Source organism: Cuculus canorus, chromosome 1 (genome assembly GCF_017976375.1).
Source record: "Cuculus canorus isolate bCucCan1 chromosome 1, bCucCan1.pri, whole genome shotgun sequence".
NCBI lineage: Eukaryota > Metazoa > Chordata > Aves > Cuculiformes > Cuculidae > Cuculus > Cuculus canorus.
Window position 1 is genome coordinate 11336853 of NC_071401.1, and position 71559 is coordinate 11408411.

At 43.8% G+C, this 71559-nt stretch overlaps 2 protein-coding genes across 3 annotated transcripts in view; one reads left to right on the forward strand and one right to left on the reverse strand.

Annotated features, from left to right (window-relative positions):
- The first annotated feature begins 7812 nt into the window (after positions 1-7812).
- On the forward strand, positions 7813-49872 carry SESN3 (sestrin 3). 2 transcript variants are annotated; one of them, XM_054080794.1, is made up of 10 exons: positions 7813-8010; positions 34309-34374; positions 37678-37875; positions 38610-38792; positions 39171-39407; positions 40947-41115; positions 43307-43422; positions 45787-45977; positions 46413-46557; positions 47432-49872. In XM_054080794.1, the coding sequence occupies exons 1-10, from the start codon at positions 7918-7920 to the stop codon at positions 47516-47518; spliced, it is 1485 nt and encodes a 494-aa protein (XP_053936769.1). In that variant the 5' UTR covers positions 7813-7917; the 3' UTR covers positions 47519-49872. The 2 variants fall into 2 exon arrangements, with proteins under 2 accessions (XP_053936769.1, XP_053936776.1); XM_054080801.1 differs by having other exon boundaries at positions 40968-41115.
- Positions 49873-58110: 8238 nt separating this feature from the next.
- ENDOD1 (endonuclease domain containing 1) overlaps positions 58111-71559 on the reverse strand; it is a 14947-nt gene continuing 1498 nt past the window's right edge. Inside the window, exon 2 of the mRNA XM_009566487.2 lies at positions 58111-66709. Coding sequence (XP_009564782.2) covers positions 65579-66709 — 1131 coding nt within the window. The 3' untranslated portion in view covers positions 58111-65578. The remainder of the gene's footprint in view (positions 66710-71559) is intronic.

The following is a 71559-nucleotide window of genomic DNA, read 5'->3' on the forward strand; positions in this document are numbered from 1 at the left end:
ATTTCACTGATCAGCTCCATCCTTAATGTGGCATCATGCCGTAACATGTGTTTCATTTGCAAAATAGGAACAGACAAGTTCTGCTGCTTGAGAAATTTCAGGGGGTTTGAGCCAGCCAAAGACATTTGTTCACTTCGCACTGGCCTGGCACTAAGCTGAGCTAAAGCAGTGGAAGGAAACAGGCAGCAGATGCCTGGGTTCCAGTCCACCTCCCAACCAGCAGGCACCTGAGCTGGCTGGCTCCTGTTTGCCCTCTTTTGGCCCCTTGGCTTTTGAACTCTTGGCTTCATGGGGGCCTGGCTGCAAAAGGAGGGCTCGAGGTGCTTTTACTCAGACTGACTTACAGCATCATGGTTAGGCTGTACTCTCTGGTGACGTGTGCTGTAGCTGGGAGCAAAGGCAGGAGCTCCCACTTCCTAGCCAATGGCCAGCAGTACTTCTCTGTCTTCCTGAAGAAATCTTGCCACCTGGTCCCAGACCCAAGGCACTGGTGGGCACCTACATCTCATGGAGATGTCAGACTTGCAGCTTTGATGTAGGCACTCATGTTTAGGGGGGGATGAAACTGTGGGTGCATCTTCCCCAGCCTTTCTGCTGGTGCTTCCTGTTGTGGCTGCACAGATAGTACTGAGACCCAGACTTGTCCCTGCTCCACAAGTACAACCCCAGGCATGCACATCCACCCCATGAGCTCCATCTCCAGTCCTCGAGGGGAGAGGCATTTCTGTCACCAAAGATAGTCCTGGTGCTGTCATTAAATCTGTTCAGTAGGACTACCTTCAATATTAATACGAATTACAGGATTACCTGTAACTTTCCTTTTGTAGGAAGAAAGAGCAGGCTACCTTTGTCCTGCCTTTCAGATTTTTTTTTTAATTGATGCATTTCCCCAGTGTATCACTCCCAAAATGTGTCCAGGCCAAAATATTTCAGTTATCTTGAAGCATAACCTGTTTTGTCCAGATGATCCCTATTTACAGGCTTCCAGCATTGCCAGTGTGGTCTCAGAAGGCTGAGCTGAAGTAAACAACATGTTGAAATATATTTAGTGAATTATCATGCAAACCACAGAAGAATTTAAGAGAGAGGAGGAGAGGTTTCTTGTTTGGGTAGTGATTTAATGCTTTTTAGAGTTATTTAACTGTCAAAGAAATTAGATATTAAAGAGCCCTATTAGGCCAGTGAGCTAACCTCTCCTGGGCCAAGCCATAATTGTTTCTTACAATAAATACAACTCTGAGTGTATATCTAGTCAGGGTGTAAATGCTGCAAACGAAAAGGCATGTACCCCCACCCTCGAGGAAGGATTTTACAAACTATCACATCTTGCTGTCTCATATAATTATCTGAACACTCATTTTGCAAATTAGGATTTGTAATCCTAATGATGGGAAGTCATTTTCTAGTGTCAAAGTGTGCGTAATATCACTCAGGGCACAAACTTTATCTGCTGCCCTTTCTTCCCCTAACAACATAATATAAATTCTGTGCAAGTGATAATAAAACAGTGCAACAAAAATCATTATAATTAAGGCAGCACTAGCACTTGTCTGACATAATAGGATGGAATTTTGGCCTTGAGATTCCACATCTATTTTCCTTTGTATCCATGTCTGATATGACTGACTCGTGGTCATGAAATGTAAGATAGGTGATGTGTCAATCAACTCATCTAATCAAGTGCACAGCACTTTATTATGACAGTCGGAGGGGGAGAGCGGGTAAGGCTCCATCTGGCTGCTCAGGCATGCCCTCTGTTCCCAAACACAACTTGAGGATCTTTTAATTTCATGTGGGATTTCTAGTCTTGCAGAAATGCAGTCAGAGCTATTGCATGGCAGCTGCCTCCTCCCTTCCTCTCCCTCCAAGATGCTGGAGGTCTATGAATCACAAACATATTCACTGCATAACAAGTTCAATTCCACAGCACTGATCTTGTCAATCCAACATTTTCAGGAAGCATCAAAGTGTTGTATTAATGTATGAACACCAAAAACCCTGCACACTTGTACAGTAGGTGCACATCTTGCGCAAGCATCATGTGGACTAGCTGAGCACTCCTGTAGCAGCCGCACAGAACACTGTAGCTAGGCTGGCTTTTCCAGGACATACAGGGTGGTCCATAAAGTACAGTCTATCTACAGAGCAACTTCTCATTGCTCTTGCAATAAGAAGATGCTTATTGCTCTGTGCTCTCTCACAGACTGGTTGCACAGCTTATGGCTGTTGGATGCGATGCTTTTGAGAAGGCAGTAGAGATACACTGCGTCCAGCTCTCAACCTTCTCTTCAGGAAACTCCAGGCAGAAATATCGAAGCCCCAGCAGGAATTCAAAGCTGGTATTAGACTCATAAACTATGGTATAAGTTCTTGTTCTGGGGCTGAAAGCAGCTTGATGTTTGGAGTGCTCTGTCTCTTAGCTGATTCGTTTGAACCATGTTAGCCTGGAGGCTGCATAGGGCATTAGGAAAACTTTGACCTTCTAGCAAGGGCTGATCCGTCTCCTCCGCTCCCACAGTGAGGGCAGCAGTCCATGCCTGGCTGCAATGCATCTGCCAAAAATCCATCTGATAATTTCAGAAGGCAGAGAAAACCCTATTTCCTTTGGAAGTTTGTTCCTGGCTTCTTGTTTCATCATAGTGTTTGTTTTTTAAACTTTTCAAAAGTTATGATCATTAACGATAAAAATCTGTTTAAACCAGTAACCGCTTGTGTAAGTCTGCCTCAACAGATCAGTAACCTCTCCAAAAGGATGGTCTCAAGCCAGTGTGCTCCGTATCATCAAGAAAAAGATCTCCACCTTTCCCATACAGAGCAATAACTTCCAGCCTCTCCAGGCGACCTCAGCAGAGAGAACTGCCTGGGTTTACAGAACTGACGGCTGCCTTAACATTCCCAGGCAGGTCAAGGTGCCAGGCTGCTTGTAACTCAATTACCTCTTAATTTCAGGATTCTGCCTTTCTTTACGACTCAGTAACTAGGCAAAAACTGAAGGAAACCCACAGCACTAGGTACAGCTGGATCATAAAAACGGTCAGATAATTGTGAAGGGCACCCTGAATATTTTTTGCAATGCTTCTTTTGAGAAATAAGTTTACAAGGAGAACTTTCAAGAATGTGGATAAGTTCACCAAGAAGTCGGCTTGCACAAAGAGATGTTTTTATTCTGGAAAACATGTTTAACTTGAAATCGAACAAGCCAAGAACTTAAAACCAGGCACACACACAGAAGTCTTTGCAGGCAGCAGGACTGCTCAGGTGGCAGAAGCCAAACACAGACATGGTGTTTTACAGGATCACTGCCACAGGGGTCCCAACAGTTCATTTCCAAACACTGCATCTAAGCAGAGCTCAGATGCTTTGCAAATACTGATACTGTTTGCAGTCTACACACTAACTATCTACCACTGACAATGGATAAGCACTGCCTCTGACCCTGTTAGGTACACCTCTGGTATCTATTAGGCACTAAAACTCTTTAAAAAAAGAAAAAGCAGAGGAAACAAAATGCACTTCAGAAAACATATGCAAGGGAATTTTTGTTGGGTGCAGGAAAGGATTTTAAGTAATTTCAATTTGCTGTATTGTTTCCAAAAACAATGAAACATTTGCAAAGTTTATGGTTCTCTTGACATTTCTCAGACACTAAAGTACTGAAAGGCAAGACTGGGAGTCACAAAGGTACTTAAGTGCTTATGGTTTTAGTGAGGCTTATTCAACCAAATACTTGGGGCATCTGGGCATACACGTCCTGCCCCCATTCACAAGGAGTTTGTGGCAGAATGGAGACTAGCTATCAAATTTCTCAAATTTTAAACTGCTGTACAAGGCAGCCTAACTTTCACAGTTGGCTAATGGAAATTTTTCCTGGGTTTAATGGATTTTGCCAAAGGTCTGAAATTGTCACTCAAGATGGAAATAATATCATTTCTGAAGATGTTCAGTAATGTGTACTTGCCACTATGGAAAAAAAACTAATGGATGCTATTACTGAAATCTAAATATTTGCCAAATATTAAGAGTAACTCAATCAAAATAATTCTCTTACCTGTGTTTTGAACTTGCCTGCTACCATCCTTACCAATGGGTTTGAGTTTTGAGCCAGGCACTGACAGCAAATGACTCAAGGTGCTCTTACTTGAGCTGAAGAGTCAACTCTCCATTGCTTGTGGCTATAATAACTCTGAACCTCTTCTGCTTGCTTTAAAACTTCTCATTTCAGATGACACTATCATAGAGTTCAGCAATAAATAAAAAGCCGTTTACATCATTTGTGTTGCTCACTTACATTTCATTATATTCAGATTAGATGATGGAACTAAGCTGTTGGGCTTTCCTTTGTCACTTCAGCTGTAATAGCACCATGCTGTTGTAGGTGGGATGCAGACACGGCACAGCAAGTACCTGCACTCTCGTGAACTCTTTTCTCATGTTGGGATGCTATTTCTACTATATTGCTTCAGGAAAAAAAAACAAAAAAAAACAAAAAACAAACAAAACCCCAAACCAAAAAAAAAAAATCAAACAACAAAACCCAACTCTTCCAGTTACTTCTCTCCAAGCATTTCGTATGGCTGCCTGTGAATGAATCATTTGGATGCATTCCATATGGACAGTGAGAAGTGGGTCTGTACACACCTCGTGAGGTTCAAAAAGGCCAAGTGCAAGGTCCTACACTTGGGTGGGGGCAACCTCCGATTTCAATACAGGATGGGGGATGATGTGATTGAGAGCAGCCCTGCGGAGAAGGATGTGGGGTGCTGGTTGCTGAGAAGCTCGATATGAGCCAGCAATGTGCACTTGCAGCCTAGAAGGCCAACAGTATCCTGGGCTGCATCAAAAGAAGCGTGGCCAGCAGGGTGAGGGAAGCGATTCTGCTCTTTTGTTCCTCTCTTGTGAGACCTCACCTGGAGTATTGTGTCCAGTTCTGGAATCCACAACATAAGAAGGATATGGAGCTGTTGAAATGGGTCTAGAGGAAGGCTACAAAGATGATTAGAGGGCTGGAGCACCTCCCATATAAGGACAGGCTGAGAGAGTTGGGATTGTTCAGCCTGGAGAAAAGAAGGCTCTGCGGAGATCTTATGGTAACCTTCCAGTACCTGAAGGGGCTACAAGAAAGCTGTGAAGGGACTGTTTACAAAGGCTTGTGGTGACAGGACTAGGGGCAGTGGGCATAAACTGGACAGGGGCAGATTTAGATTAGACATAAGGAGGAAATTCTTCGTGATGAAAGTGGTGAGGCACTGGCACAGGTTGCCCGTGCCCCATCCTCGGACATGTCCAAGGCCAGGTTGGAATGGGCCTAGGGCAACCCGGTCTGGTGGGAGGTGTCCCTGCCCATGGCAGGGGGGTTGCAACTAGATGATCTTTGATGTCCCTTCCAACTCAAACTATTCTATGATTCTATGACTTAATCAGCGATGGCAAACTCCACAGTGCGCCTGTCTGTTGAAGGCAGCTCTGCCTCAGGAATAGATCCCTTTGGAAACAGATGGAAGGGGAATGATGGAGAAGGATTCTGCCATGGATGTGGCTTTACTTATAGTGGTAAATTCTGATCTGAGAAACTTTTCAGTGGTTCTCAAAGGCAGTCAGATCTAGGTTCAATTAGTCTCCTTTAAGAGATGCAAATCACTAATTGCACTGTGTGCTTTTTAGCCAGCCAGTTGACTAAATTACACAACGCTTCATTTGGCAAAAATAGAAAGTATTCCCATGGATAAAAGCATGTAAAGCACATCACAGCCCTCCAGCAGCTTATTTACAACTGTTTTGACAGCAGAAACTGTGAAAACACCCCAAATCTCCTTAGAAATCTCAGTTATAATATTATGCTTTCACGACAAACCCAAGTCAATGTATACTGTCATCTTTCACAACGGGAATTACATGACGTTCATGACGTAACAAACAAGCTTTTATTGATATTGGAGGGACTAGATTCATAGAATCAGAGTAATTTGGGTTGTAAGGGACCTTAAAGATCATCTAGTTCCAACTCCCCTGCCCTGGGCAGGGTCATCCCACCAGACCAGGCTGCCCAAGGCCCCTTCCAACCTGGCCTGGAACACCTCCAGGGATGGGGCAGCCACAAATTCCCTGGGCAACCTGTGCCAGTGCCTCACCACACTCATAGAATCATAGAATCACCAGGTTGGAAAAGACCTCTTAGATCATAGGGTTCAACCATTCCTATCTGCCACTAAACCAAGTCCCTGAGCACCTCCTCTACCCATCTTTTAAATACCTCCAGGGACGGTGACTCAACCACCTCCCTGGGCAGCCTCTGCCAGTGCCCAATAACCCTTTCTGGGAAAAAAAAATTCCTGACGTTCAGTCTGAACCTCCCCTGGCACAGCTTGAGGCCATTCCCTCTTGTCCTATCACCTGTCACTTGGGAGAAGAGGCCAGCACCCTCCTCTCTACAATCTCCTTTCAGGTAGTTGTAGAGAGCAATAAGGTCTCCCCTCAGCCTCCTCTTCTCCAGGCTAAACAACCCCAGTTCCCTCAGCTGCTCCTTGTAAGACTTGTTCTCCAGTCCCTTCACCAGCTTCGTTGTTCTTCTCTGGACACACTCCAGAGCCTCAACATCCTTCTTGTGGTGAAAGGCCCAGAACTGAACACAGGATTCAAGGTACAGCTTCACTGGTGCCGAGTACATGGGCAGAAAAACCTTCCTGGACCTGCTAGTGAAGAAATTCTTCCGTATGTCTAGTCTACATCTGCCCCTCTCCAGTTTACACCCGTTCCCCCTCTTCCTATCACCACGAGCCTTTGTAAACAGTCCCTTCACAGCTTTCTTGTAGCCCCTTCAGGTACTGGAAGGCCACTCTAGGATCTCCTCTGAGCCTTCTCTTCTCCAGGCTGAACAACCCCAACTCTCTCAGCCTGTCCTTATATGGGAGGTGCTCCAGCCCTCTGATCATCTTTGTAGCCCTCCTCTGGACCCGTTCCAGCAGCTCCATATCCTTCTTATGTTGAAGATTCCAGAACTGGACACAGTACTCCAGATGAAGTCTCACAAGAGAGGCATAGAGGGGCAGAATCCCCTCCCTCGCCCTGCTGGCCACGCTTTTTTAGATGCAGCCCAGGATACAGTTGGCCTCCTGGGCTGTGAGCAGCCACTGCCAGCTCATATCAAGCTTCTCATCCACCACTGCTCCCATTAAAGCCCGTATATGCATATTTTAAATCGAAAGCTGAAGAGCACATAAACAAGGAAAACTGCAGCGATGCTATGATGTAAAAGAAGAGGCTCACACCCCAGCCCTCCTAGGCTGCAGATTATAGATCTCTCTCCGTCCTAATTACACGCTCCATCCCTGCGCATTAGCATGGAGCCTAGAAAACCTGAGTCATCACTTCTAACCACCCTAAGGACCCAAAGCACAGGCGCTCGCATGCGCGTCTCCAACCTCCCCTATAGCGAACTCGCAGCCCCGTCCCGACACGTGCAACCCGCCCGCCCCCTGCCCGCCCCGGGCACCGCGGGGGCGTGGCCTGCTTTGCATCCGGCGCGACGAGTCCCCCCGATTGGCCAGAAGAAGGCACGCGCCGAGGCGCTGGCCACTCCCCCTTTCCCCAACGCTGCCCAGCGACGCGGGCTGGGACCACGCCCCCTTGTCTCCGCCCCCCTGCTCCTAGGCTGCCTGGAGACGGGAGCGGTCCGAAGCTCTTCTCATTGGCCTGCGGGCGGGAGCGCCCTGCGATTGGCTGGTCTGGGCATAGGTGGGCGTGGCGGAGAGCGCTGATTGGCGGAGCGCGCAGGGGTGTGCGCTGGGGGGGGACTGGGGAGGCAGCGTCCCGGAGCTGGGGGTTGGCGGCGCGGCGGGATGGGGGCGGCCGGCGGCGCGGGGCGCTGAGCGGCTCGGAGCGGAGCTCAGCCCTGCCGCCTACCCCCCGACACGGGACAGCATGAACCGCCTTGGCTCCGGCCCCGTGGGCAGCGCCGCCGCCGCCACCGGGCAGTACCGGGTGTGCGGGAACTGCCGGAAGGTGCCGAGACAGGTACCGAATGGGGGGCGGTGATGCTGGGATGCTGGAGCTGGGATGCAGGGATGCTGAGCTCGGGGGTTCGGTGGGACTTGCCGGGAGGTGACGGGGGGGCAGGCAGCCCCAGGGGGTGCAGAGGGTCCCGCACCCCTCGGGGTGCTGTCACTGTCCCCCCTGTCCCAGGCTGCACCCCTAAGGTGGGATTTACCATGGAATCATAGAATCGGGTTGGAAAAGATCTCTTGGATCATCGAGTCCAACCATTCCTATCTGCCGCCAGACCTGAACACCTCGTCTACCCGTCTTTTAAATAAATTTGGGGGTGCTGGGCTCGACTTCCAGCAGCCCTTGGAAAGTTTATCCCCGCATCTCAAAATCCATCCCCGAGCTGCTGCTCTGCGCGGGGCACCCGCAGGCTGAGCTTTCACCCAACGTACAAAAAAACACCCCCAAAAGCCGCTGTTTCCCCCCTATTCCCACGTCCCTGTGTGCTGCAGGAGAGGGGCAGCACCCGGACCCCTCTCCCCAGCCCAGGAGCTTTGTGTTCGCCCAGCGCCAATGAATTAAAATCGCTGAGCTCTGCAGAGACGCCCAGAGGAGTCCCAGAGCCCGAGGTGAACCAAAGCCATCCTGCTTTTCCCTTTATTTTAATTCCATCTCTCCCTGTACCTTTTGCACCAGATTGCTTCTCGCAAATACTAAGAAAGCCCATAAGTCAATGAGCTCAAATATTTGCGCTCTTTGTCCAAAAAACTGTTTTTCTTCCTCTGTGGGTCAGGCCAAGTGCCAATCAAAGTTGTTTTTCAAGCCTCTCTTCCCTGCAGTAGGACTGCTTTTTTTTTTTCTTTCTCTTTTTTTTCTTTCAAGGGTTTGGTTTTTTGAAAGGAGGTGTGGATTTAGGGGAGGAGGGGAGGAGGAACGTTAAAAATCACTCAGAGAGAGAAGCCCATCTTAAAAAATCATGTTTTTCGAATATTTTAATGGAAACAAAATCTTATTAAATGTGCATGCTTGGTATGTGCAGTTATTTTTTCCATAAACTCTTGGATCATGTTACAGTTGATACTTGGTGCTCAGCTCTTAGCTCAGCTTGCGGGAGATGTAATGGATCAGAGAAGCATCAGCAGAGTCTGATTTTTAACTGTTTCGTTGCAGGATCCACTCTCTTATTGACTTTAATTCACTAGCATTGCTGCTTTAAGAAAAGCAAGTACTTAAAAGAGAGAAGTTCTGTGGGGTTAAAGCCTGAAACAGCTTCAGACTTGACATATGTCTAAAGACATACAAATTAACCGGTGCCAAATATGTCTGTGGAGAAAGCAGGGAGGGAGCTTGCTTTGTTCTGCCAAATAATCAAAATGTTTTGTTGACAAATAAATTGGTGCTTGACAGTACTTGTAGATCTAAAATTAAATTAAAATGGTTGATTTTTTTTTTTCTTTAAGACATAGTCTTAATTTGCCGGGTAGGACTTTTTTTCTGTACCTCTTTAATACTGGGGGGGAAGCCACAGGACTAGATGTTACTTTTCTGGTAACAGGAAACTTGCCATATTAGATTTATTTTTTTATTTTATTATTTTTATTTTATTTTTATTATCTTTTTAAAGTAATTCGGGGAGGATGGTGGTAGAACGTAAGTACTTGGTTAGGTCTGTTGAGGAAGGCAGCTCACCACTGCCCTGCTTTGTGGTCATTTTGACTACTTTTGTTGCAAAATTGGGGAAAATAAAAAGAAATTGAGCAGCAGCCTGTGAAACCTTCTTCAAATATAGGTGTATTGTGCTTGCAGAGGTTGTACGAGGACATTGTTACATGTGTTTTATGCTGGACAATAAACATAGAAGTACAAATCTTCTGACTACATCTGTAATTATTTAAAAGTTGCTGTCATAAAAATCCCTGTAAATTTTAACCTTTTGCCCTTCATAGCAAGGATGCAAGTAGAAAACAGGAAAAAAAAAAGGGTTGGTGGAAGTGAGATGCAAATTTGACCCGAGTCTCAGTGTAATAATCTTCAGATAAGTGCTGCCTCATCTGTTCTTTTGATGGTAGTGTTCCATTTTTTTAATGCTCATGTGATAATGTACTGGAAAAATGATTGGCCTTAAAACATGTTGAATCTCTTCTGCCCTCCTCAGTCTTAAGTATTCATTTGAAGCCACTTTAATGCAATTTAGGTAATGCTTGCTTTCAGAATTATAAGGGGCAAAGCAAGCTTTCTCCTTGGTGGTGTGTAATGAAATTTGAAGTAGTCTTGACAGTTTTGGGCTTTTCACAGTGAAGGTAAGTTTCTTTGTCAACAGAGAAACAGGAGAAGCTAGATGCGGTACTTTAGTTTTCAGCTAATTTCAAGTTAATCAAAATTATATTTGATTATGGGAAGTTTCATTATAGTAGAGCTAGAAACTTGCTAAGCATTCGTGGGTTAAATTTGCCTATGAGGAAGGTTTTTCATGTAAAAAAGTTACAATTTCCGCTTGGGTTTATTGTTATGGGGCAGTTTAAATAACCAGATCTACTTGCAGAACAATTGCTGCTAATCAGAAGGGCTTAGACAGTCATAGATACTACAGCTACGTCATTATTTGATTGAGAAAAAAAAAAAGGCAACAAGACAACCTGCTATAGGTGATGCTGATTTGGATTTGGTCCGTAAGCTTGTTGAACAGATGACAGAGACTGATGCTTTGACTCAGCTTAAAATAAATGGAAGAATGAGCAAAACGAGATCAGTAGCTCCGCTTTGGGGGTTGGGTGGGCAGGCTTTGTAATGAAACCGTGCCAATATCAGTGTGGAAAAGTGTTTAAAATGGTCTATGAGTGCTGCAGCCAGGTTGTTCCTAGAGGTGGCCAAGAGTTGCTGCCATTGCAGTGACCGGGACAGCCTCCAGCTCTCACATCTGAAATTCCAGCATGTGGGGGGAGTCCCTGGGTTGGGGAGCTCTGAGATGTTGTTCTGGCCAGGGTGGGTTGGAGTCTGATGGAAACCCAAGGTTCTCCTGTCTAAACAAAATCAATAGCCCAAGCAAGCAAGAAGAGAGTACATAGAAAGGAGTAAGTATTTCTTTGAGCAAATAACTGCTTCAGAAAGGCTTTAGGAATAACCAGCAAGTCTTCAGGGAATGGAAAAATCCTGATACATCAGGATCTGTAGGAATAGGGAGAGTTTGCCAAGCTTAGTTGCAAATTGCAAAGAATGTGAAATAGAAGGTTCTTTTAACATGTACATACAAGTCAATAGAATATAAAAGAAAATGAGCATAAACATGGTTCCAGGATTAAGTATTTGTTTTGTTTTAGATTTCAGTGAGGGCAATACAAGAGAGAAATACACTGGCAAAATGGGTAGTAGGGGCATGTGGTTTATAAGCATCTGTCGCTCTTGGCAAGGTGGATGTGAACCCAACTTAGCTGACCCTCCTGGCTTGAGCCAGTCTCTGTGCTGGAGTCCTGGATAAAGGTATACGAAACCCAGGATTGGTTCCCATTTTTCACTGACCTATCCAATGAGGGTGATCCTAAGAGAAGGAATGGCCATCAACATGATGGACGTAATTTCTAGTGCTCCTTACTTCCCCATCCTAGTTTCCTTCTTGAGCAGGAGTCTCAATAGGGTACAAGTTGCTAAAGCAAATGTTGACAGAAAAGCATACAGATATTTGAAAAAAATCTGTACGACATGATACCGCCAGAAGTAGGTCACACTAGACTAATGTAGTAGTCTTCTGTTGATGAGACATCTGTTAATGTCCTCTTCCAAAAGCTACGGATGGACTAAAATTTGACTTCATTAATTAAACATCTCAAGTAATGTCAAAGGTTGAGCTCCTTGCTGCACTTGCAGCAAATCCCAGAAATTTGGGATTTAGTAACAGAACGTGGTCTAAATACCCAAAGATTTAAGTGGGTTTGAAAAGTATTTGGACAAATTAATAACAGGAAAAAATAGATCGGACCTGTAAATAGGAAGTAGCGATGCATTCTGATAAAGTTTCTGTATGCTTTCCTGGCTGTTACAGGTCTGCTGTTGCCCGCAGGTAGTGACAGGTTGCTGGGCAATAGAGACCTTTGATCTGACATGTTTCGTCTATTCTGTTCCTGTTAATTACAGGGGTGTGATTGGGAAGTCGGGGGAGTGAGGATGGTGGGCTGTGCTGAAAGGAGAAGTCACTGTATTGAGAGGAGACTACCTGTGGGTTTTCAAGGGATCAGTTTTGACATTAATCTGGTTTAACACTGTCCCGAATCACAACATGAGTGTGACTCTTTCTTAGAGACACACACATGGCACAAGTGGTAAATGTTGGTCCAGGGAAATATATTTCATAGAAAACAGGGAGACCTTGAGCGCTAGTGTGTTGAGAGTTGAGGTGAAATCCAGTAGTATGAAATGGAAGACTTATAGACTTGGCTATTTGTTACTCATAACTTTTGTTAAAATTATCACCTTCCCTGCTTGAGAGAGTTTGATTTGTTCAGCCTAGAGAAGAGGAGGCTCCCGGGAGACCTTATGGCAGCCTTTCAGTACTTAAAGCTGGGGAGGGACCCTTAATCAAGGAGTGCAGTGATAGGACAAGGGGTAATGGTTTTAAGCTGAAAGAGGGGAGATTTAAACTAGATATTAAGAAGACATTTTTTTACTGTTAGGATGGTGAGGCGCTGGAACAGGCCCCATCCCTGGAGGTGTTCAAGACCAGGTTGGATGAGGTTTGAGCAACCCAGTCTAGTGGAAGTTGTCCCTGCCCGTGGCGGAGGGGGTGGAACTAGGTGATATTTAAAGTCCCTTCCAACCCATACCATTCTGTGGTTCTATGATTTTATAAGAGCAGCTCCTTGGAAGGAGCAGGTAGAAGACATCAGTGTGCAGGAGGACCGGCAGCTTAATGTCAACTTGAGAACACCGTCATTGGGGAGTACAGGGGCCAGGAAGGATGGAGCCTAATTAAATAGGGATGGAGGTGAGTTGTTTGGGTGCTCGGAGAAACAGAATATTGATTTTGCAAAAGGAAACTAAGGGAGTTTGCTTTTTTAAACCATCGGAAACAAAGGCTGAGAGGGGATATGATCCTTGTCTATAAATCAATCTGATGGTAAGAGCCAGTGAGGAGAAATGAGCTCAAGAGCAGATGGGTGTAAAATGGGCCTACATGGATTTAGGCTGGAAATTTAAGGCGTCCAGCAGTATGAGATTGTGGAATAATTTGTTCTAGATCTCTAGATCAAAGGAGCAAAACAGAGATGGCAAATACTTAAGAATGCTTTCCACGAGGCACAAGAGTGCTCAGTCCCCATCTGTAGGAAATAAGGCAGGAATGGGAAGAGACCAGTGTGGCTGAGTCGAGCCCTGCTGGTTAAACTCAAGAACAAGAGAGAACTGCACGGGCAGTGCAAGCAGGAACAGGGAACCTGGGATGTGTGTAGGGACGCTGCCCAGTTGTGTAGGGATGAGGTCAGGAAAACCAAGGCGCAGCTGGAGCTGAACTTGGCAAGGGAAATGGAGACCAACAAGAAGGCCTTCCACAGGTACGTCAATCAGAAGAGGAAGGTTAAAGAGAACATACCCCCACTAATAGCACTAATAGCTGGAAATGGTGACCTCATATCAACAGACAAGGAGAAGGCTGAGGTACTTAACAACTTTTTAGCCTCAGTCTTCACTGATAACCGCTCTCCTCACCCCTCCTGGGTCACGGGACAGCGAGATGGTGACTGGGGGTAAACCCCCTCCCACAGTAGAGGAGGATCAGGTTCATGACCGCCTTAAGAACCTGAACATTTGTGAGTCTATGGGACCTGATGAGATGAGTCCCAGAGTCCTGAGGGAATTGGCAGATACGGTTGCCAAGCCACTCTCCATGATATTTGAAAGGTCCTAGCAATCAGGAGAAGTCCCTGGTGACTGGAAGAAAGGTAACATTGTGCCCATTTTAGAAAGGGTAGAAAAGACTCCACTGGGAACTAGCCACCTGCTAGCCTCACCTCTGTGCTTGGGAAGATCATGGAACAGATCCTCCCAGAAGCTATGCTACAGCACATGGAGGACAGGGAGGTGATTAGTGGTGGCCAGCATGGCTTCACCAGGGGCAAATCCTGTATGACCAATGTAGTGGCTCTGTATGATGGGGTAGCTGTAGCAATGGACACAGGTAAACCAATGGATGTGATCTACCTGGACTTCTGTAAAGCCTTAGACACGGTCCCTCACAACATCCTTCTCTCTAAACTGGAGAAATATGGATATGATGGGTAGGCAGTCAGTGGATAAGAAACTGATTGGATGGTCATATTCAAGGAGTAATGGTCAATGGCTCAAAGTCCAGATGGAGATCCGTGACGAGTGGTGTCCCTCAGAGGTCCATACTGGGACCGGTGCTGTTTGATATTTTTATCAATGATATTGACAGCAAGATTGAGTGCCCCCTCAGCAAGTTTGAAGATGACACCAATCTGAGTGGTGTAGTTGACACACTGGAAGGACGGGATGTCATCCAGAGGGACCTGGAAATGTTGGAGAAGTGGGCCTCTGAGAACATCATGAGGTTCAACAAGGCCTGGTGCAAGGTCCTACACCCGGGTCGGGGCAATCGCCATTTTTGGTACTAAACTAAGTACATTTAAACTAAGTAACATTTTTGGTACTAGACTAAGAAAGACATAAGGAAGAATTTCTTCACTGGGATGGTGATGAAGCACTGGCACAGGTTGCCGAGGGAACTTGTGGCTGCCTCGTCCCTGGAGGTGTTCAAGGCCAGGTTGGATGGGGCCTGATCTAGTGGGATGTCCCTGCCCGTGGCAGGGGGGTTGGAACTAGATGACCTTTAATGTCCCTTCCAACCCAAACTGTTCTATGATTCTGTGATCTGTTGCTTTCAAAAAAGCACCTACTTTTAAGATAGAAAAATGTGATAACGTCATTAAATGATGCTGTACTTACAATAGCACTAGCCTAGACTCGGGGAGCTGAGATCATATCCAAAAAGAGAAAAAGAAGAGGCACTTTCATTCACTTTATTGTGCTGTGTGGGTGAGTAGCCCAAAAGTGAACCGAAAATAGTCTGATGTCAGGTCTCATAAGCTAAAATATGTGTCGCCGTAAGTCACGAAGGTGTGTGGAGATACTGCTGCCTGTTCTGTGGAAATAAGAGGCCTTTCAAGGATGTTTCTACTGTTATGAAGAAAGTCAACCTGGTTCAATCTATTCTGCACACAACGAAATGAAGCCTATGCTTGGAAAACACATTGTTTTTTCCACAATGCAACATCTTTGTCATCAACTTGCATAGGCTTTGGAAAACTGATAACAAAGTTGACTGTCACAGAGAATCTGATTTTGTGAAATCAAATGTCTTCCGTAGTTTGACCGCTCTTAATAATATTCTCATCATGCTGTAGTTGGCTTAATTTATAATTGCCTAGATGGCTTTAAATCTCTGATGAGCCTCTTTTTAAAGGAGTTCTCAAAGTGATTTGCAAACTCTAGCAGGAAAACCTGGCTCTGTTTTTATTGGCTCTAATTTTAGCAACTTTCTGTTGTGTAAAGCACGGTGTCTGCCTTCGGTATTTGTGTCTTCAGTCCCCTGGAGCACTGCCATGGTGAAACCAGCTCGGGTCACTCCTTCACTATCCCGCATGAGATAGACAGGTAGAGGGAGAGTATGGGTCTCCGAGGGTCCGAAATGTTAAAGCTGTAAACCAAGAGCAACAAAATCAACCTTTTAGGGTAGTTAAGGTTGTCAGCAGCAGGCCCTTCACCTTTGTAATGTGTTCTTACTTTCCTTGGAAGATTTGCATTAAAAAAATCCGGCTTAGAGAATAAGATTCTCTCCTGTGAAATATATGTAATGAAAATCCAGAGATACCATGATTTCTCCCCTTCCCAGTCCTCAGGAGTCTTGCATTAATTTGTATCTCTTCATAGTCTGACCCTTTTCAATTATTGTTCTCCCATCCCTCTGTGTAATTATTGGCTTCGCTGCCTGGAATCGGAGCACACTATTTGCTCTTCACATGTGTGTGCTGGTCTTGAATGTTCTTGGGTTCTTCCACTTTTGCCTTAAAAGCTAGCGTAAAAACTTTTCCTTGTACCTTTCTAGTCTTCTGTGCTGAAAATGAGAAGGCAGAACTATTAAATTTTCATTAGACTTGTAATGAGAGTGGCATGAATGAAATGAACCTCTGGTGAAGGACGCTGTTTTGCAATGAAAAGCTGTAAGAGGTGGCCTGGTAGGAACCGCACTCATTTGGAATAGTCACTTTTATTTAAAAAAAAAAATAAAAGCAAAACCACACTCTTCCCTGAATTACAGGGAGGGAGTGGAGGCAGGAAGGGATAGAAAGTGGGGAGGAGGATTTTCTTCAAAAGAACTTTGAGGTTTACTGTTGGGAGTGGGTTAGCCAAGCGTGGAGGCTGTCCTCTGTTAAGACTTAATGCTGCTGGTAGGAGTGGTGTGTTGCATTAGCCAAATCACAGGCTGTGGTTTGGAGATGTGGACTCTGTGAGCATTTGCTTTAAATTTATGCATATTATTTAATTAGTGCTTCAAATTTCACTTATTTTTAAATGGTGGTGTTTTGAAATCTGAAAAAAAAATAATATGGTTCGTTAAGCATCTTTGTTTTTTCCTCTTTCCTGCATTGATGAGTGAGCTGTTAATACTCATTTGGTTCTTTATTTGAACCTTTTTTTCTGGCTAGAGAGATTTGAGGGAGAGTAGATAGTGGTATAATTCTTCCCTGGCTTGGCATAGCTACGGGAGCTAGTCTGGAGATTTTATTATCAGATTTCCATTTCCAGGCCTGGAGAATAAGAAGGGATCGCAAGCGTAGTTTGCTTGGCCGTGCTGAATATTGGCTTTTGTCTAAGTGGGTCAGGATAGACTGAGGGGAAAAAGGGCGTTTTGAGTAGAAAAGAAATTCAAATTGTCAGAAGGGAGACCTCAGTTAATAGAACTGCACATCATCAGCTTTGAAAAAAACCTGTACAGAAATAATTTATGCTATTTAATTTCTCTGTTCTTTGCAGGTGTTCCTGTTTGTATGCAGAGGTCCTTCCCACTGTTGTCTCTGCAACCCAGCCTGGTAGTCTGTGCACTTTAAGTAGAAGCTGTAGGGAGTGTAATATGGATGACTCAAATATCTTGTGAAATTCCATTACAGGGAGGCAGGGATATTCTCCACAAACAGTATTTTTCTGACTGTTTATACTGACTGTTTATCTGTCAGTCAGTCTACTGAATGCAGTAGGGATAGTTTAAGACATTTTATGGGGTTCTCAGTATGCCACCCTGGGCAAACTAGTGTTGCTGATAATAGGGGAGGCAGTGAACAAGCATTATTAATGGTAAATGTTTCTCTTAACCACCAGTTTGAAATTTTTATTATAGGATGCTTCTTGCATATCAGACATAGGATAACTATCAGCTGGGTCAAAATACCAATGTAGGTGATAGTTAATATTATGTGTTTAGGATGGTGAGAAGCTATTTTGCTCTTGGTATAGACCGTATCAACCATTGATTTATTAAAATATCTCCATTATCGTGTCTTATTTAAACTGAAAGTTTTCAAGCACAAGCTGTTTTTCTTCTAGGGCACAGAGCCTGTGACAGTTGGGGACTTAAATTAGGGAGGGGCTGAACAGGGTGTAAGTGGTGGTACCCAGGGTAAGACACAGAAGTCAGTGCTCTTAATCTAGAACAACATCTTAAATCTTTCCTGAATGTCCCTGGTTATCTGAATTACATTAAGATAAATAAACAGATGCAGCCTCCTGATTAAACACCTGGTTTTTTTCCCTTGTTAATGACTCTTTACAATTCCTTTCAAAGTAAGGATCTTGTTTTTTTTTAGACTAACAGTGGATTTTTAATGGATTCTGATCTCAGCACTCATCCTAATGAACTTGGTAACAGTGCAGTTCCCTTTCCTCAGGGGGTCAGGTGGGAGAAAATAATAATGGAGAGAAACATGAAGTATCCCTGGCTTCAAGTGTTGTGAATAGGCTGGAGCTGAAGCAATAAGCCTACATCACACAAGAAGAAAGTTCCTGATGGACTTGCTCCATATTGTGTGGTCAGTGTGTGGACCGCCCTTTGGGTTGTGGTTTAAGTCTTCCGACGTAGACAAATGTTAGGTTAACATGTATGAAAGGTAGGAAGAATCACATTCTTGAGAATTATGTGGAACCATAGATCTCCATTATCTCTTCAAGCACAGAAGACATTTGGAAGTAAAGTAAAAGGTGACCTTAAAATCAGGTTTTCATGTGTTCACAATGAGCAGTAAACTCATAATCAGTTTATCTTAGTTGCTGAGCTTCACAATGAAAATGCATAATTTTCTATCTGTTTTAAAGTGTATTAAATTTGAACATGGATTTGACATGAGACTAGACAGAACTGTAAATTCTTTGAGAGTCAATTGATAGTTTAAAGGATCGATTAAATTCTTCATTAGAAGGGAGAGATGGTTGCAAGGATGATTCCTCACTTAATGTCACACAAAAATGAACATTAAATGTGACTTGGAGGTTACTCGGGAATTAAGAATTTGTGCTTCTGAGCAATTGCTGATAGCAGAGAAATATTGACTTTTTTGGTGTAAACCATTCTTAGAGCAGTATAGAACTTACTTAAAAATCATACTTTATCTGTCTCTGGGCTGTTTATTACTGCATTGAATTTGCTCTGGCTGATACCAACAAAAGAAGTGAAAGCCAGCATATGTTCTCTCCTCTGTATGAATTGCACAGTTAAGAAGTATTTAATAAGACAGTATCTTAACAGTGTTGGACCTAGTTTAATAGCATGTGCTTGTAAATAAGTTTAATATCTCCTGCTTCAGCATGTGGTGAAGGGAATAGAGTTACCCTATTGGCTAAATGTATCTGGAGGGGTTTTGGCCATATGGTTCTAAATCTGTTCTAATGTAATTATCCCTATTAACTAAAAAAAAATAAAAAATATTCCCTCTGAGTTGATTGACGTTCTTCTCAGTAAAGCACCCTCACTGCTGATTAGAAGTGTGGAAATAGTAATTTGTTCTAGCATTTAGGAATTTGATTAGACGTCTAATGAAATGGAGTGCCTACACGCTGTCTAAATATTCTACCTGACACCAGTTGGATCTCATCCAGCGTGGAAGAACACTTGAAATGTTCCTTTTCTACAATATGTTTTGTGTCTTGAAATCAACTGTGCTGCCTGCATGCAAATGCCCACTGGCTGTTCAGCGGGCAGAATGAACCTTGACCCTTCCTGGAAATCAGCATCAGGATTTGATTATTCCACTGAGCCTTACTGCAGTAACTAGCTTGGAGTTAGAAAATTAAAGCAGCCGTTTATGTGGAAACAGCAATCCTACTAACTCTGTAAGCTGCACTTCAGAGTGACTGCACACATACATTATACATAGTATGAAGTGTATGTGAGGTAGAAGCATGCTGTTGAAGTTCGCAAGTTGTCATGATTCTTCTGTAGAATAGGTTGCTAACAGCACACCAGAAGTGAAAATTTAAAGGTAAAGCATCACATTTCTCTCCCCATTATGAGCTGGCTTCTTCTGTTCCCTCCAAAGACTGTCTGGGGCACCCGCTGGGTGCCATGGCAGATGCTCTAGCACCCCTGTTTTAAGTCATCTTTAACTCAGTTGCAGCAGGTTTTGCTCAAGAGCACCACTGCCAGAAAACTCTGAATCAGGACTCTTCATTAGCATCCTGCAGTGGAAACTTCCAGTCCCTCGTTGTAGGAAACACATTAAAGCAGCACTTAGAGTGCACGATGTTCATTAGTCAACAGTTCATTTTGAGTGGTTAGCTTCTCCCTCTGAACTACAAAAGATAAGTTTTAATTCATCTGAGCTAGAATCAGATATAGCCTTTTGTCTTCTTCCTTGTATTTCTTTAATTCTGTTTCTCCACCATATTTAATATTTTTACATTTGCGGTCTGCATTTAAACAGATGCAGTGGAACTGTTGAACCAGAAGAACTCCACTAGTTTATGCTGTATTAATGCTTCAGGAGACTTCAGAATTTTTTTTCATCTTCTGTTCCTTCCACAAAACCAAAACAAACTGTTCAATTACATGAGTAGTTTCATTTTTGTGTTACTGGGGAAAGATTGGATGAGGCAGTCGCATCAGGGATCACACAGGTAGAACCTGCTTTGCAATGTGACTTTTATTCCTGCAGTTTAAAACCTGTTGTCTAGCTTCAACACTGATGCTTCTCAAAGTAGTTGGAAGAAAAGGTGTGTTGGTTGAAAAGGTCAGCTGTAGCGTAATTAAAGGCCGAAGCAGCCTGCAGCTAGCATGGTAATTCTTCTGGGGAGACAGTGCTTGGTGCTTGTCACACCTGAGTGGAAGATGAGTGGAAAAAGAGCAGCCTGCACTAAGGGCAGATGTGCTGGAGCTGCCTGTCATGCACAGCTTAGAAAAGCAAAACGGGAATAGAGGTGAAAGGCAGGTCTCCCTCTGTGCCCATGCTCTTTAGGTCACATATGCTGGAGGTGTTAGATAAAGCTGTAGTTACTTGACCTATTTATCCAACAGAAACTTGCAGTACAAGCAAAAGCAGTTTGACTATCCAGTGCAGTTGCTGTTTTGTATGGGACACTCCTTTGGGTTCTGATGTACCTCGTGAATACTTACAGGCAGCATCCAACATGAGTGATTTGTCTTATTGGAAAAGCTAGGTCTGCAGCATAGGTTCTTGTTTCCCAGAGAAGTTGGAATACCCATTGCATTGTCCAACTTCTGTCTGTACAAAGCTAAGCTGAGCGCAAGTAAAGGCTGTGAACGTGTCTTGTAGCATTACTGTGATACAAAGCTCTCAATTTGGGTGTGGTGACTTCATTCAAAAAAAGGGCAAGTAGACTGGAACGCAGTGGAGGGTCTCATTAGGCAATGCATGTTAGTCACCCTTACATAGCTACAGAAGTCTTTATTCAGGCAGGGTATAAAATAAGTGGGTTTACTGTTTTAGTACTAGTTGATGGTGATTTTTTGCAGAGTCATTAAGTCACTAAAATGTAGCCAAAAGTCCTCTTAGTAGAAGTGTCAGCAGTAACCTGAGGAGACAGTAGCGCCTGTCAGCTCTGAGGTTGGAGGTAAATCTGAAGTTCTGCCAATCTATTGGCCTTAGTGACTGTAGAAAGTAGGAATAGCTGATCTGTCTCTGGACACATCTCTGTATTTACATAAAGAAAATATAAATGTAAAATAGAGTTATGAGTCTTCGTGTTTGAAAATCAGCCTCTCTCTTAAGCACTGGCAGGAAAATGCACTAGGGCTTTGCTGCCTCCAGCTCAGCCAGTGTGTTTGGAGGTTGTATCTCAGTAATGACGTACTTTGGTAAGACATAGTTTGAGATGCAAATGTTCTTTAAAAAAAAATAGGAGAAGAAAGAGGAAGACACTGCCTGGCTGCAAGTATTGTTAGGGTCATTTGAGCCAGTCGGTGGCTTTCTAATGTGCTCCTGAGATAACGCCTTTCTCTGTCAGCCTCTTGCCCAAACCTGTCCCAGACTAATCAAACGTAAAACAGTTAGTGTGTCACCTCCTTGCTCATTGTAAAACAGTCTCCAGTCTTTGCAAACAAGACTCCTCAGAGAAATAATTTGCCGTAATTGGTGACTATTTCAGGATTCCTACCAGGTGAAGACTCGCCTGTAGTTTTCCATCTGTGGCCCTAGCACCTGTAAGATTCCTCTGGACTTCTTTCAAGGAGACTGTGTAAGAAAACTTATTTCAGAAAACTCAGAGGCATGGTGTAGATGTCACCTCCTTCTGAAAAATCCTTACAAGTCAACTAATCAAAAAAGGCTTAAACTTCTGTCTTAGACAGCAAGGCTTTTGCTTTTAGAAATTGTACCTTTAGGCTAGAGGTAAAGCATGTTAGTCAGGGAGATTTTATTTTTCATCTGGCACGTTCTTTCTGCTTGAGTCATCAACCAAACAAAGATGGCAAAAAAAGATGCTCCTCTTAAAGCAGGAGGATGTTGCTGCTTTTGGATGTCCAGAGGGACTATCCCTTTACAGGCAGGACCAAGAGAACAGCATCAGCATTCCTCACAGTACCTGAACTGTAACAAAGGTGCTCGGTGGTCATCAATTGTATATGAGCATTTGTCTGAGAAACTTGTGCCAAGGGAGCTGCTCATTTTTAAAAAAGCTTTTCAGTGGATTAACTTTTAACAGTTTAAGGAATGTTGGCTACAAGTTCTGTTTGCTATAAACTAGAAACCTTATGTTAACTCTTGTTTTAATATTTTTGTATTGGCTTGAATTTTAATGAGAACATCTTAGCTAAAGTTCTTTATGGTGAGGTAGCATAGCCAACATCTGCTTATATTCTTCCAGGTAGATACCATCAATGTAAACAAACATCAACTGCCCATCAAGTGAGTCAGGAGGATATGTATTTATATTGTCTTCATAGTTTAACTCTTCAAGGTTTTTTCCCTTCACCCTTTTCAGATCTAAATTGATGTAACTTCTGATGAGGTGCATTCAGAAAAAAAGGAAAAATTAACATTTAGTTCCTAAAACCAGTGTTAGTTAATAACTGAAGTGTAGTGTACTCAAGATTATGAAGTAAATTGTATTTCCCTGTGCTGACCCAGGCACTAAGCAGCTCCATAAAATGGGCTGCATTTTTGAGACTAGATTAGCGCAGTACCTTTTTCTACAGTGGTCCAGTTTACCTAAAACATCTCTTTGTTTGGGTGATGCCAATTCCTATCTACATTAGAATATGTATTTCATTTTTAATAACATTTATAGAATAAGCAGTATTCTTGAACCAATCTGCTACAGATATATAAAAGCATTAGGGCAGGTATAGTGGGTCAAACTGAAACTCAGTGTCCCGTCTCTGACAGTGGCCAAAGGGAGGTGTCTAAGGAGGAATACACAAAATGGAGCAAGTTCATTGTGACAGTCCCTTGGCACTGTCTCCCAATCTCCGAGTATTTGCAGCTTGAAAACTTCCTGAGCTACAGGTTGTTTCTCTTTATTTAATAACCATTCTTGCATTTCTCTTCCGTGAGCTCAAACAATTCGCTTTTATACACATCAACTTGAGGTGTCCGCAGCATCATATGGCAAAGATTTCCACGGCTTATTCGCACATTGTGGAAAAGGTTGAGTACCTCTGCTTGAGCTTGTCACCTGCTGGTTGGTTCCTAATCCTTTTATTGGAAGTGGTAAAAGCGCACTGCGTGGACTGTGACAGCCAGGAGGCAATCAATTAAAATGTCTTTGACATGCTTCTGACAGCAAGCTCAGCAGTTCAGAGTTGCTTTCCAAGACTCAAGCTACTGTGTTTCACAATCCATTGTGGAAAAGATGGCAGAAAGCTCCAGTGCTGAGCTGAACACATTTCCCTCTTTTAACTGGATGAAAGGATTTGTTTTTCTGAATTTTTGCAGGTTACTTCCATGGTTCTTAAGATAGTTCTTGCACACAGATTTAGAATAACTTCTATGATCGTTTTGTACATAAAATGTGTGGGAAAAGCAGTTTGAAACCCCGTATTTCTGCCATCTGCACGATTTTCCTGTGTCTAGGAATAGAATTTGGTTTTATGTAGTACCTAGTAAGTGAAAGATGCTCAGGAGCATGTTTCTGTAGCAGCATATTCTGAGACACCATTTGCTCAGTAGTGTTTTTTATTAAGCTGAAAGTGCTACAAGGACACAGACTTATGAAGAGGGAGCGTTGGCAGGGATACATGGTGAGTGAGTTTCTGAGGCATGGGGCTTCTGCAATTTTACCTTTCGCTTGAGATGCAGTGAAGAAGCACCTGTGATACGCCTCAAGTAATGAAATGGTCCTGTGCAGTGGGTGCACTGCTCTTCTGCTAAACTTTTCACTTTACCACCTTGGTTCAATGGCTCGCACCGGTTGGCTGAACAGGGGAAAAAGCAGAGTGCGTCACCTTCTGCATTTTAAGAGAACAGCTACAAGAGGTGAGAGCCATAACCAAGCACTGGCATTCGGTGGTGAAATATTTGGTGAAATGTAGTGAAAGGGTCTGGAAAGCAGGACTGTGTGGTCCGAGATCTCATAGCTACAGGTCAGACAGCTTTTCACACTGGAAGGATCCTCCGCCTTTGCCTTCTTGAGTTAAATTCTCTGGTTCCACATTTTGTTAGTAAAGATTTTTTTGGTGTTTGGTACTTAGTAAACACGTCGTGTTTGACAGTAGTTGTGAACATTGACTTAACACCTCAGCCAGCAGATGCCTTGTGTGGCCAGGACATCAGTGCAGCCTTATTGCTTCTGATAGCCTATCATGCAAGTAGTCAAAGCTGGGAAGGAAACTATTTTAGCAAGCTGGTGCAGAGGTCAGAGCCCAGCTTCCTCCATGCAGCTGCAGGGAAAGCAAGATGCTAATCAGAGGAGGATATTGTTATTTTTTCCATTAAAGTGCAAAGGTAGGGCTCTATGCTTGCTGTGATCAGACCTCTTTATGATACTGTTTGATCTGAACTGTCTAACTTACTCATTTCCACTGAAAACTCAACAGTGGCTGAATTAACATTTGTCACATTTCTCAAGCAGGTTGTACAGCTGAGTTCCACCTGCCTGCCTTAGGAACTGTTAACCAAGGACTTCTTCAAAACTAGCTTTAAATATTTCTAGAAGAGCTGGAGTTGCGCTAGTGATTGCAGTGTAGGCATAACCTTAAGAGTCTCACCCGTGGTAAAAATCTAAGTCATAGTGTTTTAAGGCATACTGTGCCTGAATTGTGTCTCTCTGTGCACTTTATCATAGTGAACACAATGGCAGTGACAAAGAGGAGAGGTGAGAGAAAGCAGTCTTGATGCCAGTCCCTGGTTAAACAATTCTCCCAGGCTGCTTTTATAACCTGCCTTTAAGTGCAGCTTCCATCCTATAAATCCTTGGTGAGCATGACCTCTGTTGGAATACTGTAACACGCAAGGATGTTCCAGCGTGAATTTCAGTGTGGTCTGGTAAAGGTTTTCATTAAAATACATTGTTGGGGTATTTCGCTGTGTACTGCTCTTATATTAATCTAATATTCTGAACATTTATCGTACTTCTTATGAAAAAAAACCCACAAGCCTCTTTCTCCACAGCAGAAGGATGCCATTATGCCTTTACAGTATGGATGACTGCCATTCAATTTCGCTTGCTCACAAGACATGTATTTTCAGACAATACTCCTATTAAAAATTCGGTAGAGCATTCTTCAGAGTCAGTTCTGCCAGAGATACGATGGATTTACATAACCCTAGGGGTCTTTATCTTTTTTTTTAATATCCACCAGTTATGCCTCTCTGGTTGGCAGTAAGCCAAATAAATCAAATGTGTGTGTTTATGAATTGAGGTATTTAACCATTCAATTGCTGTATTGTAAAGAGGCTATGCTATCAGTAGTTAATTTAGGCCTATCAAAGCAGCTGCTGTTTTATCTGTACTTTCTATCAAACGTTTGTTCTACCTGTTGGCAGTGGTTTGCTTCGTGAATTGAATGGGGAAGTTGATACAGTCTCTCCGTACGAGAACAGAGACCACGTGCATGACCGTGGCTGCTGCCCTTACCCATGCTGAACATACAGCCTTCAAAGCACATGGAACCTGTGCTGGCAGAGCAAAACCGGGCTTGGTTGGATGGGCTATGCTCAGACAGGACCAGGCAGTCCTCTGCATGGGAGACCGTGGATTAAAAAGTATGCCATGCTACTTCAGAGACTCTTCATTAGCAAGCAGCATTGCTGTCCTGGCTGATGGTGAGGCAGATTAACTGGATGCAGTTTGGGCAATTTAGTGGCTAAAGGCTAAGTTCCCTGTGGGAGATAATATTGATCTGTCTCAGTATGTCAGACTTGGTCTAAATCTGAAGGCAGAAGTGGGCCAAGGTACAGATAAAGCAAGTCCCAGCCTAAACCACTGAAGTTTTCCACTGTAGCTTTTGCCCTTGATATCTAATGCTGTTGAAACATAGAAAATGCTCCTCAGCTGTGCCTGTAGTTTTAAGTCATCTTGACGGTCACAAGACCCAGTGTCCTGAGGGCATTTCATGGGGAGCATACAAGCTCCAGTGTTACTATTGGGTGTGCAGGGAGGGAAGGAGGTGAGGTTCTTCATGGGCTGATAAGGGAGAAGCTTTGTTTCTCACTGTTTTTTCTTCTTTGTTTTTGAAGACCATTTGTTGTCTGCTGGTGGTACATGTCTTGCTTAGGTTCAAGTGTGACTTGATTAGCCATGGATTCCTCTTAGTATATGGAGGAAAACCAGGCCTTTGCATGGCACAGTTGATCAGATCAGGTTAGACATCACCTTTCTTTTTCTGCAGTGGTCCAGCTGGCTAACTGTGATTTGTGTGTCTGTGTTTGATCAGTTGAGATTCATTCTTGGTAGCTAATAAGGATTGGGACATGGATAAGAACTCAGATTTTGAGATTTGGCTTAAACTAGATGGAAGTGAATCTCTACCAACAAGGAAGTGGCTGTTTGTCCCTCATCCTTTTCATGTGTTGATCATCAATGTTTAGATTTGACTGTCGGCACCCTTAGTTGAGTAAATCTTCTTTCTGCTCAGGAAACTCAGCCTTACTTTTCGCAGTTAGACGTACTCTGTACTTCAGTTACATGAACATAAAGTTACAAGTGTCTCTTTTACTTGATATATTCATGTCTATTCTGACAAAAATGCAAAACACAATTCAGGCTTCTTAAATAAAAAAGTGTTTTGCAGCATACCCGTCACTGCGGTGTTTTACTTGCAGTCTTTGCCTGTCTGCTCCCTGTTGCAGTTAAATGTTGGGTTTGTTTAATAGAAATCAGCTCCAGGATAGAGAGAGTGATATGACAGAAGTAGGACTAAAAGAGGACATAGATGTAGGTTTTCTGTGTCAAAAAGGAGAGGTTTTTCTGCCAGAAACTAGGTGTTCACTTCTGAGTTTTTCTCCCATAGGCTGATTGCACTGGTTATCTTCCAAAGATCAGGGAACTGCTGTTGGACTTCTTGCTGCTTGGCCATCCATCTTGTGTTGGGTAGAAATTGCTGCCCTTTGGTTTCTAATTAGTGTTGATTGTGTGCTTAGTAGCTGGTGGAGGGATGGGAACTTGGGATAGGCTTCCTTTTATTGTGTGAAATCCAAAAGGGCTGTAACCTTTTACCAAAGCAAAAGTTCCTCATCAATTGTACTGCACTGGCTCTCCTCCCAGCTGCACCACTTCATCAGCTGTTAGGCACAAAGATGACAAATTCTTAATGTTAAAAGTGACTGGTTTAAGTATTTTGAAACGTCTGTTCCACAAAAAAAGGATTTCCTACTGTTTGACTTCCTCTACTAATTTTCATCTTTGTCGCTTAGTTTGCATTTCTGAAGTTGTACAGTCTGCTAAGAGGAAGAAACCATTGCAAAATCACTTGAAATACCCTTAGATATGACTGTAGGCTAGGACTTCTACTTTGTGAACCCTTAGCATTTTGACATTGTTTGTTCTGAACTTCTCTTTTATTGCTTCTGGAGATATGTCCTGAGTTTAATTACAGTAGTGGATCAGTGGTAAAGAGGAGTTCTGCACTGTCAGCAAATAAAGTGTTGTGCATCATTCATATTAGTCCTCTTCACATTTTCTCTTTTGTCTTTTGTCTTTTCTATCTCTACAGAAGTTTTGTTGAAAAACAGGACACCAAAGTTTATCCTTCAAATGTGTATCCGGATTTTTGAAGTTGCAACACAAACATAATTTGAGATGAATTGCAGATATATTCTGAACCTATAAAGCTTCCAATTTTATTACATTAAGATGCCATAAACAGATTTTTTTTCCTTCAAAAAATGGTACATCAGTAAATGGTGATCAGTAAATTTCAAAATTTCACTGCTTTGATGAATATACATTTTTGTTCTTGTCAGTCTGAACCTTCCAGGAGTATTGACATGTGAAGGCAAGTAAACTCTATCTATTTTGTTTTCTTTTAGTCAGCAAGACCAAGTGTAGCTTTAAATATTATATTAATCCTCTATAAATTTACAAAAAGTATGAAACTTTCCACCTAAAGTTAATTGGATCCATTCTAACTTCTGCCATGTTTCTAAACTGCTCTTCCTCTGACAAAGTTAGGTGGATAAATTAAGATGTAACTTGGTATACATAGAAATAAAGAAAATGCCTCTTGCATCCTAAAGAAAGGTTTGAATAATAGTAGAAGCTATGACACAATGACTCTTCATGTAACTTTTTCTTTTTTTCATGCTTCTGTCTTCAGCAAGGACAGAATTAGCAGACATTCCAGTGTGACTGTAATTTGTATTAGGCATCACTGGCTCTATCAGAGCAAGTGAAGGTAGATTCTGCTCCAGGATCCAAGAACTGAAAGTAGAAATGTGTTCAGTGAGTAATAGTGGGGTAAGAGAAACCAGTTCGTAGGCAGAGTTTAAACCAGTAGCAGCAAATAATACCACATGAGCTAAACTGCACGGGATTTGTGTCTGTCAGACTGAAAACCAAAAGTGGGCTCTAGAGCATCATATTCATGACTGAGTGGTGTATTTTGATTTTGAAGAACTGTAAGATAAATCTGAGACTGGGGCAAAACTGATCCCTTGGGGGAGATTCAGCCCCAGACAGGGAACCCTAAGTTTTCCACTCCCACCCAAGTGTCATGATGGTGGAATTGGCTGAGATTATTGGCACAGATGATAATGTGTAGCAAAAAGACAGAGACCACTGAATTTAAATAAGAAAGATCCTTAGAAATGCTAGATGGAAGCAAAATTGCTCATAGATTACAATGGAAGAAAAGGTGTAATAAGTAAGAAATACATACTCATCCCCTTCCCCCCCCCAAAAAAAATTCCTGCTTGTTTAGGAAAAACTGTTTCTTCTTCAGGAGAAGCTAATTTTGGGATACCCTCAGGATTTATATTTGGTCTAGTGCTGTTCATTATCCTGATGTCTTTATAGCGGCAGCAGTTTTTCTTGGAGTGGAGGCTCTGAATCCCATCATGAGTGTTTCCCAGTCGCTTGCACTGCTCTGGGAGGTTAAATTGCCACAGGTTGCAAAATTCCCGCTTGAGGTGCAAAATGTTTCTTCCCAGTTATTTTTTTTTTCCCCAGTCACAGGATGACCACCTTGATGTCAAGTTCAGAATGGAGTAGCTTTTATATGCCATGTATGTGAGATGAGAAGCCCCCATACACCTTCAACTGTGCAACCACTTGCTTCTCGATTGTGCTTTCTGCATTTGTGGGTATTTGAAAGTACTTCCTAAACCAGTTGTTCCATCAGCCCCACCAAGTAGCAGGCTCCATTCTCAAATAAAGAAGCCTTCTTTTACAGCTTGCTAAAAATAGCCATTTCTTTTATGCCTGAGGACATGCTGACTTGTGATAGTGAAGAGAAAGAAAGGTTATTTCTTTAGCTTCAGGAGAAAAGCCGCTGGGCTGCCCCAGTGACTGCCAGGCTTATGGTTGCTCCCATGTGGTCTTCACGGCCACATTGCCAACTGACTAGCCACAGCCCGGCAGCTATTTCAGATGCAGGTGACACGTCCCAGTGCCTGCAGCTTCTTGGCTCTGGAGGGTAGGTGTGTGGTTACTGCTGCAACTAAAAATAAACCCAGGAGATGGCAAGTCGCAGCTTTTGGCTCTAGGGGGTTTTGACAGAGCTCACTCAAGGATGAAGGTGTGTCTTGCGAATTATAGATGTGCAAACGGAAAATGGTTTCACTTTATCACTATTAAAATTCAGGATATTTAGCTCACAGTACTGTTCCAGTTGCCACTTATAGACAGAAAGCAAGTCACAGATAAAGCTTGCTCAGGCCTGTTTTTCATTAATTCGAGCAGCAGCTCTCCTGTGGTCTGCAGGAGTCCTGTTCCGCTGTCTGACACCATGGCATGCTGCTGCAAAACCTGCTTTTAGGCTCTGTAGTGGCCCCACTCCCTGTAGCCTGCCCAGGCTCATTTTTTGCTGCTTATCTTTGGCCCTCTCCATCATTATTCTCCTTCCAAAGAAGCACCCCAAAAATGGCTCTAGTTTTAAGGTAAGTGGAATTGGTTGCAACATTTTGAGATAATTTAATCATACTCTGGCAATGCGTTCCTGGAGTTAACATGAAGCAGAATATAGCTGGTGTACGTGCATATGGCATTTTGGTTGCTGAGCAGCTTGTTTCTTGCTTCAGCTGAGAATCCAGTTTCAAATAAGATATTTGGGACCTCTTCTAAGTTAGTGATTGCTAGCATAGCCTGCAGAGACTAGCTGGACAGGAAAGCAAACCCACTTTCTTGGGAAACAAGAAGCTTTGTAAGCATTTTAAATGTAAAAGACCACGTATTAATGGCAGCCAGCATGGCTTCACCAGGGACGAGGCCTGTGTGACCAATGGTGGTCTTTCAATTAGTGGCTTTCTATGATGGAGTAACCACAGCAGTGGACACGGGTAAACCAACGGATATGGTCTGCCTGGACTTCTGTGAAGCCTTTGACACAGTCCTCCACAACATCCCTCTCTTTAAGTTGGAGAGAGATGGATTTGATGGGTAGGCAGTTCGGTGCATAAGAAACTGATTGGATGGTCATATTCAAGTAGTAGTGGTCAATGGCTCAAAGTCCAGATGGAGATCCGTGACAAGTGGTGTCCCTCAGGGGTCCATACTGGGACCGGTGCTGTTTAATATCTTCATCAATGATATTGACAGCGAGATTGAGTGCCCCCTCAGCAAGTTTGCAGATGACACCAAGCTGAGTGGCGTAGTTGCCACACTGGAAGGATGGGACGTCATCCAGAGGGACCTGGAAAGGTTGGAGAAGCAGGCCTCTGAGAACCCCATAAAGTTCAACAAGGCCTGGTGCAAGGTCATACACCTGGGTCGGGGCAATCCCTGATTTCAATACAGGATTGGGGAGGATGTGATAGAGAGCAGCCCTGCAGAGAAAGACTTGGGGGTGCTGGTTGATGAGAAGCTTGACATTAGCTGACAATTTGTGCTCACAGCCCAGAAACCAACCGTATCCTGGGCTGCTTCAAAAGAAGTGTGGCCAGCAGGGAAGTGATTCTGCCTCTCTATTCCTCTCCTGTGAGACCTCATCTGGAGTATTGTGTCCAGTTCTAGAATCTACAACATAAGAAGCATAGAGAACTGTTGGAACAGGTCCAAAGGAGGGCTACAAAGATGATCAGAGTGCTGGAGCACCTTTCCTATGAGGACAGACTGAGAGAGTTGGGCTTGCTCAACCTGGAGAAGAGGAGGCTCAGAGGAGATCTTATAGTGACCTTCCAGTACCTGAAGGGACTACAAGAAAGCTGTGGAGGGACTGTTTACAAAGGCTTGTGGTGACAGGACAAGGTGCAATGGCTGTAAACTGGAGAGGGCAGATTTAGAGTAGACATAAGGAGGAATTTCTTAACGATGAGAGTGGTGAGGCACTGGCACCAGTTGCCCATGGAAGTTGTGGCTGCTCCATCCCTAGAGGTGTTCAAGGACAGGTTGGATTGGGCCTTGGGCAGCCTGATCTAGTGTGACGTGTCTGTGCCCATGGCAGAAGGTTTGGGACAAGATGATCTTTAAGGTCCCTTCCAACCCAAGCTATTCTATGATTCTATGATTCTGTGTATCTGCAATGTTGCTTTCTATTTCCCATACACAGTTTTTCATCTTTGGTTTCTTGGCTAGACCTTAAGTCACTGCCCTAGATGGAGTGTGCCCAGAAGCAGTGGTTCTTCTCTACAGCTTGGTAAAGCCAACATTATCTTCCTTAATGCTTATAAGCTTCCCTTGTTTTCATTAATAGCATCCTGAGAACTTGTTCAACCAAATGATGTTTGCTCCATTTCTTCTGATTATTTTATTATTATTATTTTATTTTAACCAGTTTTAATAAAATAAAAGCTTTGATGTAAAGGCAAAATGGTCTTTTGTGCTGATAGGAGGGAAGAGTATGCACTTCTAACACAGAGAAAACCCAGCTCCCTGAAAATGTGCTGTCACTAGACTCATCAAGTTAAATGATCATGTTTGGGGGTTTTTTTCCTGTTTTGGTTGTTTGTCTGGGTTTTTTTCCAAGTTTTGTTTTATAGAACTACCACCACCCAAAAGGAACTGGATATTGTCCTTCTTGTGGTTTATTTAACATACCTCATTTTTCACAGCGGACTATCTCCTCAGCTTTCTGATGTCATTCATAGGAGTTAATTGGAGATATTTCCCAAAGTTCATCCACCCAAGTACCATTTCCTCCTTTCCTTCTCAGCAGTAATTTATCTGCAGGGTCAAAGGAGTAATAGCAGTCACTTTGAATGGGGACACAGGGGAGTGGAGCCCAGATCCCCCTAGAAGAAGCATATGCAGTTTTTTGCTCTGCTCTTGCCTCAAGGACCAGCTTTGCAGAGGCTGAAGAAGCAGGGTGCAGGTCGGAGAGCAAGATGAAGAAAGCAATGATTCACCTCTTGTTTAGACTTGTGCTCCAGTTTGCAGCTATCCATATTGCCTCGCTTGCACAAGCTGCTTCCTCCAGATTATTCAGTATGAAGTGAAGGTTTTAAATAATATCTAGATAACCTTCATAACACAAGGCAAATGCAACCTTAAGAGTAATCTTGGAAAGCGCATCTTTATGTAATGTTGGCAGAAATTACTGGCTGCTGTGAAGACTGTGTATTTAAAGCTAGAAGATGTCTTCTTGTGCCTTGAGTAGCTTTGCAAAGAAGGGGCTGCATGTGTAGATACCTAGTGTTTTTGCACCCTTTCTTCTAACTGAGTACATTTGATTCATGGGAAGTATTTTCCAAGATTTTGGGGCTGTGGCAGCAGGCAGTCTTTGCAGTAACTTGTCTTCTGGCTGCTGGGCTTCACACAGTAGATCCAACTTATTTCTGCATCTTTTAGCAGCTAGTTATTCCAAAGTCACAAATATAATTGTCTTGCAAGAGTTTGCTTTGGAACATCTTTCCTGAATAATTGCTGCTGATTTTTGCATGTTTTTCATAATCTAATTTAGAAAGGACAGGATGTTTTTAAGGAGCAGGACAGTCGTTACACAACTCTAGTGGCTTCATTTTCCTGTGTGGAAATGGGTGGCACGCTTCTTCTGGGACTGGCGCTACTGTTTATGTACATGGTGGTTAAGCTTAAGCCCCCTGGTAGAGGTATTTAAAGGTCATTTGTTAGGGAAAACCTTGGACTTTTATGTTAGGGGCACAAAATATTTAGTATACAAATCTGATACTGTTGTTGATGGGTAACTTACTAAGAGTCACCAACGCTGCAGTGCAATTAGGGACTTGAGAAAGTGTGCAGCCATAGTTTCCAGGTAGGTGGACTATAGCCATGAAGAGGAAAAGGAGAAAAGAAGCAACTGCTTTAAATTACTGCAAGGGAAATTCAGGTTATATATTAGGAAAACTCCTAGCAATTGGAGAAGTTAGTCACTGAAATAAATGCCTCAAGGAGATGGAGAAACCTCCTGGAGGGTCTTTAAGAAGAGGTTGGACCAACCTTGTTCAGGAATGATGTGGACGGTGCTAGTCCTGCCTCTGGTGAAGCAGAGAACACAGCCTCGCCAGGTCACCTTCACTCCTCTGGCTGGCACTGGCCACGCCAGGGAGCCTTCACAGTTTATCTTAGTTCAATTTCTTATCCCTAATGAATCAGAAAAGTCCTCTGGTTCTTGTTATGCCATCATGTTATGTACTAAATATATAATCCTCAAAGGGTGTTTCATGACTTCTAGCTGGGCTTGTGCACCAAGCCTTGTACCACATGTGGGTTCTCCTCCAGGCTTGGCAGCTGCGCAAGATGGATGTTTCATAGGGTTTCAAGAACAAGTCTTTAACTGGGTCTTGCTGGTTTATGTGGACTGTGCTTCTCATGCCAGTATTTGGCACACAAAGTGCTTACACTGTTCTCAACACTGAGGATCTCATTAGATTTTGATACCAAAGAAAACAACATCTTGCTTATAATTTCCCATGCTTGGCTATTTTTCCCCTCTGCTTTCTGAACTTCATTCAACCCAGTAAATGGCTAATTTTAGCTTCATGCCAAATGTTTTGTTGCTGTTATCTATGTATCTTCAAGCTATCAGGATTAAATTTGGGGGATTTTTTTTTCTGTCTTATCTCTTGCTAAAACTGATGCCGTTCATTCATACAAAGTACAGGGGATGCAGAGCTGATCTAACCAATGTGGTGTCATGGCTTTACCTCCTCAGTGAAGGCTGGCCCTGCGAAGAGAACCAAATCCAGACCTTGAAGATCTCACCTTGCAAGATAAAGCAGGTTAATGTGTTATTCCTGATGCTGACTGAATTATGTGGCTGTTTTGCAGGAAAAAAGAGTCCAAGTCTCCCCACCATTGACAAGAGGACCAAGTGCCTTTATACCAGAGAACGAAGTAAGTTTGCAGTTAGCTGGGCTGGATGGGTGGTAGATTTTACATGGAAATACTGAAGCATGATTTTATGATCCTGCTTGCCCAGTGGTGCCCAGATAAGCCGCTTTGCAAGCAAAAGCAATGATTTATGCAGAGCAGGCTGCAGTGGATAAGAACCACCCTGCCCTTTCACACAAGTGATGCCGTTTGACATCTTTTCTGTCATCTTTTTGGGGAGACAGCTGGGAGTGCCTGCTCTGCTCCTCTTTTGGGGAATGATCACTTATAACTCTTAATGCCAGGCCTAAGGGGAAGCCTGTGCAGTGTTGCTGCAGTATGATTATATAACTCTCAGGGCAATGTCTGACCTTCAGTTTGAGAGCACCTGAAAATATGACTAACTCCTTAGACTGTAACTGTGGTTCTGAGAGAATTTATGGTTGAAAGGTGCGGTTTGACTTGAAACTCAAGATTTTTGTCCATGATTTAATGTTCAACTTAAGCCTTGATTTGCAGCTAGCTGCAGTAAGTAGAAACTTTGCTATGGTGGTGTTCTCCTGTGATCTCAATCATCAGCTGCCGGATCTAGTGGGAAGTGTCTCTGCCCATGGCAGGGGGGTTGGAACTGGATGATCTTTAAGGTTCCTTCCAACTCAAACCATTCTATGATTCTATGATCACAGAGTATTATTTATTGATCAATTAATTATTTGGAATGACCAACTAAAAATCAGGACCTTTTGTTTTGTTTTGGTTTGTTTTAAGTTGTTGTTAAGGCAGAAAACTCGCATGCTAGAAGGGCCAAAAAGATATTTTGAAAGATGAGGTAGCTGCTGTTCTCTAAGTGTGTCTCAGCTTATACACCAGCAAGGTTTGAATCTAAAACCCGACAGAGAAAATATAAAGGCTGGCAACAAGAAAACATAACGAAGCAAAAAAGGAAGAGAGTTCAGAAAGAGTCTCTTAGACTTGGGAAGATGAGAGCAGTGTGAGTTCCAGCCAGCTAAACTTGTGAAGAGGACTTCCCTTTTGTATGAAACACGAGATGAAATGAAATGCCAAACTTTGTAATTACTTTATTTTCCTCCTAATGTTAATCATTTTATAAAAAGTAAAAAAAAAGTAGTTAAAATTATAACCTATTTTGAGAGAATTGTTAATGGATTTATTTCACAGCTGATGCATCTGGTAAGGACATTAGCCAAGGGTGCCAGAGGAATCACTGAGTAGCTCAAAAAAAAATAGTAACTCCAGCAGTTACCCCTGCAGAAGAAGGGAACTTCCGCGTGCATGGATAAAACAGCAATTCAGTATCGCAAACAAATGTTAAATGTGGTTTGTTAAGCAACTAACTACTTTTTTCCCCCATTCCTTGGCATGAAATAGTACAGTGGAAAGGAAGGATGTAGTTGGAGATTAGTAACATATTGAATGTCTCACAAAGCTTGATAATAACACTGCTCGTGTCAAAGCCTGCTTTATTGTCATAAAGGAAGGAATATGGACAGAGCAATAACAAATTAATTTTAAAGGTTCCTGTTAAAGTGTCATAAGGCTTTACAAGCAGAATAAAAAAACACGTTTGCAAATCCATGGATGGTAATAAATCAGGAGGAAGTACATATACAATATGAAAAGGATAATAATATAGGTGGAGATAAATCTCAGAAGCAATAATGCTGCATATTGCCTTGCCTAGTATAACAACAGTGCAATCCTACAGGATTATATTTCAGTTTTGTCAGCAGAATTTCTTCTCCATAACTTGTGCTGTTACAAAGAAAGCTCCTGACAAGCTGGAAAAGATTAGAGACCTTACAAGAGGCACAAAAAGTATGATTTCCCCAAGAAACTACTAGATGAGTTAAAGATGTCTTAAATTTGGGCAGCCTGATTTAGTGGGATGTCCCTGCCTGTGGCAGAAGGGTTGGAACTAGATGATCTTTAGCGTCCCTTCCAACCCCAACTATTCTATAATTCTATGATTCTATGAAGTTCATGGAAGATATACTTGCTAAAGAATGAGGGGGAATCCTTGGAGTGGAGTGAGGGATGTACCATAAGAAGTGAAATAAAATGATCTCTACTTTGTGAATAAACTTCCAATGGTAAAAACATTCTTAAAGAAAGCTGAGGAGGCATCATTTTGGGTAAAAAAACCAAAGAAAACCTGTAATAGTGAAGAGCTACACATGTAGAAATTATGAAGCCTAACTGCATAGCTGCTTTGTCCCTTTCTTCCTGGTCCCACTAATTAAAACAGGGAAGTAGAGTGGCGAGAAGTGCAAATGTGTTATGTTGATTATGTTTCTTTGTATGTAACTTCCGTATAAGACTTCATGAAAAGTATATGAGACATCATCCATTCATCAGCCTATGAGAAAGAAGGAAAACATATTTTAAGTAGAGTATTTTAGCAGAAGCATTATATCTGGGCACTTTCTGTCTTCATGTGCAGCTAAAAACCAGCCAAAATGTTTTCTCACGTCATGGTGTTTGCAGTAGTAAGCTGACTGGTTTAATACTGTGCAGTTTCAGAATAAATACTGAGTATTCTGGTCTTGTGCTTGTAACTTCAGTGGTGAACATGTTGAGAATGGCTCTTCTGAGTGATAAACACTGAGTAATGGCACTAATACTGTGTCAGGGCTTGCAGTGTAAGAGCTACTAACTCTTTTGCTGTTTCATTTCATCTTGTGCCCAAGGTTTGGATTGGATGGAATAATTAAAGAACAGCTTTTGTTTAAAGAAAGCATTAAATTCCTATTCTAAATAATGCTTGACTGTTATGGACAAATTAGCATTTGATCTCCTCTTCAATTACACCAGCATAGAAGGGGTAGATTGCCAAGCTACTTCTATAATTTGGTTACATAACCCAGTTCCTCTCCATTAATTTTGAAACTGGTTTTAGGGCTGAATGCTCAGGTGGTGTGTGTCTGTACAGGCTGACTTCCATAAAGACTTCACTTTCCATTTAGCTCTTGCTTACATCCATCTCTTTCTACAGATTTGACTTTAAGCATCTGTGAGTTTAGCCATTTTGCATCAGTCTACACAAAAATGTTTTTCTGTTTTTCATAGAAACATACTGAAATAACAGAGGTGCGGTATGAAGTGCTTTTCAATTCTCAGTATACAAGTAGCACATGTGTGTGTGTACTCGCACTCGTGCAAGCATGTATATTTGTGAACAGACAACCAGATCTCCTGTCTTGCTTTTAAGTTAGTACACAAGCAAAGCTTTCATACTACAATGTGTTTCTCTCCAAGGCGAAAGCTGGAGAAAATCTCTTTGTTAAGTTTGTCCATCTTATTTTTAAGGTTATGCAAGCAAATGGTTTGGATGAACGTACTAATCTTCTTGTGGAAGAATATTCTACATCCGGTCGCCTGGACAACATCACGCAGGTCATGAGTATCCATTCTCAGTACCTGGAGTCTTTCCTCCGCAGCCAGTTCTATATGTTGCGCATGGATGGGCCTCTTCCTTTGCCCTATAGGCACTACATTGCTATAATGGTATGTAACAAGAAACAATATGTTTTCTCCTGCATCCTTGACCTTTGCGTTTTATTTTTTTTAAAGGAATATTTTAGAAAGGTGAGACTAGATTGATACTTTGGCAGACAGTGATTTTTTTCAGTTGATTTTCATCAGAATAAAGCATGTCTAGCCAGAAGGTTTTCAATGAGAAGAGACAACTGGCCGTTCTCACAGCAATACACCTCTCATGTGCCCACAAGAGTGATGTTTTACAGAGAGGAGTTAAAACTATAGCTGTGTTTCTGGGTATTTAACCATCAGTGTGCAGCAGCAGGATGGGATGTGATTGACTGTAGTCACAACAAATTCCGAGTGAACACCAGGAAAACAATTCTTACAATGATGATGTTAAGACATTGCAACAGGGGCCAAGAGAGGCTGTGTGATCTCCAAGGATGGAGATCTGGTCTGCACAAGGCTCCGAGCAACCAGATAGAAGTCATCCCTACTGTGAGCAGGGAATCAAACCAGATCTACTCTAGAGATCTCTTCCCACCTAAATTAGATTATGTGATCCAGAGTAAAGTAATGAAACTTACTTTTATTGGATTAACCTCCGTACTATATAGCTATGCTTTGCAATATGAAACATGGCCCTTTGAAACAAAACTGTCTTTTTGTTTTGTGTTAGCAACCTGTCTTCCACCTGCAGCAAAATCAGATTACATGCTAATGTGCTGCCCTTTTCCCTCTGTGTTTAAATATTCCAGGCTGCTGCCAGACATCAGTGTTCCTACCTAATAAATATGCACGTTGATGAGTTTTTGAAGACTGGTGGGATTGCAGAGTGGTTGAATGGTTTAGAATACATTCCCCAAAGACTGAAAAATCTGAATGAAATAAACAAACTCCTTGCACACCGGCCCTGGCTCATCACGAAAGAGCACATTCAGGTACCTGTTAAGCCATGCCCTGTACTAGCAGTAAATGTCCAGTAATAAGAACTGCTAAGAACTATGCAAGTGTCTGGTTAGGCTTCGTTACCTTGAATTAAAATATCAGGGAAGTGCTAGAGCATTGGAGAAGCCAATAAATTCTGTGTGACAAAGCCAGAAAGATTTACTCCTTAGGAATAGCATTGGCTGAAATAACAACAAAAGGAAAGAGGTAATATGTTAGGTGTCTGGTTTATCTCGCGAGTTTGTGTGCAAGAGCAGTATGGTATTACTGGAAAAAAAGAATTGATCCCTTTTTAAAATACATAGTGTTTTCTAGAAAAGCTGGAGGCCAACAGAGATTTTATGTTTACACTTTTTTTATTCTCATTTCAGAAACTTGTCAAGACTGGGGAAAATAATTGGTCTCTTCCTGAACTGGTGCATGCTGTTGTCCTGTTGGCACATTATCATGCCTTGGCAAGTTTTGTATTTGGTAGTGGCATTAATCCAGAGAGAGATCCGGATACATCTAACGGAGTCAGACTTATAGCAGTCAACAACTTCTGTGTCTGTGATCTTGCCAATGACAACAACATAGAAAATGCATCCCTCACAAGTAGCAACTTTGGGGTTAGTGTTGCAAGAAGATTCTTTTGCTTGCCTGTTTTGCATTAGAAAACTTTGCTTCCATTCTTTCCTGTTTAAATTTCAGGGTAGTTTGAAAGTTTTTGTCTACTTTATAGGAAAGCTTGCGTCTGGTAACTCTTAGATTAGCTCCAGCAGGTTGCAGTGTGATCTGTTGAAAGCCACGTTGTAACCGCGGGTGGTAGTCAGAGAAACATGATTTTGGTAGTTAATCTCACAACCTATTGCACAAGACTAAAACTTTGCTTTCGTCTGAAACCTTGAAGTCTCAGTTTCTTCAGGTAGTGCGTAGCTGACTGGAGCATTGTCATCCATGTTCCTAACATGTGGAATAAAAAAGAAATGGGGAAAAAAAAACAGAAGCCGTAATAGTTCAGGGCCCACAATCAACAAACAGGTCATACTGAAACATTTCCATGCAGATAGGAGGAAATGTCTGAAATAAAATGACTTAATTCTTCACACTGGTGTTCCAGTCTTGAATCAACCAACAGAGAACTTTGATTACTAGTTAATTAACTTAAATGTGGAATTCTTTTTCTGACAGTGGCTCTATAATGCTTGAAGACGCGTCCTTGAATTAATGCTGATTGATGAATTGGCCTCATCACCTTTGATGGAAGATTGGGATTATGAGGAGAATGACTAGATATATTTTTAAAAATCAGCAGTGCACTGTGAACATGGGATCAGTCAGTTCAATTGCGGTGTCTTACATTTCTGGGCTGAAGGAAGACATGCCAGTTCAAATCACTGGGGTGTCTTATTCCCCGTTCATAGAGGGCAGAGGGCTGCTGCTGACTCTGTGCTGCTTGTTAAGCAGCAGATAGGACACTAGAAAACAATTACAGCTATGGGCAGAAGAACAGATTCAAAAGGAAAAGTTGGAAAAGAAAAAACAAACGATTTATCTTATGAAAAATTTGAATTTTAAGTGCAGATCATGGAACCTCAAAACTTTGATGTATTTCTAGTAGAAAATCCTGTTTCTCTCATAGAAAAGAATCTCAAGAAAAAAGGTCAACATAAATGGTTATTTCGATCGCGTGTAACAAAAGGAAATGAAAAGAAAAAGGAAACACTGTTTTGCTGTCTCAGGCCATGTTTCTGTATTGTGGTGTTTCACTGTATGTGTTCAGAAGCACATTGTGCATTACTGATAGAGTGAGATAAATCACTTCAATATTAAGATTTGTTTTCTGATACATGTAGGGCACACAGATAGCTTTCCCTTAGCCATCTACACAGTAGAGTATGTATATTATAAGTGGCCATGGTTTCCACATTCAACCGCCATCTCTTCTGCTGCTAATCCCACTGCAATAGATTACTGCAATAGGATAAAGTAACACTTACCAGCTCCCTTCTTCTCACTGTCTGGAAGCTGTTTGTCTATGCTGTATGTGTCAAACCGCATTCTGGCTTGAGTTTTTGTGTTTGCTGCTGCTATCTGGTTTTGAGAACGTTTATTGTTGAGCTTGAAATCTGAAGATGACACACATTGTCTATCTTCTAATTTTGCAGAATGTCATGGTGTTTTTGCAGATTGCAGATTCTTTAAGTGAGCTGGAGGCCTTAATGGAAAGGATGAAGAGGCTGCAAGAAGATAAAGAGGATGAAGAAGCCTCTCAGGAAGAAATGGCAACTCGCTTTGAAAAGGAGAAGAAGGAGAGTCTGCTAGTAATTAGTGGAGGTATTTGTGCTTTTTGAGTTCTGTTTTGTTTGTGCTCTGTAGGAACCAAACACTTGAGGCCAGTTCAGTGATGACAGCTTTGGTTTTGTCCATTTCTTTATTCTGACACTTGGTCTAGTAGGCATGTAGTAAGGTTGGTCCTGTCACTTGCTTCATCTGCTTAAGATTTCTTGACTGGCAAATTACACCATCCTTTTAGTTACTAGAAATTCCACTTTTATATATTTTAAAAAAAAAAAAAGCATATAGATTTCTTTAAAAAGTTCTCTGTGTGTTTCTCTTTCTTTACATGCTTTATGTCTTCAAATTAATTCATTCATGTAAATACTCAGTAATGTTTCCCGGGTTTAGGGTCTACAGTGCTTAGAACTTCAGTGACATTCATAAGTGTGATATGCATTTACTTGAGGAAATAGATTGGAATGAGACTCAGCTTTTTACTGCTTGAATTACTTCTCACCTGAAAAGGACGTCACTAACTTCCCTTTTTTGAGTGATCATACTGCTGTTCTGTTCCACTGCCTGTGTAGTGACAGAGATTTCATAGCATTTATTTTATTTTTACATAATGTTCAAAATTCTGAGCTTTTCCAGTATTTTTCATGTGCTTTGAGGGCCTTATTTTCTAACAAACCATACAATGAAATCGCTTTCCCATAGACAGCAAGAGTTTTTTACCAAAGAAAATATTTAAAGAAATAATCATGTTAAAATAATCAGCCTGCAATCATATTCTCGTAGGAGAGGCAGCTCAAAGATTGGACCTTGTGGCTTTTTAAGTGGCCCATAAAATACTTCACATTTTGCCGACACTGTTCTTTGTGAATTTAGATCTTTCTTTGAAGGTATGCACTGAGCCCAAAAGGAAGGAAGAACATATTGTGGATTGGCAGAGAGATTGTTTTGTGGCTCTATAGGAACATGCAGGATCTCTGGAAGAAGATACATCAGCAACATCAGGCCTGGGTTTTAAAAAATAAACCTTGTCCATTCTCCTTGTGTTTTTCTTTGGTCAAAGAGTATCAACAGGGCAGATAAAATGGCACCCATTGCGGTTTCATGATCACATTGGGACTCCCATGAATCTGTGCAACTTCGGGCATATAAGGAAGAGGTGTTATTTGGGACAGAATGTTTTTTCGATGGGGTTGCTGATAGTTCTGTCGATTTCCCTCCCTCTTTGCCTTTTGCTGGTTTGAGTTGAGTCTATGTACATTGGGCCTGTACCCTTGCATGAAATTTGGTCTTTGCCAAGGGAGAGGAGCCTTTATGTGCAGTTTTTTTATTCTTCGCTGAGGATTTGCTGTAGCATATGCTGTGAGAGCTTCTTCCTACGCAGTTATGTTTTGATTGTTTAATGAGGCAAAGAGTAGATAAAGCACTTCTGCAATTCTTAGATTAACTGACTTTTCAAGGTGCTAGCAGTGGACATATGGCAGCTGTTCTGTCAGTGCATGTGGGGGTGAGCCAGGATTTTAACATCAGGGCCAAATGCAATCAGCTATGCAGTAGTCAACTTCTGCAGAGGTAGTTACACAATCAAGCCACCTGTTTACTCGGGAGGGAAAGATTAATCCCTGATAGAGAACCTGTGCTTGCTTAGTGACATGTTTTGGAGCTCTTGGAAGATGCCTAGTTACTAGAGCTTCTGGCAGAATTTCAGCCTGATGTACTGTAGACCTCTTTGTTTTCATATAATTTTCAGCTGATATTTACAAATGGAGTATTGCATTGCTTTCTGGTTGCTCATACTCTGGGTTACAGAGCAGAGCTGGTGTAATTCCTGACACCAAACGTGCTCAGCATGCCAATCCTCTTGCCAAGAATACATTTTTCTGTTTCTTTTTCCAGCGCAATAACTTTATGAATGGGATTCATCTTAAAAAGTTAAGTTATACAGCCTCCCTCAGAAGTCAACAGAGTTAAAAACACAGCTCTAAACAGAAGTTTAGCTCATCTCTTCCTATTTTGTAGAAATTCATTAGATGTCCGATGTAAGTTGACATTTAGTTGGCTTAATGAAAGGGATGGATCCCAAACAAACAGATTGGGATATATTTCTTTCCATCATACTGCTCTCTTCCTTTGCACAACTTGTAAAATTGTTCTCCAGTCCAGTAGTAGAGTGGTAGCTGGAAGTCGGCGCTGACTCGCTTACCTAAAGCAAAGCATTTTGCTGTTTAATTTACAGCATTTGATGATGAAATAGTTTCTACGGATGTCTCCCGCTATATTGAAGATCCTGGATTTGGGTACAAAGACTTTGCAAGGCGAGGAGAAGACCATCTGCCAACATTCAGAGCTCAGGTACCATCTCGTTTAAAGTGCATTCACTCAAAGAATGTTTGTGTATCTTACTACAGTGCAAATGGCGTAAAGCAGCTTTAGTGGGGTATATTTGTTGCATGCTGGTCCTTTAAATAACTCACAAGCTTCCATAAATCTACCTGAGATGACTCCTTCACTCTTTGGAAATAGTAGACAAGGAAATACTTAGCTTTCAGTCTTAGTCCAATTATTACCAGAATTCATGTTTGAAAACTGTAAAGCATATCACTTAATAGAGAATAGAAGTGACAGGTAGAAAAGAAGGAATTATTTTCTATCCCTCCAGATGTTGTAGAAAAAATCCACTGTCATTTTATCAAGTATTCTCTGTCCAGTGGTTCTCAACCCAGAGATGTATGTGTCTCTGAGAGCGATTTTATGAGAACCATTCTGATGTGTGCACCAAATCACTGGACATTCAAAATGTCAGAAAAGAAGAAGACCTTAAATACGATTGCTGAAGTTTTTGGCTATATTTAAATATATTTTTAGTGCTGTTGAAAGAACACTGTGTACATTTTACCTATGCATTCTCTTGCACATTGGCATCTTTTTCTATGACCAGACTCATCAGCTTCTTCATAGTATTTATAACAGGAGGGACATTCTATGTGGTTGTGTTCCAGCTCATAGAGTAGAATAATCAGCAGTCAAGTAATAAATTGTAAGCAATAGAACAAATCCTAAACCAAATCAGAGAACTTTAATTAAAAAAAAAAATAGTGAGTGCAGGAAAACTCTATGGTTAGAAGACGAGTCTAAGACTGTAAAATAAAGAGTCCTTACTCTCAGGAAATGTGTTTTGCTATATAGTGGTTTCTGCCTATCTGGATAATTTACTCTGCAGTCTTTATATGAGCCTGAAGTGGGTAGATATTGCCAAAAAGAATAAGCCAGTCAGTGCCTTTAAATCAAACATTCTGCTTAACTACTTTAGGAATAGCAGGCAGCCATGGAAAAAAGCTCTACAGAAGTTAAAATTGGAATTAAAACGGCTCTGCTCTTGAAAAAATAGGACAGCTTCTGGCCTACATTCAAAGGAGTCACCTTGATAATTTAACTTCATTAGTATGTCCAACTTCTAAGACTCCTAAGATGTATGTAGTCTCCCAGATGCTCTGCTGTAAATGCTATTTAAATTGCAGTAGTATCCCAAAACCCTGCAATAAATCTGATTCTTATTCTGATAAAACAAGACTGCCGTATCTCTGTGGGTGTAAATTTAGTAATAGGAAAAGGTATTCCATGCATAGTAGAATGTCTAAACTGGTTTTATCCCTTTCTCATCATATGGATCAGCTGCTGTTGGTAAACAGCACTTTCCCCCTCCTGGGGCTTCTGGTTTTCAGAGGCTTTTGTGGTGCCCCAGGTGTGCTGGACACTTGGTGCAGGGCTGGTAGGTACAGCACATGTCTCACAAGCCTTACAGGCTTTTGGACTGGCAGCTGGAGGCCAAATGTGATGTTGTGGTGTGTTTTGGATGTCACTGAATGCCTCTGTTAGGCATCTGAATACTGTCCAACATTCTCTTCTCCCTCATCCTAATGAAGGGGCCAGTCCAGCAGACGTGCTCTAAAGTGCCTGGGTGAAGACCCTTGCACGGCAATACCTTTTGAAGACAGCCAGACGCAGGAAGGATGTGGAGATGATGCCCTTGATCGTAAAGGTGGCATCAGTTCTTGAATGACCGGATACTTGCCAAGGATGCAGGCAAACTAACGTCTGTATAACCACAGTGTGGAGAGTAGGTGCACGCTGCTCTGAAAAAGGATTGTTCTCTGCTGCCGATGCCGTGCCACCACACTGCAAAGATTTCCTGTGTCTGATATGAGTAGGCAAGCTTTTATCCTTGCAGTCCAGGTGCTTGTCTAAGACCGGATCAGCTTGGATTTTATTAGTTGATTTGAGGATGGTTCAGCGCTTTACCCAATGAGCATACATCCAGGGTAGAAGTAAATACTCCATCTCTGCTCAGAGCTAAACCTCAAAACCTCCAAGGGGAACATTTTTTTAAAACTTGCAGGCCCGTGCCACATAGAATGACACTGGTCAGAGTGGCACAGCAGACTGGGAGATTGCCTCAACGCCTCAGGAGAAGCTTGGGTTTTTTTCTCCTGCAGGTTAATGAAATCCAGCTGGAGGTGGAGTGTTGTGATATGATATTCATTGCCAGGAAGCCTGGGAGAAGGAGCAGGTGATATGATTGAAGGCTTGAAAATGCAAATGCTGATTTTTTGGAGACAATAAAGTTATTACTAGCAGACAACAGAAACTATTGAGCTATAGAGATAATTAGATAGGGACTTCATTAGTACATTTATCTATTTCCTTCTCTTCCTGCAGGACTATACTTGGGAAAATCATGGCTTTTCCCTTGTGAACAGGCTTTATTCTGATATTGGGCATCTCCTCGATGAAAAGTTTCGGATGGTATATAACCTCACATATAACACTATGGCAACACATGAAGATGTTGATACAACTATGCTAAGAAGAGCTTTATTTAACTATGTCCACTGTATGTATGGAATCAGGTATGTATGGAAATCCCCTGGCCTAGGAGTGCACTTTAAACTGTGTAAAGAGAATGAAAAATGAACCATGTGAAAAACATGATTTTAGGCTCTGGATGTTAAAGTGGGGGTGTTGATGAGTGTAACTCAGTCTGGAAGTTAGAGTTGTTTTGCTGGCATATCAGTATAACTTTTGCTTCCAGAGGAGAGAATGATTATGAATCAGGATGGAAAATATTACAGAAATGTCTTCCCTGAAGCCAGCCTGTCCCCTTCTTTATCCTTCTTTCAGAAAAGACAACATCCTAGTACTGAGCCTTTTAGATCCGCTGTTAGCAGGTGGTTTTCTAGCATGTGTGATAAATGCGCCAGTTCCCAAACTTAAGAACGTAATGGTGCAAAAGACCACGCTTTTAAAAACATAGGACCAACAGAGTGATTGCCTGTGTTACTTAGGTATGATGACTATGATTATGGAGAAGTTAATCAGTTACTTGAACGCAGCCTGAAGGTTTACATAAAGACAGTGACCTGCTACCCAGAGAGAACTACCAAGCGCATGTACGATAGTTACTGGCGTCAGTTCAAGCACTCGGAGAAGGTACGTATTTCAGAGCCAAACTGAGCCCCTTGTTGTTTAAAAATGAAAATATATTGACAGGTAAAAATGGCAGTATCCATCAAACAAACTGTTTTTAACCAGAGAGAAACAAAAGCCATTCATTCATTGAGTGTTAGATATCAATTCTACAAAAATACTTCTTAGTGTACTGGGAATATTGATTATTATTATTATTATTATTATTATTATTATTATTATTATTATTTTGAGTGATTTCGCCATAAAATTGAGCTGACAACTGTAATAGAAAAGTGTGTAAACTTGGGAATGCAGAAGTGGTCAACTATGCCAATACTTGGGATTTGGGGATCAAAAAAGACCTTAACATATATATATATATATATATATATATATATGTGTGTGTGTGTGTATTTAAAATCTGTAGTGTTCTTCATCAATGAAAATGTCAATATGTCTTCAGATACATTGTTAAGTGATACAAGTTAAGTGCTTTCCAACAAGGGTTCAGTGCTTGTGTGCCTGCTGGTTGATCTGGCATGTAAACTGGTCCTTATTCTGTGCTCCTAAGTATGGGTCCAAGGTGATAGTAAATCAAAAATACAATTCGTAAAGAATTAGTACCAGTAGGATACAAAAATGGTTTTATTGGAACTTGATGGAAGATTGCTTAAAGCAGCAGTTGAGGCTAGTTCCTTGCAGTCTTAGGATGTGGTCAAGTATTGGCGTACTACGCAGCTGTCTCATGAGGAACTGAAGTCCTGCAGCAGGGTACAGGGAGAAAGGACATAGTTTTTCGCAGCGGTACGTTATTAAAGGTTAGAAATTTTAGCCTAAATGAATAAACGGTGTTGCATTCAGAGGTGAACTAAATGGCTGATTTTATTTTTAACAGGTTCATGTCAATCTACTTCTAATGGAAGCTCGTATGCAAGCCGAACTTCTGTATGCCCTTCGTGCCATAACTCGTCACTTAACCTGAAGCATTCGCTGGGCAGGAGTAAAGGAGTTTTTACTGAGTATGTAAAGACCTTTTGAAATAGATACACACCAGAAGCTGTTTGTGATGTAGCATCAGGTTATTCGATTCTCTAGTGTCAAAGTTTAGCCGTGCTTCTTGACGGCTGTAATGTGCAATGACGTGTTTTATTTTCTTGATGCTTAACATTACTAATGATAACAAAAGTAACACTGAGGAGCACTACTCTGCATTGTTTCCAGCTGGATTTCTGTGCAGCAGCCAGGATCCTGAAACTGTTTTTATTATATCCAATCCTAGCGCTTTGTTCTTCAAGCACAGGAGTGAAGTGCTTAGAGACTTCTTTTTCCAAGCAATCATTTTTCAGATAAGTGGAGTCCAGCAGAAGATCAGTTTTACCTGTCCTGAGAATGTACCACCATGTCGTGACTCGTGACAGAGACCCGCGGGCTGCATTGCATTGAATTGCCCACTGGATTCTTCTGTGTCTCCTGGAGACTGCTTGCTGGTCACTGTCTTACTACAGCAATTGAAGGTGATGCGAGATGTGGATGTACACATTGAGCACACTTTAATGTGAAATTAGTCGTGATAAATCCTACAGCATGCTACTGAAGTGCGAATTTCATCTGCTTTGTCGTGCCCCTTCCTATGAGAAGGGGCCTCACAATCTGCCATTTCGGCCACGCTCACTGTCTTTTCAGTCATACATAATCTTGTTTTACTGACAGTCACCCTCAGTTGTCCTTCCAATATCCATGTTCATCACATGTTGCAATTTGTTTAGTTGGCACCTATAAAGTTGATACACAGGCTGACCAAAACTAAGGTTGTGGGTTTTTTTGCACTCTCTTCTTTCTCAATGTTTTAACTAAGGAAAGTAAAGGAAGGCTAGTATATCTGTTCTTTCATATTGGATGTATAGAAATTTATTTCCCATAACTTTTTCATAGCATGAAATTGTAATACTCAAAGTTTAAAAAGTTTCTATGCATTAGTGTGAGTGAACAAAAGAAAAGTGCAATATTTAAAAAGAAAGCAAGCTTTTTTCCCTGTCATGCCACTGCTAAAGTGTCCTTCTTATATAGCCATAAAGAAATTTTAAAACCAAATTTCTTTATTGTCTAAGGCCTAGCAGTTTTCTTTTAGCTTTTACGGCTTAAGACAACCTGATACTGAGATGCCAAAGCATCCCCAAAACGAAGCATTCTTAGACAACCGATAATATTGGGGAAGGGAAGAAATAAGCTGCCAAAAATGTCACAGTTTTGTGCTGTTTTCTGTTGCTTTTGACTAATTTTTAAGAGCACAAAATGTTGATATTTATAGCTTTATTTTGTATTGCATTTAATGAACCAGTGAAGTGCCTAAAGAGATGCTTAAACTTACCCAGTAGGATGCAAGTTGTCACTGCTTCAACTTTTGTCTGTTGGTTTGGACTTTTTGCATTTCTTTGAGGAGGGTGACCTTTATTTATGTCGCATACATTCAAAACTAACTGGATAGGTTTATTTTTCATGTTCTATCGGATTGTAGAAGTTAATACAGGATTTTTTTCCACTGGTGATGACAGAATAGTTTAAAAATATACTATCAATCAATCAATAAATCAATCATATTTTAAGACTTTTCTTTGACAAAGTCATGGACCAGTACGCTAGTGAAGTTAGTTTTCTCTTTTCTTCCCTTTTCCTGATACTTTGCTGTGACTTCGCATGTTGGTTTTTTCGCTTTATCTGTCTGTTCCAGATTGGAAAGCTAAATGATTGTACACTTTTCTGCACTTTCAGACTGCAGATTCTGCATGTGAAAACCTTGCAAGGAAGAAATTGTAATTATTTTTTTTTCTAATGTAACATTGGCTACTTAGAAAATTACCCAACAGACAGCATCGCACTCTCTTATGGAGAGAGCATTGGGTAAAACATCAGATTTATTTATCTTGTATAGCTGACTGCAAAGATTTCTCAGAAGTGTTGAGACACTTGTATGTGTGAACTTAGATTAGCTTTTGAAGCTGTTCTGATCCTTTTTCCTCCCTCTTGTGACTGCAGTGGCCATACCTAATGGCTTTTATGCACAGAACAATTCTGCTGAGAGAGGTTTTCATGCAATACTTCTGCTTTTTTTTCACGTGATGGGAACTGTACAGTACAACTTTAAATTCCTTTGCTTTCATTTCAAGTAGTTCTCAAGAAGCACAGCGGAGCTCTGGAAAGGAAGCAAAACTAGATTTGAGTAACTAATATGACGGCTTAGTTTACCTTCAGAAATGCAAAGATTTTTAGAGTAGGTTGAGTTTTACATTTGGAAACATGAGTGCCTTTACTGCTTTCCTTACGAAATATACATGCCAGCTCAAAATATGGAAACCATAAATGGATTACTTCATAAAAATTTGTTGTAAACCAGTGATTTCTCTTTATTTTCAAAGTTGCCATATCAAGTCACATATGGCCTGCAAGACATTCCACCCCAGGAAATGTCACCATGCAAGTAGTTTGCTATTTTATTTTTATTTTAAATGCAAACGTGAAACTTCTGGAAGTGTTTTCCACACGGCATTTTTTTCAAAGTATTGCATTTACAGTGTAACAATTTATAGCCTAGTTTTTATACTCAAATTTATGGGTTTTAATAGCTATTTGTTCAGAATAGGTGTTTAAAGTCAGACAACTCTGCCATAGTCTCTGTGTGTACTTTAGGCTCACGCTGTGCCAAATTTTAATGTGCAAGTGTTCTTGGATTTTTTGCATTTTTCAAGTACTCATGAATGTGAATCTTCACACTTTGTTCATTAATATTCTTCTTAAGAGTACTGTAATTGTTTAAAATGTAGATTCTCTCCCTCTGTGTTCCTTTATTGGAATTGATATTTACCAGCATTACTGTTAGTCCACAAAATCCCAGCCGTGACCAACATAAAAATAAAGTGTACAGTCTCCTGTCTGCTGAAGAGAGAGCTTGTTGGGTACAAATTAACCAGCTAGCACAGGGAATGCTGTAAGTAGAGAACAGAGCTTTTGAGCACGAGCAGCTTCTTACCAGTGCAGAATCGCTTCAAAATGTGTGTTACGATAGAGTACATTCTTGCTGAAATTGCTCTGGTTTTTTTTTTTTTTTTGGTAATGAAGAGAAGCGAAAAAGATGCCGATTGGCAAAAGCATTTGCATTTCCCAGAACACTCTGCCTGCAGCTGATCATCACAAGAGAGCCATCATACAGCAGTGGAGACCATTTTAGACTAGGGTACAGTTTGTACAGACAGCAGCTACAGCAAGTGTTGAGGTATCCTGTGAGAATTTTGGTGAGCTGTACATGGATCTATTTTGATCAAGACTGAAATGAAACGCATTTTTGTTCTGAAGCCTTCATTATACTGAAAAGAATGTACTTACAGCAATAAGAGTTAAAGCATCACCACTAAGAGCTTTTCCTATGTATTAAAAAAACTTTAAGGACAGGAAAACCAGTAACTGTAAACAATTATAAATATAGGTCTCTCTAAATTTAGAACAGATCAGCACAGAACAAAAAGGAAAACATTTTACTTCTCTTTTACTTGAGTGCAGAAGGTCAAAGCACCAGATTCTGTAAAAGTGTTTATGTTTGTAGTGATGCTGATAGATATTTTCATGGGATTAGGAAAAAGCAGCTAGTTGCCTAAATTTCAGTAGGAATTTAAGCACCTAGGCACTTAGCAAAATCCTACAAGGTGCCCACTTGCATTTTTGAGTCAGATTTTTAAAGATACTTAGTCACCTAAATTCAATTGAAATAAAATCAGTTTCCATAGAGATTACAGGAATAATGTATAGCAGAGCCATTTGATTTGCAGTGATTGTTAATGAAATGAGTTGTTTTGGGGACTTAATATAGGCTTAGAGAAATCTTTCCAAAATCAGTTAAACTGTAAGCTGCTGCTCTTGCAGAACAGGTTCTCAGTGTTTCTCATGCATGTATATTTTTCCATGAACATAGGCATGCATTTCAGACTCATGTTCCAGAGTTTGGACTTCCCTTTACAAGAGATGGGTTATTTAACCTCTACTTGCAGGAAAAGTTTATTTGCAATAGCGAATGGTTTGCTTGTGTCCAGACTTAAAAATTTTAGCCAGAGGAAATACTCCATATCTTCCTGATTTCAATTTACTTTCCTTAGAGGTTCGGATCCTTCACCTTAAATAAGGGGTGATGTTGCACAAAATGGGGGGAGTGGGGAGTGGATTCATTGTAAATGAACTTTTCCAGAGCTAATCTGAACATAAAGCTGTAAGAATTGGTTTGCCATTAGCGATCATTCCAAGAGCTGGACAAAAAAAGTCAGTTTTCACCATCTGAACTTCAGATTTATTCTCCTTAATATCCCCCAGCACTATGCTTGTCTGAAGAGATGCATCCACCAGCTTTTCCACTTTTGGGAATTGTAAATAAAATTTTTTATCTCCAAATGAAAAAGAATTTAGCATTTCATACCTACTGCATAGATCACAGGTGTTGGAGATGGGGAGGGCACAGTAGCACAAGGAAACTTTAGGAGCATCTTGATCAGTGTTAATTTATCTCTTAGAGCACATTTCCTGGCATGCGGTCATGCTGCTGCTCTCCCAACAAACATCCTGTCTCTCTTGCAGACGTTTAATCCTTTTGCTGCTCACCAGGGGCAAAAGTTGTCATTTTCCAACCTGGCACTACCACCCTCCTGCATCAAGTGCTTCCTGTCTTCCCAACTCACAACTCCGAGCGGTCATGCAAGGACAACCCCCTAACCTTTACCTTTTAAAACAATGCGAGGTTCCTATATCACCATTTGCTTTTCAGTTCAGAGGGTCTTTCCCATGTTCAGAAACACTTAACTACTGTATTTGGTTATTTCTGGACAGGAAGATTCTAAATTTGGTTTGAAAGGATGACATTCAGTGCTTGCTTACAGCATTTAGGCAACATTTGCCAGTAGCGTCACATCCCATCTCTGGAGTTACAGTAATAATCCAGTGGATGCACTAAGGAGATGCTTTCTTTGTCAAAACTCCCCATGCTTGAGCAGTTCAGTCCTGCAGGTTTCTTTGAGGGACATCTAGGGGGGGGTTGAGGTCCTCTTGTACCGGGTAGGCTCACAGGGCCACAGGGTCGGCAGCTCCTCGGGTGCCTTGGAGCCAGGCACATTGTGACCTCCGGAACGAGCAGCTTTGGGTTTCTTGCTTATCTATGGGATAAATCTAAATGCTGACTGTAGAGTGGCTGCTGGAGACATAGGCAGGGTTGGGGGTTCCTATGGCTACCAGCTATCACCAGGGCTCATGGAAAACAGAAATCTGAAGTCTGCCCTTGTTCTCAACAGTGGTTAGAGATGGTATTTAAGATGCCAATGAGGCAATTGTGAGGAGCAAGCCACGCTGTCAGCATCATAAGGTACAGACCACAGGTGCTCTCGAGCGGACACAGCACAGGAAAGTTGACATGTTGGTCAGTTGAAGCTTCACTGATGTGTCCAAGAGGTCCTTGTGTATGTCTGTGTGTAGGGGAGATGGTGGGAGATCTTGCGAGGTGTCCAGAGGGCTTCTGTAGGACAGTACCTGGGACCCTTTCCTTACTCCATGGACGGAGCAGGGGAAGGGAACTGTTTGCTTCTGCCTGAGGAGAACGTGCAGCTGTTGAATTACATTTTCCCACTCCCATCAGCCCTTTGAAGGGAGCTTAGAGACAAAATGGATGAATCACCAAGCATCGTGTCTCCAACTGAGGGATCCGTGGGGAAGCGACAGCAGCAGGTCCAAACACGCACGGTCCAAAACTTTCTCATTCCCCACTTCACGCTTGTGTTGTGCCACCAGACCCAAACCTCTTCCCTCCAGCCTGGCTGCCACGTGCCCAGGTAGCTGCAGGAGCAGCCTGCTCAGGGTGGCGAGAAATGCAGCAGCTTTTAGGGGCAAAATCATAATAATTAGGCTAAAGCCCTTGGACTCTGCAAGGCGACACAGTCAGAAATATTTTTATGACTGTGACCGGAACTGGATATAAACTGTAGCTTAAAAGAATAGGAATTTTGTAAACTTGAAGTCTCTTGGTTTTACCCTTTTCTTCTTTTGCTGGAAAGCCACACAATGAATGTATATGCTTTATCTTTCTATCCAACGTAACTGAAAATCAGACTGCCAACTCCTTGTTTTGTATTAGCCTTTTTTTTTAGAGAAAAGAAAAGTTTGTGAGCAATATATGTAGCATGCTGTGAACGTCTGTTTTGATCTTTATAGTTACTCTTTAATCCATCAGTATTAACACCAGTTCTTTTTTGTGTTCCCCTTGGTACTTTGTATGCAGTGTAAGCAGAAGCTGTGATCGGCTTTGCAGTCCTGTGCCGTGTTACTGTAATTCTTTGATTTTTTTAGGAAGCACCTGACTGTGGGCCACCCTGGGGCAGGCAGCGTGCCCATACACGACTGCCACTTTTCGGTCTCTTGTACTATGTATAGTTTTAAGTAGAATAAGCTTTTTAACAGAATATTGATGCGGTTTATGAGTCACGCAGGCTGCAAGTGTCTGGTGTGTGAGAGTCGTTGTATTTATAGTTGTTGGGGTTTGGTTTTTTTTTTTTTGTTTTGTTGGTTTTTTTTTAATTCATAAAGTAGCAAACTTGATAAACATAGCCACTTTAAACTGCTCTTGCTGAACAGACCCTGCTGTAGATGAAATACCACTGTAGGTACAGGGAGGTGTGCCAGCAGACCTCTCGACTGTGGGTGAGCTGAGCCCCTCTCTGCAAAAAGCACAGTGAGATGGTCTGAGCTGCATGGCTGCCCTGCGTTTGGTCACATTTGGACACAAACGCTGGGAAGGCCGGGGTCTGACGTGTGTTTCAGCCCCCCCGTGCCCATTAGCTGGCCACTGGCTGCCCCCCACGGTCTGCTCGCTGGTGCACGGCGGTAAACGTCAGCCTCACTGGCATGGGAGGGACAGACAGACCAGCCACTGGACTGAAGACATGGACAAGGTGTTTCTGAAAAGCTTCCGAGCTTCTCTCAAGTGCAAAACTTAGCCCTAGATTGGCCGTCTGCAGGGCCTGGCAAGTCGAGGGTTAGAAGGCAGAGGTGGGTCTGAGCCCCTTGCCCTCGGGTTGGGGTGGCCGTAGGGCAGGGCAGTGCCCAGGGAGGTTATTTCATTGCATCTCCCACCTCTCTCCCTCTGGCCAGGGTGTAAATTGTACCCAGCCCCAGCCCAGCAGCTCTCTGCTTCTTGCCTCCTCTTCCTACGGCCACACGAGTGTTTCAGGATGGAGGATTAATGACAAAGCTCTGATCCTGCTGCTCCCTCCCACCACCAGGACGCAGGGATGCGTGGTCACTCTGTGAGTCTCACGGTCCCCACGGCATCCGGCGAGTGGGTGGCGTGTCACCTGTCCTGCCACGTGGGCCACTACCTGCCCTGAAGGAGAGATGCCGTGGGCTCTGTGCTTTCACAGGAGGTTTGCCTGCAAGGTGAGGCAGCTGCTAGGAGCTCACTGTGGGTTTCCACAGCAGCTTTTATAATTTTTTTTCTGGTTTTTTTTTTCTTTTTGTTGGTTGTTTTATTATTTTTTTTGCAGAGGACAGACTGACCTAGTGGGATGGATTTTTTTTTGTGTGTGTGACTTTTGTTAGTTTTTAAGTTACCCAACTTGAATTTATCTGAACAGATGCAGAAGGAACTTTTTTTTTTGTGAGTTAAGAGACAAAAAAGCATTTTTAAACAAAGGAATCGTATTAACATTTTAACAGCAATTCATAAATCTGCACTTTTTACGAGGTTTTGAAAAATGTATTTATAGGTACGGAACAATGGGGTTTGTTTAAAACTGTATCGCATTTATACTTGCTGAAATTACTTTCATTGTTATCAGTAGGAATTTCATTGGTTAAATAAAATGAATAAAACCTGTCTCCTGTTTGATCCATCATTTACCGTGTGTTGGGAAACACAGCTCTGCAGTAGAGCATCCTGTGCTTTGGGAAGAGAGCCGGTCCTGGAAGCCTCTTTCCCACCCATGCCTTTCTTCTCTATTTTAATCTGTGTTTTATTTAAAGTATAGATTTTTAAATCTATAGATAGATAGAGATAATAATTCATTAAATCTGTGTGAGCATAGGTCCTGAAAACTGTACAGTGCTTGTTGAAGGGTGACTTTTTTAATCAAGCAGGTGTTGGGGATGGAGTGATGGGCATCATGATCTTAACACTGGGCTGGTCACCTTCCCCTTAGGAATGTGTTTTGTGAAAGCCAGAGAGTGGGATACGCCAGGACCTGCTCACTCCCTCTTTCAGGGAGCCCTGAGCAAACCCCAGAGCAGAAGTGATTGAGAGCCATAAGACCATCAAAGAAATGTGAAGGAGAGGGTTGATGTGTGCCGAGCTTGCTGCCAAGCTTGTCTAGCAGTCACATTGCCTCTACGCCCTCGCCGTCCAGCCCTTGGGGAGTGGAAGCATGTTGCTGAGGGGTCACCAAGGAGAGTGGGCCTGGGAGAGGTGTTCCTTGTCCTCCAAAGAGACAAAAGTAATCAACACGAGCTGCAGACCTGGGCTGGTTTGGGTGTATCTTACTGGATGCTCTGCTGGCCTGTTCTTGCCTTGCCCTGCAATGGTAATAACCCCCAAAAGAGCCCTAAAACCCCATTTCCAGTTCTGTTAGAGGCAGCGTGTGCCCTGAGGAGGGCGGTGACCAAAGGTGGTCACAGCAGAGCCATTACCTACTGGCATCTTCAGCTGATTCAGCTTCACCCTACCCTGGAAAATATAATTTTCACCATAAGAAAAGTAGATCTGTAAATAAATTCACTCTTATAAGAGCCCACCTGCAGTATTGTGTCCAATTCTGGAATCCTCAGCATAAGAAGGAAATGGAACTGTTGGAATGGATCCAGAGGAGGGGTACAAAGATTGGATCAGAGGACTGGAGCACGTCTGCTATGAGGACAGGCTGAGAGAGTTGGGCTTGCTCAGCCTGGAGAAGAGAAGGCTCTGAGGAGACCTTATAGCGACCTTCCAGTACCTGAAGGGGCTACAAGAAAGCTGGGGAGGGACTTTTTACAAGGATGTGTAGTGATAGGATAAGGGGGAATGGCTTTAGATTGGAAGGGGGAAGATTTAGGTTAGACATTAGGAAGAATTTCTTCACGATGAGAGTGGTGAGGCGCTGGCACAGGTTGCCCAGGGAGGCTGTGGGTGCCCCATCCCTGGAGGTGTTCAAGGTTGGATGGGGCCTTGAGCAGCCTGGTCCGGTGGGATGTCCTTGCCCGTGGCAAGGGGGGTGGAACTGGGTGATCTTTAAGGTCCCTTCCAACCCAAACCATTCTGTGATTCTATATAGAAAGGGCTTATTTATTTACTTGCAAGGGGAGTTTAAAAATGCTGAAAACATCTATCTTCCTGGGTCTAGACAGATCCTCCCATCCCCTTGCGGGCACTGTGGCTGTCACTTGTGGGTGTTGGTGCAGCTCTGGAATGAAGGGAGGGTGACTGTATTGCCAGCATCATCATGAAAAAAAGATTTTTAACTTGTAATATTCCTCAAAGCTCCTTTCCTTGGAGCTCCTATTTTACTTCCTAAAGGTCCCAAAGAATGGGCAAGTGGCAGAGCAGGACGGTGGCTCCTCAAGTGAGCCTAGCCCTGATTTGGTCCATTCACCTTCTTACAGCGTGTGAGTGCTCAGAAGGGGGGACTCAGCATGGGCACAGGACAGCCCAGATCCTCATTGACCCTGGGCTTTCCCTGCACCCCGTCCTCACCTCTCCAGCCAAGCAGCTCCAGCAAAGCCAAAGCCAAAGTGCTGGTGATTCCCTAGACCTTCGCTTTGACCATCCTCCTTGGGCGCTGTGGCTCTGCTGCCATCTGGCCGCACAGCTCCTGCACCAGCTCTCCCTAAAACCCAGCCAGTGGCCGGAGAAACCCAGAGACTGGAGGGCAGCGGCAGATCAGGAGCTGTGCCACAGGAGGTGCTCGTATGCCCATGCCAGGTGGCCGCAAGGCAGTCTCCCTGCACCCTGTATGGTGGGATGACCTCTGGGATCTGGGAAAGGACCATGTCTCAAGTAAGGATGGGCAGCACCGCATGGGTGGCATGTCCTGGGGAAGAACTGGCTGGACTGACCCTGAGGCCCCAGGTGTCTCTTGAACCTTGTGGAGCATGGGGAGACACCCCAGTGTGTGCTGACAGCAGTGGGCAACCACAAGCGGAGACCAGGTGCCCGCTCATGGCTAAAGCCAGCGCACATCCATAGGGTCTGATTTCAGCTTGTACTGGGGTCGCCTTGGTCTCTTCCCAGCATTGCCTCAGGCTCCTTTTGCCGTGACACTGGGAAGGAATGGTGACCAACCAAGACCTCCCCGTACAAGGGAAGTAGTAGGTCCTCTCTACTAAGCATTTATGAGAATTGGTGCTGAAGTGCACTCACCAGTACATGCCTTGATTTCAACTAAATTAGCCCAAATTATAGGCCACGTGGGAACAGGCAAACTCAGAAAGCGTTATCAAGCATTGTCAGAGGCTGCCCAGGGAAGTGGTTGAGTCACCATCCCTGGAGGTGGTGGTAGACAAGGTGCTTGGGGACATGACTTAGTGGACAGGTACAGTTGGAGCTGATGTTCCCAAAGGTCTTTTCCAACCTAATGATTCTATGGTTCTATGAATGAGTTCCCTACAGAAGGTTTAACTTCAGCACAGATCACTTCTCCTACATTGTCCTCATGGGCTGGTGACTTCTTGTGATGCACTGAAAGTTCCAGGAGGAGAAAAAGCTGGGCTGGGGAGATGATGCTTCCTGAATACAGACTTCATTTGTCTTAATGAATTACATACATAGCTCATCGCTCTCGGCTTCCTCTGCAACCAGCGTTGAAAGAGAGAGGCTCCACCAGGGGGTGTCAGCTGTCCTGAATTCTCTCCTGGGGGATTCTGATCTGTCTCCACCCCTCACATCAGGAGACACCCGTTGGGTTGCAACGTTCAGCTCACGGAAGATTGAGCTCCAGCTCACATCTACAATACAGCACAGTGATACGGAAATGATCATCTCGAAACATTTTTTTATTAGATTTAATCTGTCTCTGGGGGTCTTCTTCTTTCAATATTCCTGCTGAAAAAGAAAAACAAAGCAAGAAAAATGCCATTTTTGCAGTAAACAGGAACAGCAGAAGCTCGGCTGCAGGCACCCCTACAGCTCTAATTAGCAGACTGAAGTGCAAATCCCCATCGCTCCAGGGGTCCAGAACCTCAGCGCTGTGTCCCTGGGAGCCCCAGCAGTGCTGGCATTGCGGGAATGGGTGACAGAGAGAGTGAGACTTGGAATACAGCCCTGAGAGAAATAAAAGACCTGGTTCCCAGATACATCCCAGTTCACCTAACCTCCCCACCTGGGCTCGGGAGAGCTTCATCATTGGAGGGTGAGTGCCTATTACTTAGCCCTTGATGACATCCGTCATCTGAGCCATCACCCTTTTTCCTTAGCTTTTCACTGGTAGGATAATGAACCTCGGAGATCATTGACACCTCTCTGACACCAGGACACTAATTGTCACCATTCAAATATCTTCTGCAGCTAGTGGGCTCCATGGCCTCGCAGACCCTTGAGAAGGCAACCCTTTTTTCTGTGTGTGAAATAACTCATCTCCGTTTTGCAGAGTGCAGTGTTTTCTCAAGCGCAGGCTGTCCGCTAGAGGGCGAAGGTGGACAGTTACATCCCACACATGCCTGAGAGTGAAGGATGCACTCAGCCACCTCACAAATATGCATGTTTTCCATGAACTCAAAAAAATGTGGCCTAAGTTATTTGGGGGATGGGATCGTTGCACACAGGTCAGACCATCTTGTAGGGTTTGAGGTGCACATGATGGTTAATCCCACCTGTTGTAGCGGTACCACACGGATATCCCACCGTTGCCTGAACACGGCTGCAAGCACTGGGGGTTGTTTCCAGCAGCACTTCCGAGGCATAGAACCATAGAATCATAGCAGAGTTTGGGTTGGAAGGGACCTTAAAGGTCATCTAGTTCCAACCCCCCTGCCATGGGCAGGGACATCCCACTGGATCAGGCTGCCCAAGGCCCCATCCAACCTGGCCTTGAACACCTCCAGGGATGGGGCAGCCACAACTTCCCTGGGCAACCTGTGCCAGTGTCTTACCTCTTACACTTCTTCACTCTCGTGGTGAAGAAATTCTTCCTTATATCAAGCCTAAATCTGCCCCTTTCCAGTTTATACCCGTTCTCCCTTGTCCTATCACCACAAGCCTTTAGAAGTAGTCCTTTTCCGGCTTTCTTGTAGCCCCTTTACAGGTACTGGAAGGTTGCTATAAGATCTCCTTGGAGACTTCTCTTCAGCCCCTGGTATCATTCCTACCTGCATGGAAGGACATAGTGAGCCAAGAGCCTTCAAGAGACTGTGGGAAAGACCATCCCTCCTGTACCGTTCTCTGGGTAACCCACAACAATGAAACCTTAAAGGTCTCCATGAGCATGACAAGCCCCATCAGCCACCTATCCCAGCCAAGCTTCATTGGCCCCAGCTTTAGGCATCCAACTGAGGTGCTCCAGAGAAAGCCAAGTGAGATATCTATACTGAAGGGAGGAAATCTAGGGCCTGCAGAGAAGATATTTTAAATGCCCATGCTTGGGTGGCATAAATCCAGGTAGTGATGTCTCCCTGAGCCTATTGTAGCATCTGTCTATAGCTGCTCCACTCATCTCAGAAGCTTCTAGCTGTCAGGACAAAGCAGAGACCTTCTCAGACATTACTGTTCACTCTCTATAATGGTTACTCGCCACCTGGTTCGAAACGTCCTATCCATCTGCTCCTCTTCTTCCACCAGCAAGGAGCTCCCATGGCTCTTCCTCTGCCCACTAGCATTGCCCTGCCTGCCTGCTGCAGTTCCTGGCTTTTGTCCATAACCATGTGCTACCAGCAGACACTGGGAGGTTTGGCAAAACCTGCAACACCACAGCAGTAAACACACAGTAATCTCTCCTCCAAATGTTCATTCTCCTCCATGTTAAATGAATTTAAAACATCAAGTTATCAACAAAGATGATACTGCAGTGGAATTTGAAGCCACTGCTTCAGCTTTGCAGGCAACTTTGCTGCTGGGTCAGTGGGAAATGGCTTCTACCTCCCAGGAAAATGGTTTCATCCTTGCAAATGGGAGAAAATAAGACATAAGCTAAGATGAGCCATGGCCGCAAGGGCACTCCTCTAGGTGGAAAGTGCCACATTCAAGTGTCAGGTCTGGGTTTAGGCCAGAGCAGATGCTGAATGTCTGCATCTAGACCTCTGATCCAGACCTTGGGGTGCTCTTGGATGGTTCTGTTCCTTGTCCCAGCCTGGACCTGAGAAATCTTTTCCACTACAAATGGCAAATTGCCATGAACAAACCCCCCTTTGATAAATCACCCCATTCTGACACGATATATTTCCTTGGAGATTTTCCAACCAGCTGTAACTCTAACACTGCTGGGAAGTCTGTAGGCCTTTCTGCTTGGCTGGAAACACCAGTTCTGTGGAAATCAATGGCAGATGTGACTCGGTGTGAGATCCATTCCCAAATCGAAGTAAATGCAGCAGCCTGGGAGGCTGTGCAGCAAATAGATATCATCCTGTGCTGCAGTCGTAGGATCATAACCTTGCTATCACACACCCCAGACACACCTCATTGTTCCTTGCTCCTGGGCAATCCTTCCCGGCCAAACTAGTTACGCTGGTATTTATTTTCCAATATCTTTTCCATTTTATGGCACTGACTACACTTGAGAGAGAACCTGTGAACAAGCAGGGCTCAGCTCCTTGATGAAGTGGAGCAGCTCCCTGGCTGGAAGGAGGTACCAAGGCAGTGATGGAACTCCATGCAGAGGTGAGCAGCTCTGAAACATGCAATGGCAGCAGAGGTGTGACCCAGAGGACCCAAGCCCAGGGCTGTGACTGAGGGGCCGTGCTGCCAGGGTTGCTGAGTTCCCCTGCCATTATTGGTGTCCAGCCCCAGGGTGGATGTAAGAGAGAGAAGGATCATCTCAATATGCAGAGACCCCTGTGTCGAAGAATTGGGTGATCTCAATGAGGCAGGGACGTCTTCCACTTGATCAGGTTGCTCAAAGCCCCATCCAGATTGGCCTTGAACAACACCAGGGATGGGGCATCCACAACTTCTCTGGGCAACCTGTGCCAGTGCCTCACCAGTTCCTGCAGACCTGATAGGAATGCAAACTCCGCTGGAGGAGTTCATCTGCCCAAGAGAGGTACTTGCAAAACATAGGTGCCAACATCTGGTTTACTCATCTCAGAATCTCTATACTGTCAGTGGAGGAGAATATCCACATTTAGAGAGAGCTTGTATGCCTGCTAAAGAAGACATGATAAAACGAGTCAAGAGAACAGCATCACACGAGAGGGAGTTGCTCTCCATTAGCTGCAAAGAATCATCCTGCTATGATATGATTTTTCTGTATCCAAACCAGCCACTGTGCTGCACCGCAGCTGCAACCGCATCTCAGAAAGACAAAACATTCCCCCTCCCTCTCTTTGTGTAAAAATAGACCTAAATTCACTGCCTGCAGCCCCCCAGCTTTTACCTAAGTATGCTGGAGCTTAATTAATTGACTCTTTTAAATGTGCTGTGAAATAGGAACGGTGTTTTAGAAGCACAAAAGGGCCATTAATATCAGATGTCAAGCCTTAACAAAGAACAACTGTGCTGCTGGTGCTTTCTTGATTAGTCAGGGCACCTCAGATTCCATTATCTCATTTGCAGCTCTGACAGAAAGGTGATATCAGCCCTTCTTTGGAAAAGTAATTTTTATTTTGTTGAAGCCATACATTTCCAAGGATAGAGTAAAGCTCGCAAGCCATAAATCATGCCCAGAGAAGAATAATCTCGAACAATAGTTAGTTTGTGGCAGGATGTTGCTTGTTCTGTGATAATTGCTCAGTGTTTGAGGCAGATTTCCCATTACCTGCTCAGACATGCAGTGCAGAAGAAAAATGCCCCACGCTGGTTGCGGTATTTAGCATTTGAAATCTGAGCATGTTAAGACAATTTTTTAACAATAGTGTTCCACATCAGCCCAAATCCTACATTACTGCAGCCCTTTAGGCTTCAAGGACTGTCCACCTGTGGTCAGAAGACACAGTTGCAGCATTGAGACCTGCTGCCCTGAGCCAGGCTGGATAGCAATGGTGATGGATATGTGGCAACACAGACTTCCCAAGGTGTCTCTCAGCACAAGCTCCCACATCACTGGGACCGAGGGGTCCATTGGAGATGCTGGTGGAGCTGGGATGTGGGAGATGCTGGGTTAAGGTGCTAGGAAGCTGATCTGGGTGCAGGACCCCCAAGAAGTGCGTCACTGGCAGCTGTATGGCTAAGACAGGTCACAGAAGGCATAAGACAGTCAGCTGTAGGGAGGCAGCTGCCTTCTCCCAGTGCTTGGGCTGCACTTACAAGCTGTGGCAGCCACATGTGCCTTCAGAGGCTGCTGGGGACCCTGGTGTCACTGCACCTTAGCAGCTCCTGGGACCTGAGCTGGCTGCTCTCCTCGACGGCGGGCACATATCCTGAGAGGAGCACCAGCACTGGGGCAGGAAACCATGAAGAAGTGGGAGGCCAGCTCCATAATCGTCTGCACAGCAGGAGAGGCATGTTTGAGTAGGAAAAGGTGCAAAGTTTAGTTTGGAGAGGATCTGCGGGCTGCTGTCTGCCTGCTGGGAGCCGCGACCCTGGGCCTTGCCCCTTGCACCCAAAATCCCCATCCCAGCAGCTCCATGGCAAAGGTGCTGACTTCACCCAGTTAGCTCATAAAAGCTCATAAAAGCTGTCTTTCCTTTTGAACAAAGCCAGTGCTGCTGACTGATTTCTCCACAAACCAGGTGTGGCTCACAAAGGGTGAGACAAGGAGTTGTCCTCTGTCCCTGCTCAGCCCACCACTTCTCCACTTCATCCCCACTGTTGGCATCCCCAATGGTGCCATCAGCATCATTGCTGAATGCGTTGCCACCTGGTCAGGGTGTGCTGGTTTGGGATGTGCACACACACAGCTCTTTGCATTAAATGCAGCCCCTGAGCTAAGGGAAAAAAACCTTCTGTCGCCACCATGAACCAGCCAAATCTCCTTTACACCCCTGAATCCATCCCACTCCAGCCCAGCTCACAGGTAGCATGAGGCAAAGAAGCAAAGCTGCTGCATTGAGTAATTGGTCTTTCTTCAATCCAAGACTGGCCACCAGCAACACAGCACTGTTGGATCCCCCACAGGGACAGCAGCACCAGCTTGCACACACCAGGATTCCTTACGAGATCCTACAGCAGATCAGGGGTCCACAGCCAAACCAGTGTTAGACGAAGAGACAGAAGTAGGAGTGAAGGATGTGTGCACGTAAGACTCCTAAATGCTTCTGGGAGTCCAGCCAAAGCAAACACTGGTGAGATGGAAAGCCTCCCTCCTGCAGGCAGAGCTGCAGCAGCAGACCATCGCCCTTTCTGTGAGGAAGGGAAGTGCCTCTGTGTCCTCCTCTGGCAGCAGCGGGTGTCTCTGCACCCCTTGCCCAGCTGCAAACTCCTGATGGTCCCCTGCAAAGCTCCAGATGGAGAGGGTTCCTGGCTAAGACAAGCAAGGGAAAAGGGGTGAAGAATAGCCAGCAGAGAGGACAAGCCATGCAGAAGAGGGGATGGGTTCCCTCCCACAGAAATGTGACTGATAGTGCGTGCGTTTACCAAGTGGGTATTTACACAGCAAAACAAGCACTACACCCCAGATCCCCTTCCCACATCTCCTCCCACCTCACAGTCCATAATCCCCATGGGAGACAGATGCAATGCAACTGCTTTTTCCTTCCTTTGGTTTTCCACAACAACAGCCAAATTCTCCACTGTGCTCCCCACACGTCTCCTCTCCCATGTCCCCTTCCTGTGAGGACATCCCTGCCACTGACCCAGACCAGGCAGGGAGAGCAGAGCTGCTTTTTTTTTGCCCTAGAAGGAAATACAGAAGAATCAATTTTTCCCCAGCGAGGTGGGCTTTCAATACAAGCCTCAGAACGACGAGTGGCTGCAGCATTACCCATCCGCAGCCCAGGCATCAGCTTGCAGAGACCTCAGGCATGTAAATACCGCTGCATGGTGGGGGACCTGTTAGTTCTCAAGGGAGCTGGGCAGGTGGCAGCTGATTCAAAGCCAAAAGCGTTAGTCCTGGAGCTCTGATGGGTTTCAGAGCAGGCACAAGAGCTCCAGGGTTTAGACTTCCGAGGGATTACACCTTCATGGAATGCCTTGTCTTGAAGCTTCAGGGCTTAGATATTCAGTGGTCACCAGAGAATAAGGAAGTGTTGGGGAAGATGAGCTTGGTATGGCTAAGGGAAAACATTTTCCCACCTTGTGAAAAAATGGGCAGTGGTCTTTTCTCACAGGAAGATCCACAGGATTTCAGCTGCCTGGACAGGCCTGAGGACCATGAACTACACGTGGCCACATCCCTGCCTGGTCGCCACCAGTGGGACCCCAGTGCAGTGAGCAGTGCAACCAACAGCAGGACCTCACCCCTGTTCTCTTCCCCACTTCTCTCAGTTTCCCAGTCCCAAACCCTTCCACCCTCACCTCCCTTTCCCTTCTCCAGGTGTCACATCTTGACCTTCCCAGAAAACCCCCTGTAAGTAAAACCCTCCCCCAACCACCACCTTCTCCCCATAAGGGATGGGCTTCTGCGGAGCCAGTGCACAGATCTCAGTGTTGTCTTAGTCGGAAAGAAATAATCCTGTACCACATTTAGTACATGTCTCCCAGAGGAAGCATCTTGACATCTGCAAATCACAGAAACCTTGTGGCCTGCACTGGTAAAACCCAAACACTTTACAACAGATAGAACTCGAGTTACAATGGTGGCATCTCCTAGTGACATTACCTTGGCCCTCCCTGTTACTCCCCACTCAGTTCAGTATTATAAATGTCATTACAATAAATACCAGAACAAAATTGACAGCATTTGGCCACATATCTTAAAGCATTGTCCCACTCCTCCTTCACTCTGTGTCTTTGCAGCTTTGGTTTCCATTCCTATCAGTCATCAGAGGAGACTTTAGGGACAAACCGTTTGACTATGTGACCAGCCAGGTAATAAAAGCCATGCAGAAGGGTGGCTGTGGCATCGATGACCAACGAGAAGGTGCCCCCGATCCCAGAGGCCATGTCTTTGAGGACAGAGGGAATAGCACAGATGGAGTGGTAGGGGAAAGCAGCAAGGTGAAGGACAAACCCCACAGGGATGAGCAGGATCCTGTAGGTAAGGGAGAACACGTCTTGAACAATTTGCAGGAAGCCCAGGAAGATGTTGACGACAACCCTCCCGGCATCATAGGGGATGCTGATGAGCACCATGCTGATGGCTTTAAGGTAGGACACCACTCCATTACAGAAGCTGTAGACTCCATCCAGAACTGTACCGCAAATCCGCTTGACAACAAGCCACAGAAAATAAAACACAAATTTCACCAGCTCTACAAACACGTAGATGAGGAGTTCCAGAAGTTTTATGAAAGGGGTAGCAATGATGGCAGCCACTTTTCTCACCAAGCTGCTGTCTTTGGCCTCCTGGTTGTCACTTGCTACTTGCTCCCCAGAGCGGATCTGACTGACAGCTTGCAGTATTGCTTCTATTTTCTCCCGGCCTTCGTTGTCTTCCCCACAGTTGCCCCTGAACAAGTGAACTCCTGCTAGAAGCTGCTTCTCCAGCTCTCCCACAGTGAGGTCCTCCAAGCTGTTTCCATCATTCATTTTTTTCACCAGTCCTAGGGACCACCCCTCTGGAGCATCGCAGCAGGCTGCCAGCCAGAGGGTCTCTGGCACTGACACCTTGCCTTTAACGCGGACACTGGAAGGAATTGCACCTGCAAGGAGATAGAGATGATCCTTCTTGGAGCAGTGAGGGATCAGGGCTTGCTCCACTACCCTCCCGATGTCTCTGTGCCAGCTTTTGCTCAGAGATGGGCTCAGAGGGACGGCGTTTGTGAGTGTGTAAGTAGCCATCTGGAAATCCTCCTCATTGAGCAAGCTGGGATTGAGGAGCCCTCTCTCATAACCGGAGCCTACATAGTCTGAGGTCAGGGCTTGATTTGCACCAAGGTTGGCCACAGTGCCAATAATGTCATCTTCACGCACCATCTCATGCAGGCCATTTTCTGGATCGTCGATCTGAAATAGCAGAGAGGAGAGTTACTGGATGCAATCTGCCTTTCTGGAAAGTAACGTGTAAAATGGTCCTTGAAGTATATTTTCCATTACAACTGCCACTACATACCATGCCTTGATCCCCTCCTGCTCTCCCTCCTGATTTTCCTTGCAGTGCTTCAGAGGAGCACATGCTCTACTTAGCTGCCCTGTCAAACACATCACTTTAGGCTGCAAGAGATGCTTGCAGTTCACCAGTCTGGTCTGCAGCACAACACAGCTTCCAGAATCTCAACAGCTACCCCACACCAGGCCTCTAACTTGTGGGGTTCTTTTTCTAGAAGATATTTTTAAGACCAATAGATGCCTTGATTTAGGGTCATATCCTCACCTCCTTCACTGGTGGTACAACCAGTTCATTTAAACACCTGCCATAGCGCCTTAATTCAGTTCCTCCGAACTATCAAATTCAAGCCATGAAGAAAAAAACCTATGGTATACCGGATGCCTAGAGAAGGCTTTTATCTCTCACCGCTGATTGTGTAAGAAGCCAGAACAAAGCCAGGCACCAAAGCATAAGACTTGAACTTTTCTTCCTTGAACGTAGACGTGGCAATGAGCACCTAGGGCTCTCTCAGGGCTTGGTATTAGTAGTCTGAACCTCATGTCATTAATACTCTGATCGTCACCCTTAATGATCATACGGCTCCTGGCATAACATGGGTGGGGATGCCATCACCGCAGGTCCTATATGGAATCTGTGCTGCCTGCTTGTCCCTGCCTTTCTTGTGCTGCAGAGCCAGAGGTAGCAATTGCCGCAGCAGCCATTGCTCCCAGAGCCGGGGGTGGGGGAAGGTGATGAGCAGAAACACTAAACACCAGGGTGTGCTCAGGTCTTTCTCAGGTGGCTGCAGCTCTGTCTGCTCCTTAGCCACTTCTACTGACACCACCTGCAGCCACTCCAGGGGGATGTGCCAGATAGATCGTTGTTTTCTTCTCCAGATTAGAGAGTGAGCATATTGGCAGAAGCTCAGGGGTAGCAGATGGTCTCTAGCAGTCACGACCTCCTGTAGTCTCCATTTAAGGGACTGCAGCCCTCAGGCCCCAGCACTCTGCTCTCCCAATTAAATGTGCTGTCTTTGCTTCTGGCTTCTAGATTGTTTACTGTACTATATAATATGTACTTAGGAGACATCCATGGCAGACAATTAATTCTCTACTTTGAATCACTCCCTAGCCATCCTTCCTCATCCCTTGGCCATCCTGCAATACACTTGAACAGATGGCCGACTACAACCTTGCAACCTTCCCCAGAGTTTGTGTCGTCCTAGTGCTGCATCGCCTCCTTGCAGCTCTGCGCCAGCGTGTGCTGAGAGTCAGGGTGAAAGGGCCAGCAGCTGTCAGCAGCTATCCATCCATCACCCCCCAGGAGCACTGAGCTCTGGCTGCCTCCTCCATCAGCCAACTCTGCAGTGCAGGCTCACGGCTCCCTCTGCACCAAGGCTGGTCACAGTGCCAACACCGGGCACTGCAGAGGGCTGCGTTACCCTCCTCTCCTGCCAGGAGGTTTCTTGCACTCCATTGTGATACACCTGAAACTTAATTCCTTCAGGAATGGAAGGAAGGATCACAGCAAGTCCCATGTGTCGATACATGAATAGCAGTTTTCTCTAAATACATCACCTAAAAAAAAAAAGACTTGCTCTGCGCTTCTTCTTCCTTCTTTTGCTCCTCTTGCTCAGACACCCCAAAGTCACAGGTTGTAGCTGGCTGATTAGGCCAGACACGTAGCAGTCCACAAAACCACCGACCCTTCCTGCACCCCCAACCCATTCTCCCTGTTCTGATGTGACGATGGTGTTGTGCCATGGGACAAGGGATGCATTTGGTGCATTTAATCGCACAGTACAGGTGACAGGGGAGAGGTCATGGGTGCGAGGCTGTGCCTGGGAACTTTCCTCCTTGCTGTGGCCCTTTTGATTCGACACCCTTGCAGAGGCACCCATCCCTTCTCACCCCCATCCCAGTTCTGGAGCCCCTTTCCTGCTTCACGACCCTACTGCCTTCTTGACAAACAAAGGGAAATGGCAGAGGGGGTCTGAGGTGCTGAACCACAAGGACGTGTAGACCTGAGATGGGTCAGCTCTGCCTCCTGGCAGAGACTCCCAGTCTACATGAAGCAGATAGTATAAACTTGATTTTCTCTGCTTATGAGTTGATGCACGCAAACCTTGAGGTGCCTATCAAGAAAACATATCTCTGGTTACCTGTTCAGCTGCAGGCTTTTGCACGTACTAATGGGATTGTTCAGGTGTAATTATAAAATAATATGATAAAAATGTGGCCACGCGTTGTTCATGTGTAAGGCTCTGACATCACTGAGTTATGCTTATAATAACTGATATTATGGTTTGTAATAGCTCGTGTGTAATCGAGGCCTTCATGCCTCCTCCAGGTCAGCCCCAAAGGCAAGCTGCCTCCAGCACTGCATCTAATCTGCATTAGCAGAGCATCTCTCACTGCTTCAAAAAGCTTTTGGTCTGTGTCACCACCAAGCATGTCTGCATTCACGGAGTCAGCCATGAAGCCGCCTGTCCAAATAACCTGGAATAGCTAAGGGCAAAGTCCAAGCAGGCAGGTAAACACTTTGTTCATAGGATGGGGATTTAAAACCAAATTATGCATCCAAACACCTGTTTGGATGTGAGGACCTGACAATATTGATGTGTTTCCATCAAGCGGGGGTTGCAGTTTCACAGAAAGGGCAGAGAGGATAAAAGTATGGCAACACGCAGCTATTGGAGCAAGCAGCTTCCATCAAGCTTGGCCATCTAACAAGGCGGGACATTTTTACCTCCCACCTTCCCCACCCTAGTACTTAGGATCCCAGATGAACTTCAGCTTTCCACTTCCCTAGCTATTGCCTCAGGCATGCGTATGCTTTCGATTGCGGTGGAAATATTTCATGCAACCTTAGTGTGGGACTTGTTTCTCAGGGAGGAGGCACAATGCATCTTATGCCAAGGTTTGTGTTGCGGGACATCCATATGAGTGGCTCCAGATGTACCTGTTTCTCTTGACTGTCTACCAAGAGAGATGGCAAGAGCAGCTCAGAGGTAGCTATACTGCATCTGGGTGATGCAAGTCCCACCTTGGTCATCTGGCTGGTGGGAGTCATCAACCAAATGCAAACACAAGGTGATTCATCCAGCCTCTCATACATTAGGACAGAAAAAGCAACTCCAGATGTTTTCATCTCTCTCTAGACTACAGAAAAAGTCAAAACCATAGGTTTTCCAACAACCAAAATAAGATGAAATGAAAGTCACCTATGTGACTTGCTCTCAACCCCAAGGAAATCTGTGCAAGAGCAGGTTTTCAGACATGAGCCTGGGTGAGTCCCATCAGTACCCTGCTTATTAGCCTACCCTTCCTGCTCTCTAATTTTCCTCTAATTGTTAAATTAATTCACTGTTTCCAGCTGCCAATGAGCAGTGGGTGGCACTGACATTCCTCGCACTTCTCACCCAATTACTGCCTCTGTGCTGCATTTGGCATTTGTTTCTCAGGCAGACATTCCTGAGGAGGAAGGCACGCAGGGAGTGAGATGATGCCCTCACTGCTTACATCATTACCGAAAAAAAAAAGCATGTGACAATCCTGAGGCCCTTACCAGGGTGCTGAGGGTGGGTTTATAGCATTTTCTTTCTTCTTGCTCTGTTTCTGCATCTCCATGTGTAAACACATAGGTGTAAGCACGTGCCATTGTGCACCTGATTCTGTTCATACACGACTGTTCCTGTCTCAGCAAGGAAATTACCTTAGGTGTTGCTAAGGCTTCCCTTCCGCAGCCTCCAGACCTCTCCTAACCATCTGACCTAGCCTTGATAGGAACATATATAATGAGTGGGAAATCTCTTCCTCGCTTTCTCCTCCCCAATCTGATGTGGCAGTGTCTGAGAGGGATGTATGTGTTTATTTCTTGATTTATTGGACTTTTGTGTAGTCCTGATTTTTTCTCCTTACAGAGTCTTTTGCCATTTTTTATTTTTCTAGAAGCTTGCTTTCTCAGGTTGAGGTTTCTCCAGTGAACTGCAGAGCTGCTATCTCCCACCTCCAAGGCAGCTGCGTTTCAGCAACTGGAAGGGGACCCTTCCAGTAATGTTCCAGTTTACACTTCCATTAGTGTAAACTAAGAATGGTTTAGTTTACAGTAACCCATGGGGATGTTCTTGAGAAACCAGAGCAACTTAAGGTAGCACCTGGCCAATTATTTTTCGGGCTGCGGTAGGATGTGGTAGCAGGAGACACAAAGTTTGGGGCTTTGAAGTGCTGACAGGAACAATGACAAGGTGAGAGGTAAGGAGGTCAGGGGACCAAGCTGGAGGGAGGTGGAGAACTGGAGCTGCTGTGAAGGAGCTGCCCACTGCTCCATGGCAGGAATGACTTTCAAGCCTGCCTGGGCAGACCTGTCGAGTCAGACCAGGAGGAGCAGGTGGAGATATGGGGGCAAGAGGTGACAAAGGGTGTCAGTGGCCAAGGCAAATGGGAAAGGATCTTCTCTCTGCCACTCTGCCTCACTCCGTCCATGGCACTGACAAAAGATCCTTGCTCGCCTAGGTCCTCTTTGTGCTTTAAAAATTCATCACACTTCCTCAACTCCATAATGACAGAGTCTGCAAAAAACTTCCCTCTGTTTTAAAAGGGCAAGCAGACACCACCCACAGTCTTCCGTGAAGTGGAAGGAGAGTAGATCAAAAGGGCCTTGAGAACTCCTGCAACTTAAAACCCAGCCCAGAGAGCAGGGAAACAGCTTAAGGTGAAGAGAGGGATGTAGGCTCTCCTGTTTTCACTTCCTGTGGCCGCCTGTGCTT

Excerpts from the sequence above, each read along its gene's own strand:
- SESN3 (XM_054080794.1), top strand. The coding sequence starts at position 7,918 with ATGAACCGCCTTGGCTCCGGCCCCGTGGGCAGCGCCGCCGCCGCCACC. Across the intron at positions 8,011-34,308 it reads GCCGGAAGGTGCCGAGACAG|GAAAAAAGAGTCCAAGTCTC; the intron begins GTACCGAATGGG and ends GCTGTTTTGCAG. Across the intron at positions 45,978-46,412 it reads CACTGTATGTATGGAATCAG|GTATGATGACTATGATTATG; the intron begins GTATGTATGGAA and ends TGTGTTACTTAG.